At 45.3% G+C, this 72,089-nt stretch overlaps 2 protein-coding genes across 2 annotated transcripts in view; both read left to right on the top strand.

Moving 5' to 3' along the window:
* Positions 1–4,390, top strand: part of LOC144102754 (uncharacterized) — a 10,725-nt gene extending 6,335 nt beyond the window's left edge. Inside the window, exons 2-3 of the mRNA XM_077635933.1 lie at positions 1–1,366; positions 4,385–4,390. The exon at positions 1–1,366 is cut by the window's left edge and continues 49 nt beyond it. Of these exons, the coding sequence (XP_077492059.1) occupies positions 1–1,366; positions 4,385–4,390 (1,372 nt within the window). The remainder of the gene's footprint in view (positions 1,367–4,384) is intronic.
* A 15,338-nt stretch (positions 4,391–19,728) lies between these two features.
* On the top strand, positions 19,729–57,263 carry LOC144102753 (uncharacterized). Its single transcript, XM_077635932.1, has 4 exons — positions 19,729–19,981; positions 26,015–27,602; positions 56,306–56,450; positions 56,865–57,263. Exons 1-4 carry the CDS (start codon positions 19,849–19,851, stop codon positions 57,261–57,263), a joined length of 2,265 nt encoding a protein of 754 aa, XP_077492058.1. The 5' UTR covers positions 19,729–19,848.
* Positions 57,264–72,089: the final 14,826 nt, after the last annotated feature.

The following is a 72,089-nucleotide window of genomic DNA, read 5'->3' as shown; positions in this document are numbered from 1 at the left end:
AGCAGGCACAAGTGGATCAAGCCCACGGATGCAACTTGTGACCACTAAGGACCTCCGCAACATTGCAGATAAGTTTAGGATTGGCAAAGAAGAGCAGAGAGATCCAGACGATTTTAAAAGTTTTGACTTATGGGTCGAAGAAATGAGGGCGGAAAACGAGTCACCACTGTTGTATTACATGAAGAAGGGTGACCCCAACAGTCATGATGGTGACTTTGAGCTAGCGTTAATGACATTCCCACAACGAGAGTTACTTTCTAAATTGGGGACAGAGAAACTGTGCATTGACTCCACCCATGGCACAAATAAGTACAAATTTCAACTGACAACCCTGCTCACAATTTCTGAAGACGGATCTGGTATCCCGTGTGCCTATGTGATTTCAAAAAGGGTGAACATGGGCACCATGGTGAGGTTTTTCGAGGCCATCAAAGAAAAAACAAACACAGTACAGTGTCAGGCATTTATGTCTGATGATGCCCCTGTTTATGGCAATGCATGGGAGCAGGTGATGGGTACCCTGAAGAGTCGACTGCTTTGCAGCTGGCACGTGCTGCACAACTGGGGCGCGCGCCTGAATACGGTAACAAACAAGGACTGCAGGGATACAATAAGGGACATGCTACACACTCTGATGAAGTGCACAGATGAGACAGAGTTTCAACAGTTGCTCCCTGCGTTTCTTAGCATTTATTCCAAAGAGCAGCAGCTTAATCGCCTTGCTCCAAAGGAGCTGGAAGAGCTGGATGGCTTCATCAGATATTTTGAAAAAACATACGCAAAGAGGGCATGTCAGTGGGCTTACTGCTATCGGCAGTACATTGGATTAACAACAAATAATCACTTGGAGTCAATGCACAAGACACTGAAGTACTCTCACTTTGGTGGCAAGATAAATGGGCGACTGGATAAATTAATTAAAGTACTTTTTTATTTGACGTCTGACAAGCTTTACAACAGGGCTATTGCACTTATGAAAGGAGGAGCAGACCACCGCAAATCTGCCCTATTTGGGAGGCATAAAGTGGGGATTGAGCTTTGTAAGACCAGTACTGAGAGAGTGGGAGATGGCCAGTGGCATGTAAAGTCACAAAGCTTGGTGAACTTCAAGCACACAGTGCAAAGGACTAGCAAATCATGCAGTGGCTGTGAGCTTCATTGCAAGCAGTGTGAGGCTTGCCACAACATGTTCACATGCACATGTGTTGACCATGCAATGCATGCGCACATTTGCAAGCACATGCATGCTGTTGCTTTAATGGAGCTGCAGTCGCGCAAGTTGCAGAGCAGCCAGGCCACCTGTTCCAATTGTCCTTCCAAAGATGGCATCCAAGACTATGCTATCGATGATGCAGGCTCCTTAATGGCCAGTGCTCAACATATTATGCAGAGCACTCAGCAAGGCTCCACGCTAAAAATATCACCAGAAAGAACTAATGTGCTGAAATTGAAAGCTGGGTCTACCTTCCAAATGCTGATTAACCAGCTTCCAGAGAAAACTGCCGAGGAGCAAAAGATGATAGACGAAGACCTGACAAAGTTTGCTGCAAAGCATAGCCTTGCGACCGCAAAGCAGCCAACAGAAAAAAAACCACGGCTGGTGCCTGCAAATAAGAACGTTGAAAAGCAGCCGCGGTATGCAGCACTGAAATATGGCAAAATCAAGCCTGCATTGGGCCGTCCTCCCACTATGCTGCAGCAGGAAACAGTAAAACGGCAGCTTCTCTCTCATGGACTGGACGAAGAAGTCTTGATTATTCATACCGGAAATGACCACGATTACTGTAAAGTAAAAAAGTAAAATAATGCTTCCTTGCGGATTGAACTTTGTCCAAAGCTGAGAAATGTGCAGTTTATCCCTGTGTAGCAAAATGTTCATGGAGTGCATTGACTGAAAACAGTAAATAGCAAGCATAAATAAGGGAAGTCATAGATAGTGCATCTGTTATAACATAAGAGGCATCTCGAACTTAATTTGTGCTGTTGCTTGTGTAACATACAAGTGCAACCATTATGAAAGGGAACACGCAAGCATGCCCCAAAGCGAGCCAGTGCTTTACCCAACATGTCTTAAAAAAACAAGTATGTCATGCTTTTCAGTTGTCTTCCATGAAAAGCGGAACAGCAGTGCTCACTGAATTGATAAATTGGAATAACTGTTCTTGACCACATGTTCCTTTTTGTACTGCCTGCACTTGTACATAGATGTGGTATGGTGTGCAGCCATGTGGCAGTGGCTTGGATGGTGTGTGCGTTAGAGCGCGAGAGGCACCTCCAACCTTGTCACGTGTGCTGCTGGTAAGTATGTGTGCATGGAGTGTACATAGATGTGTGGTATGGTGTGCAGCCACGTGGCGGAGGCTTGGATGGTGTGTGTGAGAGAGAGGCACCTCCAACCTTGTCACGTGTGCTGCTGGTAAGTGTGTGCATGGAGTGTACATAGATGTGTGGTATGGTGTGCAGCCACGTGGCGGTGGCTTGGATGGTGTGTGCGTTAGAGCGCGAGAGGCACCTCCAACCTTGTCACGTGTGCTGCTGGTAAGTATGTGTGCATGGAGTGTACATAGATGTGTGGTATGGTGTGCAGCCACGTGGCGGTGGCTTGGATGGTGTGTGAGAGAGAGGCACCTCCAACCTTGTCACGTGTGCTGCTGGTAAGTGTGTGCATGGAGTGTACATAGATGTGTGGTATGGTGTGCAGCCACGTGGCGGTGGCTTGGATGGTGTGTGCGTTAGAGCGCGAGAGGCACCTCCAACCTTGTCACGTGTGCTGCTGGTAGTGTGTGCATGGAGTGTACATAGATGTGTAACATAGTGTACAGCGGTGTGGCAGTGGCTTGGATGGTGTGTGTGTTGAATAGCATGAGAGGCATCTCCAACAGTGCTACAGGTGGAGCTGACATAAAGTATATAACAAGCTCTCAATGCAAGCCCAGTTAAATTCTAGAATATGTTGAAGTGAGAAAACAGTCTTTTGGTTGCGTATATATGCAGTCTAAGGAAGCATGTGCAAATTAAACTCAGCTGTCACTTTTCTGTTAACCAGAACTTTCACAATACACATTGTTGCAATACTTCTGCCCAGGTATAACATGCCATTAAGGTCAAAAAGCACAGGACAGCAGATGTGTTAGCTCAAAACAGCGATGAAACATGCTCACAAGCTGTTGACGATTTGGACAGCACAAAGGGAACTAAGATTTAAAAAAAAAACTGGCTGAAAATGTCCATGAGACATGCTCACAAGCTGCCGATGATGACTCAGACACCAGAGATGCCGTTACTGAGGGAGCACCAGTGATGTGTATGGCTGTTCTCAAAGAGTCTGAATTTTATTTTCGCAGCATGACTGCACTGAACACTTTCCAAGGAAAGTGCAGCAAATGAAGTGTTAGCATGTTTCATCACTGTTTTCAGCTCACAAGCTGTTGATGATTTGGACAGCACAAAGGGAACTAAGATTTAAAAAAAAACTGGCTGAAAATGTCCATGAGACATGCTCACAAGCTGCCGATGATGACTCGGACACCAGAGATGCCGTTACTGAGGGAGCACCAGTGATGTGTATGGCTGTTCTCAAAGAGTCTGAATTTTATTTTCGCAGCATGACTGCACTGAACAATTTCCAAGGAAAGTGCAGCAAATGCCATATTGTTGTTTTGATGGACCAGTTGCTGTGGCATAGGCAAGCTTACAGTAAAGACTTAGCCTAAGTGCATATGAATGCATTGCTGGTAATGTACTGAAGTATTTGCCTAACTCTTTCCTAACTGTATGTTTCATTCTCAATTAGTAAAAACTATTTAAGCAAAAGGTTTGTGCAATGCCAGACAGTATTTGGGTGGAACTTATAAAATTCTAATGTAGCAGGCCAAAGCGGGCTGTTTGTATAAAGTGCAGTCAGGTAACGGAAGAACCCTGGTGCCCTGAATTATAGTGGGCCTACCTTGTCATTCAAGTGGCAATATCAATGATCCTGAGTACAACTCCATTTAATGCTACGGACTTGCAGGTTGCTGACTTGAGCCATGCTAACATCTGGGGCAATGCACAGCTGCAGAGCTGCGGGTTCAGGTTGAGGGAAGCCAGCACCTCCACTAACTATAAGGAGGCATTCTAATCCTAGGCATTGTTGATACAGTCCAGCAATACATAGTCCTTGTCATGCTTGCATTGCAGGAAGCTTGCTGTATCTTTGTGTGCAGAGCAGAATGGGCTGCAAAACTTTTTTATAGAGAACTAAATTTTTACACCAGACTAGCCATCCAAATTTTAGGCTGAACCACACTGGTCATAGGGACAGGTGCTCACTTGTCCTTGACTAGAGAAAATGTAGCTTTTTCACAAGTTGTGTGCTTGCCTTGCTTGTGTTTGTTTTTTGCAGATTTGATGAGGGAAAATATTTAATGCAGAAAGTAGCACCTGAATGTGCTGGCTGTTTGTAGACCCTGCCAACTGAAGATGACAGATTTCAGGTGAGGATTATTTTGTGAGGTAGTTGCTGGGCTGCTTTGACAAAGTTCTTCAGCATAGCAAGCTCAAAACACAGCAGGGAAGAGGAGTGCCATTTGCTAATTTTCTTGAAGCCCGCATGGTCATAACAAGGGGAACTGATATCCCATGTCAAGCAGCACCAGTATGGGTACACTACAGGCCTCAAGTAATTCCTTTCTAGTCATTCTTTCTTCCCGAAATTTTCCTCCTAGGAATGGAGAACTCATCCCGCTATGGCACCTCAGTGGCTCTGGGGTCTTTAGACTGCTTACCCCAGAATTTGATCCTGGCAGTGGCGGCTGTATTTCAGTGGAGGAAAAATACAAGAATGCCAATATGTTGTGCAAAGTCAGCGCACGTTAAAAAGCCCCAGGGGGTGCAAATTAATCCGGAGACATCCATTATGGTGTCCCTCATAGCCCATGTGTCGCTCTCAAATATAAACCCCACAGTTTAAAAATAAGATATTTCAGGCCCCTCATTCCCCACTCAGAATCTGCATGCGTGAGTAAATTTTCTCTGGTGCTGCTCAACAGAGAACCTCTTGACAATTAGCAAGCATTTCTCATCTTTAGGCAATTAGTGCACTCTGTTGCTTGTTCATACCTGCCTTGCATTCACTATCATTTTTGTTTGCATGTGGTGCACTTCAGGAAAAGCAGTATCAAGTGGCACTCCATGCTGCATACATACCTCTTTGTCATGTCGTGATGTCATAGTGAACTGCATTTTTAGAGGACAGTTGAGAATATGTAGTTATCGTGGAGCACATAACTACCATTCATCTTATTTAACAAAGACAATACTGCTGCAGCAGACAAACAGTATTACTCATTTTTCGGAACATTGCTGGTGCAATGTGTCACACGGACTTATATTGCCGTGGTAGAACTAGTTGAGAATGGCCTTCCCTCACCATAGTAAAGCACTTCATAAATGAATTTGCTTGGCAGTCATAGGTATGGTGCTGTGGCAAAGTTGCTAGGAATTTGTTCCACTCATGCAGATACTTATTTCTATTTTTGTTTCAGGCTTTCGTACACCATATTTACTTACATAATGGATGCACTTGCATAATAAATGCCTTGCCTACTTCAGTCGCCAAAATTTGGGGAAGTTTAATTGACCACACCAAGTTTTACAGCATGTAATAAATGCACCAAAATTACCATTCAAATTTTTTCCCACAGACTGCATCCATTATGCAAGTAACTGTGGTATTATGTTACAGAATGAAGCACTGTCAACCGTAATATGTGGCCGCAAAACTGCCTGGAGCCACGTGAAGAGGAAGGCTCCCAAGGCTCATCACAGCACATTTTCTCCAGTATCCAGACATGGCACCCGTTTCATCCTGCACCTCACATTCACCTCGGGATATTGATAACCTGTCAGCTAGATAACGAATGTTGCAAATAAAATGTCTAACAGAAAGCTGCGGTTGTATGTATCAGGGTTTTCCTTGACTTGTGGCAGTCTACCTGGACAAGTTGTCATAATGCAAGGCAGCCCAGTATGCACGAAATGTGATTTGCAACACCTTCACATATCATTTCTTAGGGTTCATCGTTTTCCACAATTGGGTGCAACTCATCCTTCCACAGTCCTCGCATAAAGTGCTCCTTTTCCTTTCTTGGCTGCCAAAATTTCTTTTCCTAGGCATTTTGGCAATTTTCAATTGCATTTCTCCACGAATGTGGTACTTCTGAGAAGTTGGAAGGTAATTTTACATATGATCTATTTTTAATAAGCTTCAAGATACTACGCTTGATTTAAACATTTGCAGTCATAGATACGCTGCCATTGTGTGATCACTGTACAAAAACATTGATTCTAATGGATGTTTACGATGCCCTACAAGCCCATCTGTGGCTTTAGAAAGCTACCCTTCCTAGTACAGACATTAAATACAACTTGCACATAGCAAAAACTAATCTGTGTGTGTAACGTTGAAATTCAATAGATTCCATTAGACGCCGCTTCGATCCCAGCTGCGGTGATTTAATTTTGATGGTGGCAAAATGCTAAAGGTCCGTGTGCTGTGCGAAACCACTGGTGGTCGACATTACCGGAGCCCTCGACTACGACGCCCCTCGTAGCCTGATTCGCTTTGGGGCTTTAAACCTCATAAACCAAACAACCAACTTGTCTATTAATTGCAATACCCACATCACATGGGCACAACTGACAAGGTGTTCAATGCATGTTCATTAACAGCATTTTTGCTGCAACTTCCAGTTATTGTCCGAACACAATAATGATGGGAATACTTGAAGATTAGAAAAGTTTCTTTCATTTGAACAAAACGTGCCTGTAGGGTCAAAGCCTTTGTCAATATTGTTCACGTGTAGTAGTATCTCACTTCTTTTGCAGAAAATAGTTTCTCGCTAGTTCAATCTAAATGGTCACAATCAGCCTGTGGTGTCAGTATAAGGTGATGTCAAAATAAGGACTGTTACATTAATTAGGTTTTTTTGAAATTAATCATGAAATATAGTACAAAATGCATGAGCTTGTTACTTGTAGCAAACGTGAAGATGGCATACGCATGAATGTCGCGAAGCTGGTCCCTGCAGTGCCGCATGAAAACCGATAAAATTTAATCACGAATGGTACATGTGTTAAATGCTGATCAATTAAGGCTAAAAATAAATCACAGACCATCAATGTGACTCATGCGGCACAGTATGCGTCAGCATGATGTTCCTGCCAGACGGAGCGCAGCAGCTGCTGACAGGTTCAGACTACGAATGGGTCCCATCAATCACCACGTGACACGCCCACTCCACTCACCTAATGAAATCCAGCTATCTGTGACACATCCACTCTCCCCACCCCTCGACTGTGTCAACCGCTTGCCAACCATCTTCACCTACCCTCTCTTCTCTTTCCACTCTCTCCACTTTGCCACCTGAGGCTTCAGACAGATGGATGGACGAATTATTCCAACATGGGGGTTCTGATGCTGACGCATTACAATGATATTTTTGAATCACAGCTACAGTTTGTTACATGCCAAGTAGAAAAGTACTCGCTACACCATGCATCACAAGGAAGTACATTTGGCGCCTAAATTGAAATGTGCAGTGCAGCGAGCAGTTAGCACCAGGTGCTGTACACAGACACGAGCGCGAAATGGACAATGTTTATTACCTTATTAAGGCCTTTTCTGTGCAGCAGTTGCATGTGCACTCCCCCTGTACAGAGTGTGAAGACTGCTTTTGAAGCTAAGGTTGATCACATTGCAACGAATAAAGACAGCGCAAACACGAGAACCGAACACACAGCACTGACTCAACTCTTCGATGGTCAGTGCTATGCGTCTGGTTCCCTTGTCATCCCTTTTTGTTCTGCGACCAACCTTAACTAAAACAAACAACTTGCCCGAACCCTTGCTTTTGAAGCATGCCATGCGCTAGCACGCAGTAGAGTGCACAGACTGAGCCATGTGTGCTATTGTAGCAGCAGTAAACCACGGGCAAAAAATACCTTTGTCCGTAAAGTTTCGAGACTGATTTATTTTCTTCTCTAGAACTAATTCCCCAAAACAAATGTTGGTGCGTATGTGTAGCACAATCTTTTCGGGCTAACCTGAGCTATTTATGTTAGTTGCTGAAGGAGCCGCTAGATGGCACTACATGTAAATACGTTGTCACTTGTCGTCTGCACATTCTACTGTGAGTGAATGTGGAGAGATGGACGTGTAAGCTTATAATTCTGTGTGAAGCTTGGCATGACAGCCACACAGATGTAGCAGCTCCTTCGTGGCGCTTACGGCAATGAGACATTATCGCGGGCACAAGTTTTCGAGTTCCACAAGAGGTTCGTTTCGGGGAGAACGTCTGTGGAAGACAACACAAGGCAGGGGCACCCTTAAACCTCACAGAATGAAAACAACGTGGCTCGGATCAGGAAAATCATACAGCAAGACCGCACCATTACAATCCGCATGCTATCAGATGCTCTCGACATTAGTAAGAACAACATGCCACCAAATTCTATGTGAGAACTTGGGGAAACAAAAGCTGAATGCCAGACTTGTGCCGCACTCCTTCACACAGGACCAGAAGGACACGCGGGCATTAGTGAGCGCTGATTTACTCTCTGAGGCAGAGAAGGATGCTGGCATTCGTCGACACCATCATTGCTGAAGACGAAACATGGTGTTTTCAATACGATCCTCAAAACAAAGAGGCAGAACGCCGAACGGCGGTCCACAAGCTCTCCGGCGTCGAGAATGGTGCAGCGACAGAAGACCAAAACAAAGACGATGCTGATAGTTTTTTTCGATGCCTGAGGTGTCGTACACCACAAGTTCGTCCCACAAGGGCAGACGGTGAATCAGGAGTTTTATATCCGCGTGCTCCAACACATGCGTGATGCACTGCGACGCCGTCGCCCTCACTTATGGGCATCTGGACAATGGAGCCTTCTCCACGATAACGCAAGGCCGCCCACTACTCTCAGCGTGACAAAATTTCTCGCCAAGCACAGCATTACTGTAGTTCCCCATCCGCCATGCTTGCCTGACCTCACCCCATGTGATTTTTTCCCGATTCCTCGTGTGAAGAGAGCCCTAAAAGGTTGCTGGATGGGGAGTGGGGAGGCCATTCAAGGCGCCACGACATAGGAGCTGGCAGCCCTGCCAAAAGAAGCGTTTTCCAACTGTTTCCAAGACCTCAAGAAGCGTTGGAAGCTGTGTATAGACTGCAAGGGAGATTATTTCGAAGGGGTGCTGCACAAATGATTTCAATGATTTCAACGCATTTTTTTTAATGAACTAAGTCTCAGAACTTTACGGACAAAGGTTGTATGTATACACAGCCAATTGCGATAGTCGGTAATGCGAATTTTAAGCGCAGCTGTTTATGTATTTTAGTTTTGCAATATGCTAAGGTACAAAATTTAAGAGAGCCACCTGCCACGGCAAGATTCAGTGATAGGTGGCATTTCGCTTTGCTACTACCTGCCACAGCTGGGAGGTGGCGCGTAACGCTACTAGCCGCCCTCCGGGATCTTCCCGTGGCAGCCACCTTCCAGATTTCCATTCATCCGCTCTTGCCGTGGCAGGTGGCGTGTAATGCCGACTACGACGTGGAATCCAAGAACGGGTGCCAAAGAGTGGCGCTCTAAAATGGATGTGAAAAGTGTAGAAATGAAAAATGTGCACATACCTCCTGCTCCTTTCTGAGAAAAGCCAACAAAAACCATCCTAATAATACTTCAATGCTAAACCGTATTTGGCTCACTTGTACGAAGTTACAGCACCTCACACTACCAGCATGAAAAAAAAACAGTCACAAAAGACAAGGGACAGGCGAAGGAGTGTTCACGACTGGTCCAACGACTGGTCCTGTCGTTGTGGCGTGAACACTCCTTCTCTTGTCCCTTGTCTTTTGTGACTGTTTTTTTTTTCAAGGTACAATGCACCAACTGGCCCGCATTTCAACCCTTCTGCATACCAGCATGACACAAAGGTGTTCTGTGATGCCTGCAAACTTCTAAAACATTCTGCAAGACGCATCAGACTTGCCTACTAGACTTGCTGAGCTATTGCTGGCACAGCAGTGCCACAGAAAAGGTTACTGCACAAACACGACTACCAGTTTGTTACTATCACTCAGCAATGCAATGGTGCTAATATCAGCAATCAAAACCTGCCACATTTAAGAACATGATTATTTATCCAGCAAAATGGCAAATGAGCTTCCATACGATAAATTCAGAGCCAACATCTCGTTGATGCAGCCAATATAAAGCTAACATCATGTGCTTGTAAACAACAAACGTATCCTTAAGGGACACAAGTGAACCATACAGCAGTGGTTTCCACTAATGATGCATATGCCTAAGTATGGCAGGAGTCTACTACTACAGCTTCGTTTACAGGAACCCAAGGCAAGTCGGGAAAAGGCCTCAACAAGAACACTTGTACTTGATGGCGAATTTTCCTGAACTTAATCTTGGTGAGTAAGGACCGGCGTAGGTACAGTAATGCCCAGTGTTAAGCAAGACAGAACATGCAAAAGTGCCACCCACAACTGTGGCATGCTCCCTCTGTCCCAGAAGTGCCAGTACAAAACAGTTTCCGAATGATCTGACTCTATGACTTGACAATGCTTGTGTGCACATTGCCAAGAAGATGGGGCTGAGCAACGAACTGCTTGCAATTTGGTTGACTTAGCCCGACCCAACGATTACTAAGCATTTACACAAGCCTGAACGGCCAACTTGACCCGACATTGTCAGGTTCATGCAAACACCTAGTATTACACATGTGTAAACCCATGCAAGAGCCAATTAGGTCACATACAGTCCCAGGAGTGCCTACTCCGTGGTCCATTTGCCTAAAATTTCGGGCACGGCGCGCCCAGATGACACCACAATTCATTAATAAAAGCATAACAGAATATTAACAAAAGCATTACAACACAGAGCTCATAACAGGTTTGAAAACACAAATGCTAGGCATAATATAACACTTTCTTCTAAAGCACGAAAATTCCCATAATTCCGCCCTCCTGCACTTGCTGCAATAGGCTCTCGAATTTGCATGCATGCCATGCAAAAGCTCTTACGAGTCCCACTGCCCAGCAGGTGGTTACAACATACCGCATCACCAGCAGCCTTCACATGCATTCGCACTTCACTGGCTTCCTTGAGAACTTCGCTCACAGCTATACCATCTGCAGACAAGTAGGGAGTTCCGAACAAAGCTCAAAATCACACAGCCCGCCACTTCAGCCACCGGTGCAAAACCAGCAGAGCACAGTGCGGCCAGTGGAGTTGATGCGCGCTTGGTGCAGTCTGGCACAGCTGTCTTCACAACGTGCAACTTACCGGAATGCACCCAGCATGCCTCCTGACTTGCCTCACTAACGCTGAACACTAGTTAATTTCAGCACTACCTTCCCTCTTTTCCCCTTTCCTCTAGTCCCGAAATTCACAGCAAAAACGACTCCAGATTCTTTTCCTCCTTACTCTGCTTGATTACAACTAAACCCTAAGATGCGCGACCATTTTTTGACAGTCTTCTAAATTAGGCTGGCAAGTATGACCATGCCAACACAACTCCATCTAACGTCTGGTCTTCTGGTTATGTTGATGTTTGCTGCATTCACCAAAAATAAAATCAGATTTACAAATTTTTCCGAGCACTCGATTCAAACTCGTGATATAAACATAGTGAAGGGCTCCGTGATTACTGTTAGAAAGTGAATAGCAATGTTGTCTGGCTTTGGTGCACTGCGCTAGAAAACTTGGCACAGGTTGCTTGTAAAAACGGCCAGGATGATGACACTTCCATTTCACCTTTTGGCCTATTATAGCCTATAAAAGCTACATCCTCAGCAAAAGCAGCCCCTTTTCATTAGAATGACGTAACCTATCATCGCTATGACCCAACTCTAATGTGTCCTCCTTGGTATCCCGTGAAGTCTGGCCGCACTGAGCTGCTCTGTAACGCAGTAAGCATAGCGCGGAAAGAACGCAGGACGAAGAGGAAAAAGGACAAGAATAGTGCTTGTCCCCTCTCGTTCTTCCCGTGCTATGCTCACTGTGTTACAATGAATTACCAACCTGCCCAAGCCTATTCCATTCTGAGCTACTCTGCTTTGTTATTACCAACGTTCTTTACATTGAACAAAAAGATGCAGGACACGAAGAATCACTCGCAGCTGAAGTCTGACAAAATGCGACACTTGTACATAGCATCAGAGTATGCATGGTCTGGGCACCTGTCTATCACCTACTTGATACACCAGTTCTGTCCCCACTCATAAACACCCAAACACTTGCTTCAGTCTCTTTAGCAATGAAGGCAAACACACTGGCTTACACAAACATCGAAATTACTTGCTATTACATCTTAACAAAAGTGTTCAGTGTCACATTGTTACTATGCTATATTAATTTATACATGCCACCACATCATCTTTGGCAGACAATAAAAATCTCGCTTTTCAACAGTATGTGGGCAGTCACTGATTGCACAAACCAAATATGACTGTATACCAACAGAACGTGAACTCACAGGATTACCTTAGAACTCCTACGTCGATGAAAGCGTGCAGTGAACATGGAAACACTTTTCACTTTTTCAGATGCGCCGCTCAGCGTGTGCACACGCGTTCAGTACACTCTGCCTGCGCCATGAAGGAAGACGGGTCACTCGGCCTCAAGAGCAGAAGTACGCATTGCCAGTGCATTCCAGAAAACTCAATTCCAATAGCTACTATACGAGACATAAGCACGGTTTTCGATAATCCAGCGTTCGCACTGTGCAGCTTTATTTCTTCGCTCTGTCCCAAGCATTGGGACCGCTGAGGTGGTTGCAAGCTACAGTCGGGTAAGCGTTGCGATTGTTCTGCCGACAATTGCTTCACTCTGCGATCTGGCAGATCAATGCAATTTCGCACACAAGCACCCACAACAGTCGTCAATCGGTACTGTCGCCATTTGGTGTCCAGATCAGTGCCTTGGACTGTTAGAGGGCGGGCTAGAAAAGACATGCTGCAACGTTCTCCAACCCTTGCTCCATGAGATAGTCACGGCGATGACGTATCACAGCCTACACACTGCATCGTGATGATTATAACAAGAGCTATATGTACAGACCTTTTCCGCAATGAGCTTGAAACACCCAGATCTGGGACGCCAATACTGGACGGCACGCGCTTGCATCCTGTTCACTCAACTTTAGGGGGCGCATGGGAGGTAAACACGCATTCTACGGGCGGTCTGCTGGTCACAAAAAAAAGGGCAAACTTAAATATCTACACAGGCCACAAAGACGCGACGCCGGCGAATTCTTCACTCGCAACGAGCGCCGACCGCGATTCGAAGCACGTAAACAACCGCCATGTTGTTTTTTTTCTTCTTAGCTCAGACTGTAGGGGGCGCTTTAAGAGCGCTACCATCATCATCATCGCGATCTTCCTCAAAGAGGCGCAAATAAAAATAGCCTATATTGGGAATAAACTAGAAAAAAAAACAATGAGTTAGAATTTACATTATAAATAAGATAGTCACTTATGCAGCTGTCGATAATCAACACACTCATTGAAAGGAAGCGCCAATAAAATTGATACAGCAGTGTCATTCACGAAAATAAAACCAAAACATTATAAATATGTGCGCTTTCTCCAAAGCTGCCTGGTTAGACTCAAGCTGAGACGTGCGACCATGTTTAGCAGATTTCTAAATCGGCCCATAAGAAAATGAAGCAAAAAAAACTAATAGGAGCTGGAAACGTACGACACAAAAGGGTCAACATTGCATGGTCAACAATATGCACGCTTTGTATCTTGCTGCGCATCCAAGGCTTCAGTGCATGTCACTGTGCTGTTTCAAAGCAGCACAGTCTTCTATCATTGTAGCGGATAGAACCAATCCAAATGTAGTGTCATGAACAAAGCGGTCACATAATTTTCACTTATACGGCTCAAAATCACATTATTTGTTATTCGAGTTTAGTTTCAATGACATGAAGCAACCACAAGTACCATTATAAAAGGTACTTTTCATCAGAGCACTTCGGATGGACTGGAAGCCTCACTCCCAACAGTGTACAATAAAACCACTCACACTAATCATGTTAATTGGCAGTAATGTGTACTTTACACTGCAACAGATGCAAGTCAAAAGATTTGACCATTCAAAATCATAGTGTGCTGATATATTGCTGCAATCTTCAACATAATCATGCTTGCCATTACAATGAAAATGACTCATCAGCACATGTACACACGAGAATTTTTTGCTTTACACACATTTTGACACCACGCCTAGTTCACTACTTATAGGCTCCGTACAGTCAAGTTTGGTCACGAGCCCTGCACCAACTAGCGCAGCTTTCAGAAAACTGTGGGGCGGGGGAGCGGAAGCGCCGTGTGCTGCAGCGCTCTCTCAGATGCTTTCACGGCACTGCAACTATTGCGAGTACTAGCGGAAACGACCTAAGAAATTTCAGGAAGCAAAATACACTACTGCCGGTTATGCTGCGTCCAGAATTATTACAGCCGGGCAGGAAGCTTGGCATCAAAATGTGCAAGTTTTCTGGTAGGCTGCACGACCGAGAGGTGGACTGTAGCAGTACGGAGAGTCAAGTCAACAACCTCTGTCAAGTTCAACGTCAGTCATACTGCCGCGCATTTAAAGCTACATTTTCAAATTGCATACACGTTACAACTCCTGCAACATGCATTTAGAATTTTGATAGCGCTAGAGCTACTTTCTAATTGTGGGCATCTAACCGCACTTTCGGCGTTTGTGTGGCTTCTCACCGTGCTTTAGTTTCTTTGATGTTTGTGATCATATCAAACACGTACGTGCTGTCGGAATCAGAAGCTAACGTAATGCGAGGAGGGGGTGGGATTATTTCAGCACTGTGGGATTATTTCAGCACGCAAGCATATCACCTGAAATGTACGAATGCATGACGGGGCGTTCCTTCCACTGGTAATACTACCTAGCGACTGGGTAAGAGGTAGCGCTACAACTTCTTTTTAAATCCGAGAACTTGCGTCCTGTAACCTTTGCTGCCAATAGCACGTACTGACGCCCACAAGTTTTCTGAATATCGAAATCACGAAAAAGCTGGATTTCCTCGCACGCTGGAGGAGGGGTGCACTGTGCAGTTCGTGCAGGGAAGTGTAACGAACATGTTCCAGTTTGTGGCTGCATGCTTAGATCGAGTGCCAAGCAATTGGGCTTTTTTTAAATCTGTATGTCCCATAAACTTTAGTGTTTGCCTGTGTTGCGCGGCTTACGCATACCGCGCCATAGTGCAAATTAGCTGTTGTCGCTTTATTTCATCTTATTTTATATTCAGAGCGATGGCTGCAAATTTGTGTCGAATTAGTCAACAAGCATCTACACTAACCACCTCGTGAAAATATGCAAAAAAGTGCAATTTGAACGCATGCCAATTACTACAGTTAGCCGAGTCTATGCAACCAAGAGACCTTCAAGACATGATAGGTATCTGACATGTTTCATACACCATAATCGTCCCTTAACAACCATGGTATGCACTACTCATTGGAGTCCTACATTCCACTGATGCCAAAGAGTGAATTTCCGCAACGGAATTAAGCCCTTTAGAGCGGTGGGAACAACGCATTTTTAAAAGCCTTTAATAGGCATAAAACCAGAAAAGGCCACTTGCGACATTGGAAAGCACAGCGCTTGATGCAGCAAGAACACGGCCGGCGGTCATGTACAAAACGCAGCAAGGACTTGAGAGCAAGTAGTGCAGCCAGCGTGTTCGCCTTCCCAGTATCGTCATACCTGCCACGGTAGTGCTGAAAGCAGTGCTGCTCCGCAGCGCTCTCTGGCCACTGTATGGAGCGTGTGCTACTTACATTTATTTACATGACAGGCATGAATGCACACATGCATGCCAATCATAGCATGGGTGGCATGCATATGTAATAGTTGATATGCACCTCGTCAACACCACATATTGTGCATTTGCACACACAAATACTCATGAAAATTTAAGATAGGTAAATTTAATGAAACGAGGGCAAAGAGGTCGGCCAGAAAGATTGATATCTGGCCTGCTTCTCTGCACTCAGGAAGGGGAGGAGGAGAAGAAAGAGGGTCCTGATGGGTGCCGATCTGGTGAGAAGAGAGGTGAGAGTACGTGTACGCACATCTGATGGCGTCAAAATTCAAGAGTGCTAGCAATTACTGCAGCTTAAATGGTCAAGCACACAGAACACACACCAAAGTTATGGTATGGTATGGAATATGAGGTTTAATGCCCCAAGGCAACAGGGTTATAAGGGATACCATAGTGCAGGGTTACGGATTAGTTTTGACCACATGGGGCTCTTTATCGTGCACTGATATCACTCAGTACACAGGCGCCTTGCATTTCACCTCCACTGAAACACGGCTGCCGCAATTGGGATTGAGCCCGTGTCCTTGGGCTCAGTTGTCAGGCACCCTAACCATTCAGCCACTGTGGCGGCACGACGGTGGCAGCATAGTGTACTTTTACTATACCTGCAATGTAAAAATTAACAAAAGGCAATTTCCCCACTTCATTTAAATTATTACAATTGCCCAAAGCACTCCTTGGTTTCCATTGCTCTTGGTTTGCTACACACTTGAGCCTTTTAATTTTTCGTCAGTTCAGGTCCCGTGAGGCATGCAAAAAATTGAGATATAATCGTTGCCAGTTCACTTTATGTCCTTCCAACTCTTTGCAGGTTTGTGTACGAGTTGATATAAATAACAACGAACAAAGTTGTGACAATACTGCAGTCTTTGCATGCCTCACGTGATCTGAACGCACCGCTGACTTCATAGTCGTCGTTCGGTTGTTTAGGCTAAACAGTGTGAGAGAAAAATACATTTATAAATATACTGTCTCTTGTTGGAGCGATCCATGCAGTTGTCTAGGTTTTCCAAGCTACTGCGAATCATTCTAACTGAAAAAAAACAACTAAAATTTTGGTGCCTCTGCTCCTTTAATACCTACTGGGCCATAACAATATAAAACGCAGCTAAACATATCAGCAAACTGAGCTGTCTACCTTCAAAAATGTATCGATAAGCTCTTTTCTCATTGCACTTTTAACCATGTTGCCTCATACTTGTGGTGTGCATATGTTCTGACTGTGCATGTTACAGAACCAGTAATTCAGAAACCAGCAGATCCATCCATTCAGCAGCATGTCAAGTGAGGAAGTAAAAATAGAATGCAGATAGAAAGGAAAGGCACACAGTTTTTTCAGACCTTCCAAGTTGAAGACTTCATACTCATATGTGGCCAATTGTAACTGTTTCCTTATTGAAATTGCACTCCAGTCTAGACGTTTGCCTTAAACCATAGAAAAATTTGTCAACATGCTTCCTTCTACAAGGAATAACCAAATATAAGTAGACAAGCCATGCTTACATTTTCATGCATTTTTAAGCTCTTCACTATATGCACAGAAGCATGTCACATGTATGATGTGTTGATATTGGTTTATGCTGGTTCTTCACTTTATATTAAAAGATCATGGCTACTCTTTTTTTAGCATCCATTGTCCCATAGAGCTGCCATCTAAGGTGCAAGCTCATTTGAAGTTAAAGGTAGCTTGCCTAGTCACTTCTGAGTACCCATTCCAAAAAAAAACAGATTTTCCCCTCAAAAGTGGCAACATGCTGTAATACCAGGCATGCAATTAATGTGACACCTCATGCACTTCGTAATGATCCACTGACCTACATAAGGCCAAGCCAGCATGTTGTTCACGTACGTGCATAAATTATATTCACTTATACAGCGCTAACGTCAAAAAGAAACCCTTCTAGCTACAAATGCTAGCACAAAGTTCATGCAACAGATTACAGCATGCATGGCATCCAACGTCTATATGTACGGCATACTTTTACTAATAAGGCTAAAACTGCGCATCTCCACAAGGACAAAGGAAGATAAGACAAGACACAGTCTCGCCCTTGTACAGGTGTGCTGTTTTATCCTTATTATGCCATACTAACTAGCCTATCAGTCTGCGTTTTTACTAACTGCAGCAGCAGAAACAACAGCTGTGAAATTTGGAATGCATTCATGGTGTCTAGGAATTTAAGCTCAGAAAATGTTACACACAGAAGGTGCAAGAGACTGCTCATTCAGAGTGTTTACTTTTCTCTCTGTATTATGTTTTACTTACCATGCAATAACCTAACGTTTCCAAGCGAACCCTAAGGCCACATTGTGCTGACTCTGGCTACGCAGATGCTGAAAGCCTGTCATGCCTCCCACATTATCACAAACCACTACAGGAATGACAGAGCCAGCAAAACAAGTTTTAGCCTTGTCTGGCTTCATTCCAATGCTGAACGTTAGAAAAAATACACCAAGAACCATGTTACTTTCACAAGTTCTACTTATAGGTTATAAAAACACTTCACCAACAGCTTTCACAGATATTACAAGGTTAGGTGGTGTGACCATACTACAAAATTCGCTAAAAGCCTATCAGTGAAGAAAGCGACGTAGGGACCACAGCTCATATGTGGCACGATGCGTCGCGTTGCGTGAGGTCTCTCCGCGGGAAACGCTGCGGCGTCGTGCAAAGCAGCTGTGGCCTACCGTGTGCTTTGCGCAACATGGGCGTCAATGCGAAGTAATCCATTACAGCTTGGCTAGTTGGTGGTTAGACTTTGCAGGCATATCAAACACGTAAGACGGAAGATATGTCCTTTCACAGGCTAGTGCAGTACTTCTTGTCCGCCTTCCTTCGGTACACAAGTGCCTTTTTTGCGCATAGCTTGCCGCCGGTGGGCACATATGCAGGACTATAGGAACATGGTAAATACCACAACTGACAAATGGGATGACAGAATACAGACATCGCACAGGGCATAGAGATGACATTATGCATGCGAGGTTGCCGTATCAGTACGTACAGGTCAGAATCAGTTACGCGGAACACAAGGAAACCATAATTCTCGACACACTCATTCAATGCAGGCACCGCCTTGCAAAATGTAGTCTTTACGAGCTTCCCATATCATACCACTAGCTGGAACCGGTCGCACTGCAAGCTTACATAATAAAGACAGCACTAGGGCACAAGCCCGGACGTTAGCGCGGTCAATATCACTGGCCTTTGCGCTAACCTTCCATGCCTTTGACGACACCACTTCTTTCACACGTCAACGCACCGCGCGCTAAACAACCATGTAAACAAACCACCGTGGCAACCATGGAGACGCCATCGACCTAGGAACTGTGCCTAGGGACGTTTCAAAAATTTTCAGCGCCATTTTTATCTAATTTTGCGACAAAAAGTACCCAGAAAAGTACCGAGATAAACGCCATTTTGAAATGACGTCATTAAAAACCACGTGACATGAGGATCAGGTTTCTCCGTTTAGCCCTGCGGTTAGACGTCTAGCCGGACAGCCGCCATCTTGGGACGCGTTCCATTTCTCCGGAGCGGCTATTCAGAGGAAGATGATCCTCGTTGCGATTGGCCAACTGAAAACAGACGTCACTGCTCTGCGCTACGTCACTCTGTGGGGACTTTTGGGGAGCATTGTGCTTCAACCGATAGGGAGAATTTCAACTCTTTGCGAAAATCCTTGCTTGCGCCGCGTTCCTTGGTACGATAGGTGCCCATATCCCAAGGTGCATCTCTCTCTCTCCTGCCATTTCCTTTCGCCTCACGCATGCAGACGGACGTGAGCGCTGGTGCTGCTTCAGCGACCACCGGCAAGAACTCCGAACGGAAGTGGTGCAAGTTTTGCGACAAGGCGTTCTCCAACACTAGTAATTTAAGAAAACACGTAAAGAACGTTCACGGGGAAGGAGCTTTGCAGCATGTAAAAGACGAGGAAGCGCTGACGATGAAGGTACGGTCGTTCTCGTGCGACTTGTGTCCGAAGCATTTTGTCATTCTTCATGACCTGCGGCGGCACCATGTGGACGAACACAACTTCGAGGAAGAAGTGGAGAATCTAGTCTTCGACTCTAATACAGGTAAGAAACGAAGTCGATGCTATTGCATGCATGCACGCAGTGGTCACGACAACAAAGGCGCAGAGCGGGAGGCAGTCGGACGCTCGTTATAGCTTCGATTACTGTTTTAAAAGTTGCAGTTTACTGACCTTTCGAGTGCGCGCTTTTGAAGTGTGTTAATACAAAGCCCGTTCGTTTTTTATTTTTATTTACGGGCTTACACTCACCCGGGGAAACGTGCACGTGGTTTTGCGCATAAAAACTTCGCGATGACATGCGCGTTTTAGTCAAATTTGAAACGCAGCGTACTATGACCTATGGAAGTCATGATTGTAGTCAGTCATTCTGCAATGTATCATGACTCGGCACTTTACAAGCGACGCGGTGGCCAAGTGGTTGAGCATCCGCCTCGCATGCGGGAGGTGCGGGGCTCGATCCCCAGTGCCGCCGGGCACTCACCGGCAATACAATGGGTACAAGTTTTCCCCTGGCCTGGTGCTCGCCTTATCTGGGGTGAACTGCTTGGAAACGGGGTCTTTGACCCCACCCTGAGAAGTCAAAAATACCTTGTGTCATGGCGCTCCTTGGCCATAGATGCCTTTGCGCCATAAAAATCGATAATCATCATACAAGCGACGTAATGAAATTTACAAAGTATGCGTAGTCATAGCCGCGACTCATAATGGTTATGAAGCATAGCATGACTCAGCACTTAAGTAATGCAATGTGTACAGAGGTTGTACAAAGTTTGCTTAGTCATGCTACGTAGCCGTGACTCAATGATTTCGCATTCTCGCTTAAGTGTGTTTGCAGATTTTTTTTTGGTATCCTAGGTCCTCCATAAGGGGCTCTCTTTCATATTTAAATTAGCCACTGCAGGAAAAAAAACTGCTCGTGCAGCCTATCCTAGCAGCAAGACTCGGTGCTACAGGCCTTGCTTATGCTCTGTTGCACCTGCGATGTCTTGACCGAACTGCACTTCATATCTCCATCACAACCGCAATGTGACAGAGGTACACACATACAGGACACACGACATTGTCGCGGCATGCACTGGCTTGGCAGTGCTGTAGCCATCGCAGTTGCAACACACAGAAGTGTGCAGGAGGAATGCCCAGTGTTATTCTAGCCTCTGGAAGTCAACAAAGCTGCCCTGAATTTGTGGTCCAAGGACAGGGCCACGTAAAAGGTTGCCATGCAGAAATGAGCTTTGCAGAGGTAGACTATGTAACAGTTCGTGTAATCAGTTAACCTAGTATATTAAACAATATTCTCCAGAAATTGTTGCTCATGCACCAGTAGCATGAAAAAACCGTAAGTGAATGACTGATCAATTTTTTAATAGTAAAAATAAGCTGGGAAACGCAGTTCTGCACTACTGGCAAAAGGCAAAAAATGGTCAACTAAATCCGTGATTGTTATGTGCACTTGGCACAAGCAGAGCGCCAGTAGTAGCGCGGGAGTATTGTCCGTGTTCCCAATCCATAGTGCTTGCATTTTTCATTAGTCTATGTAAAAAGAGCAAACTTCACTTTGCACTTGCCTTTCAAAAAAATGAAAGTGGTGTAATGCACAAAAAAAAAGAGAATTTTTGCCAAAATTTTATAAACATGCAAAAGCAGAATTGCATGAACGTTGCCTTGTCTTGTTACTTCACTGTTGGCTTTCTAATGTTGCCTTATGCCGTTTTTCATGCACTGTCATTGTGTACATTTTTATCAAAATGAAGCACATGTATGTTCAGGCCCGTTTTTTCTTTTACTTTTTTAGTCATGGACTTTGATCACGTCATAACTATGCTGTAATGCTGCTATGACACTGTGGTTGCTATGTTGCCGTTGCTATGCTCTTGGCACAGACCCACATACTTCACAAAATCTTGCTCGGGTGTTTACGCATCAGAATAGTGCTCTTGCACCAATAATTAACTTCTACTGTGTGGAGTGCTTAGTTATGTTTATAATTTTTCCATTTCAGAATTTTGCACCTGGAAAGATGGAGAAGAAAGCAGAACTTGCTGTCATTTCATAGCTTCAACAGGAAGGAAAGAAAGCGCATCAAGCGTTTTCAAACGCTACCTGCATTGCCACAGTTCCGGCACGCACAAAGAGCTTCCTATAGAACAGCGCCAAAGGCAGAAAAAGGGGCAAGGAAGCTGCAGAATTGGCAAGCATTGCTTTGCAACTCTAGAGGTTACGGAGAAAGACAGCAAAGTATATGTAGTGTTTCAAAAGAAACACTACGGACACTTCAATGAAGTCTGCCACCAGAGGCTGTCCCCGGATGAGGCCAGAGTGCTTGCAGGTTAGCCACTCCTCTTGTGCAAAGCGTTTGTGCATGCAGTGTTCACTGTACCAGAATGTAAAAACATTTAGAGGCTACACTCTATCAACCCTTCATATGGTGTGAGACAAAAGTGCATTACTAGAAATTTAGGGAAATAATTTGTTCATTGAACTGAAGAGTGATCATTACAATGAATTTTCATTCTCCTGCAATGCACTCATGGCACAAAAGAGGTGGTACGACACATGAAAACACCTATTGTAAAGTGGGAAAAGGTATGTCCCACAAAACGAGGGGGCAGAATAAGTTATAGTAGGATACAACTTAAGAACCAAGTGACGAATGCCCCTCAAAGGAAGCCTTCTAGGCAGTGGTGTCGACCAATTCTTATGATGTCACGTTAATCCTAAGGAGTAGCATTGCAGGATGGTGGCAGATGAACGGGGATTAGTTGCGGCTTAACTGCTGGGTCATGAAAATCAGCTGATACCATTGAATGGAGGGTCTTCTTTGAGGGCCATGCGCCACTTTGTTCTTGAGCTGTATCTGACTATAGTGCAATACACTTGAGCTTGCTTGGTCGCATGGAAGGGTGAAAAACAATTGATCCACAATGGCACATTGCAGGCGCATTGCGCGTACGAACTTCATGCTGTTTAGTTGAGATGCTTTGTGGAAGTGGTCCAGTCTTTCGAATTGAACATGATTAGGAATGCCGTCTAGAACTGAACCACTGCAGTGTCTGTTTTCTTTTGTAGCGATAGCTACATTACGGTAGCATTTCGAGTCTTTAGCGTGGTGGTGGCACGTGACCATGGCCACCGCAACATGGCCACGTGGTTCGTCACGTGACCAGCCACATGGTGCAGAGCAGGCGAAACCGAGCTGCAACATTTGTGCGCATGCGCCATGTCAAGTGGGACGAAGGTGAAGATGAAACGCCCAGCAAAACGGAGCGGCGAAAGACTGACTTTGCAATTCGACTAAGCGAGTTCCACTCGGCCAGCTGTAGCTATCGCGTCACACCAGGTTTAACCAGAGCTAAACCACCGCCAATTTTTTTCTGCTGGTTTCATTGACTATCCTAGGTTTGTCTCTCAGTCGGCTGACATTAAACTTCAGCCACAAGAATTTGGCTTGAGCTCCATGAAATGCGTCTTGAATGACAATTGCAGCATCAAGAGCCAAATAAAAAATTAAATGCTAGCCCCCATTTTGGCCGCCTGTCGAAAGCGTAGGCATTTTGTTCTGATAAGAGCAACAACGCTACCAGGCTAACGGTTGTATAAGGGGCATGTTTTTTCTCACAAGACAGGTTCGTCTGCAGTGAACTTTCATTAATTCGGACTATTTCACTGTGTTGTCACTTCATTACTAATGCTCGCAGGAATGTCAGTAAGCTTTACAGCAGCCCATCCCATTGTCATTTTCCCTACCATCGCCAACTGGTTGAACATGCATTTAGAGATCCTGCAGCTTCCTTTGGTGTTGGCTTTGCACAATCTAATGTCTCCGTGAGAACCAAAGTGGAGGGTGCTCGAAAACCACTGCCCAAATCATTCAGTGCCTTGCTTTTAATCGTCTAGAAAGCTGAAGAACAGTTCTAAGGTCTCCTCAGTTATCGGATCCCCCTTAACTATGAACAATGAAAACCTGTTAGGTCACTAGGTGAATGCAATACCAAGAAAAATTACTAAGGGCGCTTAAACTACTTACATGAGTGTGAAAGCATTTTTATTTCAGTTCCTTTTCATTTCAAATTTTTCTCTTTCTATTTACACACCTACTCATTAGCATACATTTGTAAGGTAACGCATAAACTTGGTTCACCTCTGCTCGCCCAGACGCAACATGGTTTTGTGGCCTGTGGGTTCCCCGCTCGCTTTGATATCTGGAAGTCCTGGCCTCAATTCCCTGCACCTTCGAAATTTTATTTTTACTTGATGTCACAGAGACATCATCTGGGATTTTTGGGATCACTGCTGGTTAACGCCGCTGCAGAGTTTCGTTGCATTAAAAATGTATGCCTGGAACAGAGTCATTGCTAATCGTAATGATTCCTCACTGACGCCCACACTTTCAAACATAAAACAGAGTAGTGTGCATCCAGTTACGAAATCCACTCACAAACAGGGTCCCGACATTCCTGTTGACATGCGGAATATAACAAAAATGTTCTTGGAAGCCCGGATCAAGATTGTGTCGCTTCCAAAAAATGCCAGCTGGAAACATCACTCGTCAGAAATGAGCACGAAGTTTAACTGCTGATATTGCTTTCACCATGACACAAAAGAAAAATAATACATTTATAGTTCAGTGCAGTGTTCATATGAGGAATTTCCGGTCCTAGAGTGGCAATGGCCATCTCACAAGCTATACACAAATTGTAAAGTTGTGCAGGTGGGAGACACCAGTGTCCGCTGTTGCCACATAAATAGTTAAAGGTTATTATGGTATCAGTTAAAGGTTTTGTTTTTTCATGTATTACTTTGCGTGACCATAACTGCATTTCTATCCTCTCCAAATTTTGTACTACGTGCAGAAAATTTTTGTTTCGTGAACCCATGTTAATAAGCCGTTTAGAGTACTTATAACAGGCTGCATTAAAGCAGTAGAGATACCAAATTTTAGCTGTACGTTCAGTCTTTGCAACGATGCACAGCACATGAGAAGATATTGACAACCATGTGAATTGTGCCAACAAGCGACAATAACTGAATGTTTTTCTCTTATGCTGTTACGGTTTCAACAGCTGAACGGTGGCTGTGACGTCACAGATGATTTGATGGTCACTGCTTTCGTCGTTTTAATTCGCAGCATTTGTTATGCAAGCCTAACCCGCTGAAGTGGTTCAGTGGTTTGAATGCTACTGAGCCGGAATACCCGGGTTCGAACGCGGCCGCAACAGCTGCGTTTCGATGGAGGCGAAATGCAAGAGGTGCCCATGTGCTGCACATTGTCAGTGCCCAAAGATTCCAAGATGGTTGGAATTATTGCGGAGCCCTCCACTACGGCTTTCCCTTACTTCGTTCACTCCCACGTTCCTGCCTTCCCTCATGGCACGTTCAGGTGCCCACAGTGCCATTTCCATTCCTCAAAAACCACTAAACACAAGCCTGGACAAGAGTTCAAATCACAAAAAAAAAAGAACAAGCAGATTATATTGCAGTTTATGCATAACTTGCACACCCTTAAATAGTCTCTTACTTAGCAGCAGTCATTCGGTTGCTGAAGCCGAAACAGCTTGAGAAAAATATTCACTTAGAAATTATTCAGGATTTTACATTGCGCCTCATGCACAGTATTGTGCTCCAGTCCAAAGAAACAAAGAACGCATTCAGAAATTTGGTTTGTCTACTCCTGTAAAGGTGCAGTCAGGTCAATTGGTGCACTTTCTGAATATGTAGAATGAAACGGGACTGAATGAGAACCAGATGTCCTTCTTCTTTTCTTGTCCACATTTTCAGAGCTTTTATATCCTGCATTTATAACAGGCTGTATATAACTTTCCTGTTTTGCATTCTATGCATGTTTAAACACTCAAGCACATAAAATGAATACCATATGGCTGTGAAACAAGCATTTTGTCGTGTGCTGTGCAGTGCCACAAAAGTGAAATAAAAGTTATGATGTAATTTGTGTCATCTGTAAAAAAGGAACAAGGCTGAAGACAAAGGAATCTGACTAGAAGTATCTGTCACTTTATTACATGGCAGTAAGCAAATGTACCAGAGATGCTAACAGTTTTTTTTTCTGTACAATTTTCAGGTCGGTTAGCAGAAGGAGTGCCCGCAAAAACCGTTGTGCACAACATCCGAGCAGGCACAAGTGGATCAAGCCCACGGATGCAACTTGTGACCACTAAGGACCTCCGCAACATTGCAGATAAGTTTAGGATTGGCAAAGAAGAGCAGAGAGATCCAGACGATTTTAAAAGTGTTGACTTATGGGTCGAAGAAATGAGGGCGGAAAACGAGTCACCACTGTTGTATTACATGAAGAAGGGTGACCCCAACAGTCATGATGGTGACTTTGAGCTAGCGTTATTGACATTCCCACAACGAGAGTTACTTTCTAAATTGGGGACAGAGAAACTGTGCATTGACTCCACCCATGGCACAAATAAGTACAAATTTCAACTGACAACCCTGCTCACAATTTCTGAAGACGGATCTGGTATCCCGTGTGCCTATGTGATTTCAAAAAGGGTGAACATGGGCACCATGGTGAGGTTTTTCGAGGCCATCAAAGAAAAAACAAACACAGTACAGTGTCAGGCATTTATGTCTGATGATGCCCCTGTTTATGGCAATGCATGGGAGCAGGTGATGGGTACCCTGAAGAGTCGACTGCTTTGCAGCTGGCACGTGCTGCACAACTGGGGCGCGCGCCTGAATACGGTCACAAACAAGGACTGCAGGGATACAATAAGGGACATGCTACACACTCTGATGAAGTGCACAGATGAGACAGAGTTTCAACAGTTGCTCCCTGCGTTTCTTAGCATTTATTCCAAAGAGCAGCAGCTTAATCGCCTTGCTCCAAAGGAGCTGGAAGAGCTGGATGGCTTCATCAGATATTTTGAAAAAACATACGCAAAGAGGGCATGTCAGTGGGCTTACTGCTATCGGCAGTACATTGGATTAACAACAAATAATCACTTGGAGTCAATGCACAAGACACTGAAGTACTCTCACTTTGGTGGCAAGATAAATGGGCGACTGGATAAATTAATTAAAGTACTTTTTTATTTGACGTCTGACAAGCTTTACAACAGGGCTATTGCACTTATGAAAGGAGGAGCAGACCACCGCAAATCTGCCCTATTTGGGAGGCATAAAGTGGGGATTGAGCTTTGTAAGACCAGTACTGAGAGAGTGGGAGATGGCCAGTGGCATGTAAAGTCACAAAGCTTGGTGAACTTCAAGCACACAGTGCAAAGGACTAGCAAATCATGCAGTGGCTGTGAGCTTCATTGCAAGCAGTGTGAGGCTTGCCACAACATGTTCACATGCACATGTGTTGACCATGCAATGCATGCGCACATGTGCAAGCACATGCATGCTGTTGCTTTAATGGAGCTGCAGTCGCGCAAGTTGCAGAGCAGCCAGGCCACCTGTTCCAATTGTCCTTCCAAAGATGGCATCCAAGACTATGCTATCGATGATGCAGGCTCCTTAATGGCCAGTGCTCAACATAATATGCAGAGCACTCAGCAAGGCTCCACGCTAAAAATATCACCAGAAAGAACTAATGTGCTGAAATTGAAAGCTGGGTCTACCTTCCAAATGCTGATTAACCAGCTTCCAGAGAAAACTGCCGAGGAGCAAAAGATGATAGACGAAGACCTGACAAAGTTTGCTGCAAAGCATAGCCTTGCGACCGCAAAGCAGCCAACAGAAAAAAAACCACGGCTGGTGCCTGCAAATAAGAACGTTGAAAAGCAGCCGCGGTATGGAGCACTGAAATATGGCAAAATCAAGCCTGCATTGGGCCGTCCTCCCACTATGCTGCACCAGGAAACAGTAAAACGGCAGCTTCTCTCTCATGGACTGGACGAAGAAGTCTTGATTATTCATACCGGAAATGACCACGATTACTGTAAAGTAAAAAAGTAAAATAATGCTTCCTTGCGGATTGAACTTTGTCCAAAGCTGAGAAATGTGCAGTTTATCCCTGTGTAGCAAAATGTTCATGGAGTGCATTGACTGAAAACAGTAAATAGCAAGCATAAATAAGGGAAGTCATAGATAGTGCATCTGTTATAACATAAGAGGCATCTCGAACTTAATTTGTGCTGTTGCTTGTGTAACATACAAGTGCAACCATTATGAAAGGGAACACGCAAGCATGCCCCAAAGCGAGCCAGTGCTTTACCCAACATGTCTTAAAAAAACAAGTATGTCATGCTTTTCAGTTGTCTTCCATGAAAAGCGGAACAGCAGTGCTCACTGAATTGATAAATTGGAATAACTGTTCTTGACCACATGTTCCTTTTTGTACTGCCTGCACTTGTACATAGATGTGGTATGGTGTGCAGCCATGTGGCAGTGGCTTGGATGGTGTGTGCGTTAGAGCGCGAGAGGCACCTCCAACCTTGTCACGTGTGCTGCTGGTAAGTATGTGTGCATGGAGTGTACATAGATGTGTGGTATGGTGTGCAGCCACGTGCCGGAGGCTTGGATGGTGTGTGTGAGAGAGAGGCACCTCCAACCTTGTCACGTGTGCTGCTGGTAAGTGTGTGCATGGAGTGTACATAGATGTGTGGTATGGTGTGCAGCCACGTGGCGGTGGCTTGGATGGTGTGTGCGTTAGAGCGCGAGAGGCACCTCCAACCTTGTCACGTGTGCTGCTGGTAAGTGTGTGCATGGAGTGTACATAGATGTGTAACATAGTGTACAGCGGTGTGGCAGTGGCTTGGATGGTGTGTGTGTTGAATAGCATGAGAGGCATCTCCAACAGTGCTACAGGTGGAGCTGACATAAAGTATATAACAAGCTCTCAATGCAAGCCCAGTTAAATTCTAGAATATGTTGAAGTGAGAAAACAGTCTTTTGGTTGCGTATATATGCAGTCTAAGGAAGCATGTGCAAATTAAACTCAGCTGTCACTTTTCTGTTCACCAGAACTTTCACAATACACATTGTTGCAATACTTCTGCCCAGGTATAACATGCCATTAAGGTCAAAAAGCACAGGACAGCAGATGTGTTAGCTCAAAACAGCGATGAAACATGCTCACAAGCTGTTGACGATTTGGACAGCACAAAGGGAACTAAGATTTTAAAAAAAACTGGCTGAAAATGTCCATGAGACATGCTCACAAGCTGCCGATGATGACTCAGACACCAGAGATGCCGTTACTGAGGGAGCACCAGTGATGTGTATGGCTGTTCTCAAAGAGTCTGAATTTTATTTTCGCAGCATGACTGCACTGAACACTTTCCAAGGAAAGTGCAGCAAATGAAGTGTTAGCATGTTTCATCACTGTTTTCAGCTCACAAGCTGTTGATGATTTGGACAGCACAAAGGGAACTAAGATTTAAAAAAAAACTGGCTGAAAATGTCCATGAGACATGCTCACAAGCTGCCGATGATGACTCGGACACCAGAGATGCCGTTACTGAGGGAGCACCAGTGATGTGTATGGCTGTTCTCAAAGAGTCTGAATTTTATTTTCGCAGCATGACTGCACTGAACAATTTCCAAAGAAAGTGCAGCAAATGCCATATTGTTGTTTTGATGGACCAGTTGCTGTGGCATAGGCAAGCTTACAGTAAAGACTTAGCCTAAGTGCATATGAATGCATTGCTGGTAATGTACTGAAGTATTTGCCTAACTCTTTCCTAACTGTATGTTTCATTCTCAATTAGTAAAAACTATTTAAGCAAAAGGTTTGTGCAATGCCAGACAGTATTTGGGTGGAACTTATAAAATTCTAATGTAGCAGGCCAAAGCGGGCTGTTTGTATAAAGTGCAGTCAGGTAACGGAAGAACCCTGGTGCCCTGAATTATAGTGGGCCTACCTTGCCATTCAAGTGGCAATATCAATGATCCTGAGTACAACTCCATTTAATGCTACGGACTTGCAGGTTGCTGACTTGAGCCATGCTAACATCTGGGGCAATGCACAGCTGCAGAGCTGCGGGTTCAGGTTGAGGGAAGCCAGCAGCTCCACTAACTATAAGGAGGCATTCTAATCCTAGGCATTGTTGATACAGTCCAGCAATACATAGTCCTTGTCATGCTTGCATTGCAGGAAGCTTGCTGTATCTTTGTGTGCAGAGCAGAATGGGCTGCAAAACTTTTTATAGAGAACTAAATTTTTACACCAGACTAGCCATCCAAATTTTAGGCTGAACCACACTGGTCATAGGGACAGGTGCTCACTTGTCCTTGACTAGAGAAAATGTAGCTTTTTCACAAGTTGTGTGCTTGCCTTGCTTGTGTTTGTTTTTTGCAGATTTGATGAGGGAAAATATTTAATGCAGAAAGTAGCACCTGAATGTGCTGGCTGTTTGTAGACCCTGCCAACTGAAGATGACAGATTTCAGGTGAGGATTATTTTGTGAGGTAGTTGCTGGGCTGCTTTGACAAAGTTCTTCAGCATAGCAAGCTCAAAACACAGCAGGGAAGAGGAGTGCCATTTGCTAATTTTCTTGAAGCCCGCATGGTCATAACAAGGGGAACTGATATCCCATGTCAAGCAGCATCAGTATGGGTGCACTACAGGCCTCAAGTAATTCCTTTCTAGTCATTCTTTCTTCCCGAAATTTTCCTCCTAGGAATAGAGAACTCATCCCGCTATGGCACCTCAGTGGCTCTGGGGTCTTTAGACTGCTTACCCCAGAATTTGATCCTGGCCGTGGCGGCTGTATTTCAGTGGAGGAAAAATACAAGAATGCCAATATGTTGTGCAAAGTCAGCGCACGTTAAAAAGCCCCAGGGGGTGCAAATTAATCCGGAGACATCCATTATGGTGTCCCTCATAGCCCATGTGTCGCTCTCAAATATAAACCCCACAGTTTAAAAATAAGATATTTCAGGCCCCTCATTCCCCACTCAGAATCTGCATGCGTGAGTAAATTTTCTCTGGTGCTGCTCAACAGAGAACCTCTTGACAATTAGCAAGCATTTCTCATCTTTAGGCAATTAGTGCACTCTGTTGCTTGTTCATACCTGCCTTGCATTCACTATCATTTTTGTTTGCATGTGGTGCACTTCAGGAAAAGCAGTATCAAGTGGCACTCCATGCTGCATACATACCTCTTTGTCATGTCGTGATGTCATAGTGAACTGCATTTTTAGAGGACAGTTGAGAATATGTAGTTATCGTGGAGCACATAACTACCATTCATCTTATTTAACAAAGACAATACTGCTGCAGCAGACAAACAGTATTACTCATTTTTCGGAACATTGCTGGTGCAATGTGTCACACGGACTTATATTGCCGTGGTAGAACTAGTTGAGAATGGCCTTCCCTCACCATAGTAAAGCACTTCATAAATGAATTTGCTTGGCAGTCATAGGTATGGTGCTGTGGCAAAGTTGCTAGGAATTTGTTCCACTCATGCAGATACTTATTTCTATTTTTGTTTCAGGCTTTCGTACACCATATTTACTTACATAATGGATGCACTTGCATAATAAATGCCTTGCCTACTTCAGTCGCCAAAATTTGGGGAAGTTTAATTGACCACACCAAGTTTTACAGCATGTAATAAATGCACCAAAATTACCATTCAAATTTTTTCCCACAGACTGCATCCATTATGCAAGTAACTGTGGTATTATGTTACAGAATGAAGCACTGTCAACCGTAATATGTGGCCGCAAAACTGCCTGGAGCCACGTGAAGAGGAAGGCTCCCAAGGCTCATCACAGCACATTTTCTCCAGTATCCAGACATGGCACCCGTTTCATCCTGCACCTCACATTCACCTCGGGATATTGATAACCTGTCAGCTAGATAACGAATGTTGCAAATAAAATGTCTAACAGAAAGCTGCGGTTGTATGTATCAGGGTTTTCCTTGACTTGTGGCAGTCTACCTGGACAAGTTGTCATAATGCAAGGCAGCCCAGTATGCACGAAATGTGATTTGCAACACCTTCACATATCATTTCTTAGGGTTCATCGTTTTCCACAATTGGGTGCAACTCATCCTTCCACAGTCCTCGCATAAAGTGCTCCTTTTCCTTTCTTGGCTGCCAAAATTTCTTTTCCTAGGCATTTTGGCAATTTTCAATTGCATTTCTCCACGAATGTGGTACTTCTGAGAAGTTGGAAGGTAATTTTACATATGATCTATTTTTAATAAGCTTCAAGATACTACGCTTGATTTAAACATTTGCAGTCATAGATACGCTGCCATTGTGTGATCACTGTACAAAAACATTGATTCTAATGGATGTTTACGATGCCCTACAAGCCCATCTGTGGCTTTAGAAAGCTACCCTTCCTAGTACAGACATTAAATACAACTTGCACATAGCAAAAACTAATCTGTGTGTGTAACGTTGAAATTCAATAGATTCCATTAGACGCCGCTTCGATCCCAGCTGCGGTGATTTAATTTTGATGGTGGCAAAATGCTAAAGGTCCGTGTGCTGTGCGAAACCACTGGTGGTCGACATTACCGGAGCCCTCGACTACGACGCCCCTCGTAGCCTGATTCGCTTTGGGGCTTTAAACCTCATAAACCAAACAACCAACTTGTCTATTAATTGCAATACCCACATCACATGGGCACAACTGACAAGGTGTTCAATGCATGTTCATTAACAGCATTTTTGCTGCAACTTCCAGTTATTGTCCGAACACAATAATGATGGGAATACTTGAAGATTAGAAAAGTTTCTTTCATTTGAACAAAACGTGCCTGTAGGGTCAAAGCCTTTGTCAATATTGTTCACGTGTAGTAGTATCTCACTTCTTTTGCAGAAAATAGTTTCTCGCTAGTTCAATCTAAATGGTCACAATCAGCCTGTGGTGTCAGTATAAGGTGATGTCAAAATAAGGACTGTTACATTAATTAGGTTTTTTTGAAATTAATCATGAAATATAGTACAAAATGCATGAGCTTGTTACTTGTAGCAAACGTGAAGATGGCATACGCATGAATGTCGCGAAGCTGGTCCCTGCAGTGCCGCATGAAAACCGATAAAATTTAATCACGAATGGTACATGTGTTAAATGCTGATCAATTAAGGCTAAAAATAAATCACAGACCATCAATGTGACTCATGCGGCACAGTATGCGTCAGCATGATGTTCCTGCCAGACGGAGCGCAGCAGCTGCTGACAGGTTCAGACTACGAATGGGTCCCATCAATCACCACGTGACACGCCCACTCCACTCACCTAATGAAATCCAGCTATCTGTGACACATCCACTCTCCCCACCCCTCGACTGTGTCAACCGCTTGCCAACCATCTTCACCTACCCTCTCTTCTCTTTCCACTCTCTCCACTTTGCCACCTGAGGCTTCAGACAGATGGATGGACGAATTATTCCAACATGGGGGTTCTGATGCTGACGCATTACAATGATATTTTTGAATCACAGCTACAGTTTGTTACATGCCAAGTAGAAAAGTACTCGCTACACCATGCATCACAAGGAAGTACATTTGGCGCCTAAATTGAAATGTGCAGTGCAGCGAGCAGTTAGCACCAGGTGCTGTACACAGACACGAGCGCGAAATGGACAATGTTTATTACCTTATTAAGGCCTTTTCTGTGCAGCAGTTGCATGTGCACTCCCCCTGTACAGAGTGTGAAGACTGCTTTTGAAGCTAAGGTTGATCACATTGCAACGAATAAAGACAGCGCAAACACGAGAACCGAACACACAGCACTGACTCAACTCTTCGATGGTCAGTGCTATGCGTCTGGTTCCCGTGTCATCCCTTTTTGTTCTGCGACCAACCTTAACTAAAACAAACAACTTGCCCGAACCCTTGCTTTTGAAGCATGCCATGCGCTAGCACGCAGTAGAGTGCACAGACTGAGCCATGTGTGCTATTGTAGCAGCAGTAAACCACGGGCAAAAAATACCTTTGTCCGTAAAGTTTCGAGACTGATTTATTTTCTTCTCTAGAACTAATTCCCCAAAACAAATGTTGGTGCGTATGTGTAGCACAATCTTTTCGGGCTAACCTGAGCTATTTATGTTAGTTGCTGAAGGAGCCGCTAGATGGCACTACATGTAAATACGTTGTCACTTGTCGTCTGCACATTCTACTGTGAGTGAATGTGGAGAGATGGACGTGTAAGCTTATAATTCTGTGTGAAGCTTGGCATGACAGCCACACAGATGTAGCAGCTCCTTCGTGGCGCTTACGGCAATGAGACATTATCGCGGGCACAAGTTTTCGAGTTCCACAAGAGGTTCGTTTCGGGGAGAACGTCTGTGGAAGACAACACAAGGCAGGGGCACCCTTAAACCTCACAGAATGAAAACAACGTGGCTCGGATCAGGAAAATCATACAGCAAGACCGCACCATTACAATCCGCATGCTATCAGATGCTCTCGACATTAGTAAGAACAACATGCCACCAAATTCTATGTGAGAACTTGGGGAAACAAAAGCTGAATGCCAGACTTGTGCCGCACTCCTTCACACAGGACCAGAAGGACACGCGGGCATTAGTGAGCGCTGATTTACTCTCTGAGGCAGAGAAGGATGCTGGCATTCGTCGACACCATCATTGCTGAAGACGAAACATGGTGTTTTCAATACGATCCTCAAAACAAAGAGGCAGAACGCCGAACGGCGGTCCACAAGCTCTCCGGCGTCGAGAATGGTGCAGCGACAGAAGACCAAAACAAAGACGATGCTGATAGTTTTTTTCGATGCCTGAGGTGTCGTACACCACAAGTTCGTCCCACAAGGGCAGACGGTGAATCAGGAGTTTTATATCCGCGTGCTCCAACACATGCGTGATGCACTGCGACGCCGTCGCCCTCACTTATGGGCATCTGGACAATGGAGCCTTCTCCACGATAACGCAAGGCCGCCCACTACTCTCAGCGTGACAAAATTTCTCGCCAAGCACAGCATTACTGTAGTTCCCCATCCGCCATGCTTGCCTGACCTCACCCCATGTGATTTTTTCCCGATTCCTCGTGTGAAGAGAGCCCTAAAAGGTTGCTGGATGGGGAGTGGGGAGGCCATTCAAGGCGCCACGACATAGGAGCTGGCAGCCCTGCCAAAAGAAGCGTTTTCCAACTGTTTCCAAGACCTCAAGAAGCGTTGGAAGCTGTGTATAGACTGCAAGGGAGATTATTTCGAAGGGGTGCTGCACAAATGATTTCAATGATTTCAACGCATTTTTTTAATGAACTAAGTCTCGGAACTTTACGGACAAAGGTTGTATGTATACACAGCCAATTGCGATAGTCGGTAATGCGAATTTTAAGCGCAGCTGTTTATGTATTTTAGTTTTGCAATATGCTAAGGTACAAAATTTAAGAGAGCCACCTGCCACGGCAAGATTCAGTGATAGGTGGCATTTCGCTTTGCTACTACCTGCCACAGCTGGGAGGTGGCGCGTTACGCTACTAGCCGCCCTCCGGGATCTTCCCGTGGCAGCCACCTTCCAGATTTCCATTCATCCGCTCTTGCCGTGGCAGGTGGCGTGTAATGCCGACTACGACGTGGAATCCAAGAACGGGTGCCAAAGAGTGGCGCTCTAAAATGGATGTGAAAAGTGTAGAAATGAAAAATGTGCACATACCTCCTGCTCCTTTCTGAGAAAAGCCAACAAAAACCATCCTAATAATACTTCAATGCTAAACCGTATTTGGCTCACTTGTACGAAGTTACAGCACCTCACACTACCAGCATGAAAAAAAAACAGTCACAAAAGACAAGGGACAGGCGAAGGAGTGTTCACGACTGGTCCAACGACTGGTCCTGTCGTTGTGGCGTGAACACTCCTTCTCTTGTCCCTTGTCTTTTGTGACTGTTTTTTTTTTCAAGGTACAATGCACCAACTGGCCCGCATTTCAACCCTTCTGCATACCAGCATGACACAAAGGTGTTCTGTGATGCCTGCAAACTTCTAAAACATTCTGCAAGACGCATCAGACTTGCCTACTAGACTTGCTGAGCTATTGCTGGCACAGCAGTGCCACAGAAAAGGTTACTGCACAAACACGACTACCAGTTTGTTACTATCACTCAGCAATGCAATGGTGCTAATATCAGCAATCAAAACCTGCCACATTTAGGAACATGATTATTTATCCAGCAAAATGGCAAATGAGCTTCCATACGATAAATTCAGAGCCAACATCTCGTTGATGCAGCCAATATAAAGCTAACATCATGTGCTTGTAAACAACAAACGTATCCTTAAGGGACACAAGTGAACCATACAGCAGTGGTTTCCACTAATGATGCATATGCCTAAGTATGGCAGGAGTCTACTACTACAGCTTCGTTTACAGGAACCCAAGGCAAGTCGGGAAAAGGCCTCAACAAGAACACTTGTACTTGATGGCGAATTTTCCTGAACTTAATCTTGGTGAGTAAGGACCGGCGTAGGTACAGTAATGCCCAGTGTTAAGCAAGACAGAACACGCAAAAGTGCCACCCACAACTGTGGCATGCTCCCTCTGTCCCAGAAGTGCCAGTACAAAACAGTTTCCGAATGATCTGACTCTATGACTTGACAATGCTTGTGTGCACATTGCCAAGAAGATGGGGCTGAGCAACGAACTGCTTGCAATTTGGTTGACTTAGCCCGACCCAACGAGTACTAAGCATTTACACAAGCCTGAACGGCCAACTTGACCCGACATTGTCAGGTTCATGCAAACACCTAGTATTACACATGTGTAAACCCATGCAAGAGCCAATTAGGTCACATACAGTCCCAGGAGTGCCTACTCCGTGGTCCATTTGCCTAAAATTTCGGGCACGGCGCGCCCAGATGACACCACAATTGATTAATAAAAGCATAACAGAATATTAACAAAAGCATTACAACACAGAGCTCATAACAGGTTTGAAAACACAAATGCTAGGCATAATATAACACTTTCTTCTAAAGCACGAAAATTCCCATAATTCCGCCCTCCTGCACTGGCTGCAATAGGCTCTCGAATTTGCATGCATGCCATGCAAAAGCTCTTACGAGTCCCACTGCCCAGCAGGTGGTTACAACATACCGCATCACCAGCAGCCTTCACATGCATTCGCACTTCACTGGCTTCCTTGAGAACTTCGCTCACAGCTATACCATCTGCAGACAAGTAGGGAGTTCCGAACAAAGCTCAAAATCACACAGCCCGCCACTTCAGCCACCGGTGCAAAACCAGCAGAGCACAGTGCGGCCAGTGGAGTTGATGCGCGCTTGGTGCAGTCTGGCACAGCTGTCTTCACAACGTGCAACTTACCGGAATGCACCCAGCATGCCTCCTGACTTGCCTTGCTAACGCTGAACGCTAGTTAATTTCAGCACTACCTTCCCTCTTTTCCCCTTTCCTCTAGTCCCGAAATTCACAGCAAAAACGACTCCAGATTCTTTTCCTCCTTACTCTGCTTGATTACAACTAAACCCTAAGATGCGCGACCACTTTTTGACAGTCTTCTAAATTAGGCTGGCAAGTATGACCATGCCAACACAACTCCATCTAACGTCTGGTCTTCTGGTTATGTTGATGTTTGCTGCATTCACCAAAAATAAAATCAGATTTACAAATTTTTCCGAGCACTCGATTCAAACTCGTGATATAAACATAGTGAAGGGCTCCGTGATTACTGTTAGAAAGTGAATAGCAATGTTGTCTGGCTTTGGTGCACTGCGCTAGAAAACTTGGCACAGGTTGCTTGTAAAAACGGCCAGGATGATGACACTTCCATTTCACCTTTTGGCCTATTATAGCCTATAAAAGCTACATCCTCAGCAAAAGCAGCCCCTTTTCATTAGAATGACGTAACCTATCATCGCTATGACCCAACTCTAATGTGTCCTCCTTGGTATCCCGTGAAGTCTGGCCGCACTGAGCTGCTCTGTAACGCAGTAAGCATAGCGCGGAAAGAACGCAGGACGAAGAGGAAAAAGGACAAGAATAGTGCTTGTCCCCTCTCGTTCTTCCCGTGCTATGCTCACTGTGTTACAATGAATTACCAACCTGCCCAAGCCTATTCCATTCTGAGCTACTCTGCTTTGTTATTACCAACGTTCTTTACATTGAACAAAAAGATGCAGGACACGAAGAATCACTCGCAGCTGAAGTCTGACAAAATGCGACACTTGTACATAGCATCAGAGTATGCAATGTCTGGGCACCTGTCTATCACCTACTTGATACACCAGTTCTGTCCCCACTCATAAACACCCAAACACTTGCTTCAGTCTCTTTAGCAATGAAGGCAAACACACTGGCTTACACAAACATCGAAATTACTTGCTATTACATCTTAACAAAAGTGTTCAGTGTCACATTGTTACTATGCTATATTAATTTATACATGCCACCACATCATCTTTGGCAGACAATAAAAATCTCGCTTTTCAACAGTATGTGGGCAGTCACTGATTGCACAAACCAAATATGACTGTATACCAACAGAACGTGAACTCACAGGATTACCTTAGAACTCCTACGTCGATGAAAGCGTGCAGTGAACATGGAAACACTTTTCACTTTTTCAGATGCGCCGCTCAGCGTGTGCACACGCGTTCAGTACACACTGCCTGCGCCATGAAGGAAGACGGGTCACTCGGCCTCAAGAGCAGAAGTACGCATTGCCAGTGCATTCCAGAATACTCAATTCCAATAGCTACTATACGAGACATAAGCACGGTTTTCGATAATCCAGCGTTCGCACTGTGCAGCTTTATTTCTTCGCTCTGTCCCAAGCATTGGGACCGCTGAGGTGGTTGCAAGCTACAGTCGGGTAAGCCTTGCGATTGTTCTGCCGACAATTGCTTCACTCTGCGATCTGGCAGATCAATGCAATTTCGCACACGAGAACCCACAACAGTCGTCAATCGGTACTGTCGCCATTTGGTGTCCAGATCAGTGCCTTGGACTGTTAGAGGGCGGGCTAGAAAAGACATGCTGCAACGTTCTCCAACCCTTGCTCCATGAGATAGTCACGGCGATGACGTATCACAGCCTACACACTGCATCGTGATGATTATAACAAGAGCTATATGTACAGACCTTTTCCGCAATGAGCTTGAAACACCCAGATCTGGGACGCCAATACTGGACGGCACGCGCTTGCATCCTGTTCACTCAACTTTAGGGGGCGCATGGGAGGTAAACACGCATTCTACGGGCGGTCTGCTGGTCACAAAAAAAAGGGCAAATTTAAATATCTACACAGGCCACAAAGACGCGACGCCGGCGAATTCTTCACTCGCAACGACCGCCGACCGCGATTCGAAGCACGTAAACAACCGCCATGTTGTTTTTTTTCTTCTTAGCTCAGACTGTAGGGGGCGCTTTAAGAGCGCTACCATCATCATCATCGCGATCTTCCTCAAAGAGGCGCAAATAAAAATAGCCTATATTGGGAATAAACTAGAAAAAAAAACAATGAGTTAGAATTTACATTATAAATAAGATAGTCACTTATGCAGCTGTCGATAATCAACACACTCATTGAAAGGAAGCGCCAATAAAATTGATACAGCAGTGTCATTCACGAAAATAAAACCAAAACATTATAAATATGTGCGCTTTCTCCAAAGCTGCCTGGTTAGACTCAAGCTGAGACGTGCGACCATGTTTAGCAGATTTCTAAATCGGCCCATAAGAAAATGAAGCAAAAAAAACTAATAGGAGCTGGAAACGTACGACACAAAAGGGTCAACATTGCATGGTCAACAATATGCACGCTTTGTCTCTTGCTGCGCATCCAAGGCTTCAGTGCATGTCACTGTGCTGTTTCAAAGCAGCACAGTCTTCTATCATTGTAGCGGATAGAACCAATCCAAATGTAGTGTCATGAACAAAGCGGTCACATAATTTTCACTTATACGGCTCAAAATCACATTATTTGTTATTCGAGTTTAGTTTCAATGACATGAAGCAACCACAAGTACCATTATAAAAGGTACTTTTCATCAGAGCACTTCGGATGGACTGGAAGCCTCACTCCCAACAGTGTACAATAACACCACTCACACTAATCATGTTAATTGGCAGTAATGTGTACTTTACACTGCAACAGATGCAAGTCAAAAGATTTGACCATTCAAAATCATAGTGTGCTGATTTATTGCTGCAATCTTCAACATAATCATGCTTGCCATTACAATGAAAATGACTCATCAGCACATGTACACACGAGAATTTTTTGCTTTACACACATTTTGACACCACGCCTAGTTCACTACTTATAGGCTCCGTACAGTCAAGTTTGGTCACGAGCCCTGCACCAACTAGCGCAGCTTTCAGAAAACTGTGGGGCGGGGGAGCGGAAGCGCCGTGTGCTGCAGCGCTCTCTCAGATGCTTTCACGGCACTGCAACTATTGCGAGTACTAGCGGAAACGACCTAAGAAATTTCAGGAAGCAAAATACACTACTGCCGGTTATGCTGCGTCCAGAATTATTACAGCCGGGCAGGAAGCTTGGCATCAAAATGTGCAAGTTTTCTGGTAGGCTGCACGACCGAGAGGTGGACTGTAGCAGTACGGAGAGTCATGTCAACAACCTCTGTCAAGTTCAACGTCAGTCATACTGCCGCGCATTTAAAGCTACATTTTCAAATTGCATACACGTTACAACTCCTGCAACATGCATTTAGAATTTTGATAGCGCTAGAGCTACTTTCTAATTGTGGGCATCTAACCGCACTTTCGGCGTTTGTGTGGCTTCTCACCGTGCTTTAGTTTCTTTGATGTTTGTGATCATATCAAACACGTACGTGCTGTCGGAATCAGAAGCTAACGTAATGCGAGGAGGGGGTGGGATTATTTCAGCACTGTGGGATTATTTCAGCACGCAAGCATATCACCTGAAATGTACGAATGCATGACGGGGCGTTCCTTCCACTGGTAATACTACCTAGCGACTGGGTAAGAGGTAGCGCTACAACTTCTTTTTAAATCCGAGAACTTGCGTCCTGTAACCTTTGCTGCCAATAGCACGTACTGACGCCCACAAGTTTTCTGAATATCGAAATCACGAAAAAGCTGGATTTCCTCGCACGCTGGAGGAGGGGTGCACTGTGCAGTTCGTGCAGGGAAGTGTAACGAACATGTTCCAGTTTGTGGCTGCATGCTTAGATCGAGTGCCAAGCAATTGGGCTTTTTTTAAATCTGTATGTCCCATAAACTTTAGTGTTTGCCTGTGTTGCGCGGCTTACGCATACCGCGCCATAGTGCAAATTAGCTGTTGTCGCTTTATTTCATCTTATTTTATATTCAGAGCGATGGCTGCAAATTTGTGTCGAATTAGTCAACAAGCATCTACACTAACCACCTCGTGAAAATATGCAAAAAAGTGCAATTTGAACGCATGCCAATTACTACAGTTAGCCGAGTCTATGCAACCAAGAGACCTTCAAGACATGATAGGTATCTGACATGTTTCATACACCATAATCGTCCCTTAACAACCATGGTATGCACTACTCATTGGAGTCCTACATTCCACTGATGCCAAAGAGTGAATTTCCGCAACGGAATTAAGCCCTTTAGAGCGGTGGGAACAACGCATTTTTAAAAGCCTTTAATAGGCATAAAACCAGAAAAGGCCACTTGCGACATTGGAAAGCACAGCGCTTGATGCAGCAAGAACACGGCCGGCGGTCATGTACAAAACGCAGCAAGGACTTGAGAGCAAGTAGTGCAGCCAGCGTGTTCGCCTTCCCAGTATCGTCATACCTGCCACGGTAGTGCTGAAAGCAGTGCTGCTCCGCAGCGCTCTCTGGCCACTGTATGGAGCCTGTGCTACTTACATTTATTTACATGACAGGCATGAATGCACACATGCATGCCAATCATAGCATGGGTGGCATGCATATGTAATAGTTGATATGCACCTCGTCAACACCACATATTGTGCATTTGCACACACAAATACTCATGAAAATTTAAGATAGGTAAATTTAATGAAACGAGGGCAAAGAGGTCGGCCAGAAAGATTGATATCTGGCCTGCTTCTCTGCACTCAGGAAGGGGAGGAGGAGAAGAAAGAGGGTCCTGATGGGTGCCGATCTGGTGAGAAGAGAGGTGAGAGTACGTGTACGCACATCTGATGGCGTCAAAATTCAAGAGTGCTAGCAATTACTGCAGCTTAAATGGTCAAGCACACAGAACACACACCAAAGTTATGGTATGGTATGGAATATGAGGTTTAATGCCCCAAGGCAACAGGGTTATAAGGGATACCATAGTGCAGGGTTACGGATTAGTTTTGACCACATGGGGCTCTTTATCGTGCACTGATATCACTCAGTACACAGGCGCCTTGCATTTCACCTCCACTGAAACACGGCTGCCGCAATTGGGATTGAGCCCGTGTCCTTGGGCTCAGTTGTCAGGCACCCTAACCATTCAGCCACTGTGGCGGCACGACGGTGGCAGCATAGTGTACTTTTACTATACCTGCAATGTAAAAATTAACAAAAGGCAATTTCCCCACTTCATTTAAATTATTACAATTGCCCAAAGCACTCCTTGGTTTCCATTGCTCTTGGTTTGCTACACACTTGAGCCTTTTAATTTTTCGTCAGTTCAGGTCCCGTGAGGCATGCAAAAAATTGAGATATAATCGTTGCCAGTTCACTTTATGTCATTCCAACTCTTCGCAGGTTTGTGTACGAGTTGATATAAATAACAACGAACAAAGTTGTGACAATACTGCAGTCTTTGCATGCCTCACGTGATCTGAACGCACCGCTGACTTCATAGTCGTCGTTCGGTTGTTTAGGCTAAACAGTGTGAGAGAAAAATACATATATAAATATACTGTCTCTTGTTGGAGCGATCCATGCAGTTGTCTAGGTTTTCCAAGCTACTGCGAATCATTCTAACTGAAAGAAAACAACTAAAATTTTGGTGCCTCTGCTCCTTTAATACCTACTGGGCCTTAACAATATAAAACGCACCTAAACATATCAGCAAACTGAGCTGTCTACCTTCAAAAATGTATCGATAAGCTCTTTTCTCATTGCACTTTTAACCATGTTGCCTCATACTTGTGGTGTGCATATGTTCTGACTGTGCATGTTACAGAACCAGTAATTCAGAAACCAGCAGATCCATCCATTCAGCAGCATGTCAAGTGAGGAAGTAAAAATAGAATGCAGATAGAAAGGAAAGGCACACAGTTTTTTCAGACCTTCCAAGTTGAAGACTTCATACTCATATGTGGCCAATTGTAACTGTTTCCTTATTGAAATTGCACTCCAGTCTAGACGTTTGCCTTAAACCATAGAAAAATTTGTCAACATGCTTCCTTCTACAAGGAATAACCAAATATAAGTAGACAAGCCATGCTTACATTTTCATGCATTTTTAAGATCTTCACTATATGCACAGAAGCATGTCACATGTATGATGTGTTGATATTGGTTTATGCTGGTTCTTCACTTTATATTAAAAGATCATGGCTACTCTTTTTTTAGCATCCATTGCCCCATAGAGCTGCCATCTAAGGTGCAAGCTCATTTGAAGTTAAAGGTAGCTTGCCTAGTCACTTCTGAGTACCCATTCCAAAAAAAAAACAGATTTTCCCCTCAAAAGTGGCAACATGCTGTAATACCAGGCATGCAATTAATGTGACACCTCATGCACTTCGTAATGATCCATTGACCTACATAAGGCCAAGCCAGCATGTTGTTCACGTACGTGCATAAATTATATTCACTTATACAGCGCTAACGTCAAAAAGAAACCCTTCTAGCTACAAATGCTAGCACAAAGTTCATGCAACAGATTACAGCATGCATGGCATCCAACGTCTATATGTACGGCATACTTTTACTAATAAGGCTAAAACTGCGCATCTCCACAAGGACAAAGGAAGATAAGACAAGACACAGTCTCGCCCTTGTACAGGTGTGCTGTTTTATCCTTATTATGCCATACTAACTAGCCTATCAGTCTGCGTTTTTACTAACTGCAGCAGCAGAAACAACAGCTGTGAAATTTGGAATGCATTCATGGTGTCTAGGAATTTAAGCTCAGAAAATGTTACACACAGAAGGTGCAAGAGACTGCTCATTCAGAGTGTTTACTTTTCTCTCTGTATTATGTTTTACTTACCATGCAATAACCAACCGTTTCCAAGTGAACCCTAAGGCCACATTGTGCTGACTCTGGCTACGCAGATGCTGAAAGCCTGTCATGCCTCCCACATTATCACAAACCACTACAGGAATGACAGAGCCAGCAAAACAAGTTTTAGCCTTGTCTGGCTTCATTCCAATGCTGAACGTTAGAAAAAATACACCAAGAACCATGTTACTTTCACAAGTTCTACTTATAGGTTATAAAAACACTTCACCAACAGCTTTCACAGATATTACAAGGTTAGGTGGTGTGACCATACTACAAAATTCGCTAAAAGCCTATCAGTGAAGAAAGCGACGTAGGGACCACAGCTCATATGTGGCACGATGCGTCGCGTTGCGTGAGGTCTCTCCGCGGGAAACGCTGCGGCGTCGTGCAAAGCAGCTGTGGCCTACCGTGTGCTTTGCGCAACATGGGCGTCAATGCGAAGTAATCCATTACAGCTTGGCTAGTTGGTGGTTAGACTTTGCAGGCATATCAAACATGTACGACGGAAGATATGTCCTTTCACAGGCTAGTGCAGTACTTCTTGTCCGCCTTCCTTCGGTACACAAGTGCCTTTTTTGCGCATAGCTTGCCGCCGGTGGGCACATATGCAGGACTATAGGAACATGGTAAATACCACAACTGACAAATGGGATGACAGAATACAGACATCGCACAGAACATAGAGATGACATTATGCATGCGAGGTTGCCGTATCAGTACGTACAGGTCAGAATCAGTTACGCGGAACACAAGGAAACCATAATTCTCGACACACTCATTCAATGCAGGCACCGCCTTGCAAAATGTAGTCTTTACGAGCTTCCCATATCATACCACTAGCTGGAACCGGTCGCACTGCAAGCTTACATAATAAAGACAGCACTAGGGCACAAGCCCGGACGTTAGCGCGGTCAATATCACTGGCCTTTGCGGTAACCTTCCATGCCTTTGACGACACCACTTCTTTCACACGTCAATGCACCGCGCGCTAAACAACCATGTAAACAAACCACCGTGGCGATGGCAGCGATGGTCACCGTGGCAACCATGGAGACGCCAGCGACCTAGGAACTGTGGCTAGGGACGTTTCAAAAATTTTCAGCGCCATTTTTTACCTATGTTTGCAACAAAAAGTACCCAGAAAAGTACCGAGATAAACGCCATTTTGAAATGACGTCATTAAAAACCACGTGACATGAGGATCAGGTTCCTCCGTTTAGCCCTACGCGGCCGTCTAATACCCCTGTCACACGGGACTTCTCGGCCTTTGCCATAAAGTTGTCTTATTGCACTAAAGGAGGAAAACCGAAAAGGAGCAGCGACGCTGCTACACGGCAAATCCAAAGGAGCAAGAACGCGGCCTCCGTGAATGCCAAAAGTCACCGCTGTGTGTGAAGCGGCGGTAGTAACATCATGAAATTAAAGCAGATGGTAGCACTTCAGCTAAGAGTACATTCGTTTATGTTGGAAAAAGTAGCTATCACGATAATAAACGAGCGTTCTGACGGTGAGAAACGGATATTTTGAAACAAAGTTTTTTTTTTTTTCATCGTTCTCGGTCCGACCACGGTAGGCGCACTTTTCGGTTCGGCTCCTCGTTGTGTTCGAGAAGCGTGCTTTGTTGCTTGTGTCTTTGTGCACACAAGCAAACTCAAAACAGGCACTCAACAAAGAGCAAACGAAGAAAAAACAGCAAAGCGAGATGCGCAAGCACGTGTGTGTCGATGCGGCTGCTGAAAAGTGTTCAAGTCCTTTCTTAGCAGTGTGGATGTCTTTAGTCATAGCCTCCTCTACGGTTAAGTGCACTGTAACGCAAAATTAACCATTGAATAAGATAAATTAGATATTTTTTACGGTTTCAAAACTAAAAATTGCGTCAATTTTTTATTCTTTGAGCTCGCTAGCTGGCGCTGCCGTCTGGGTTGCTCCTTTAATCAACTTTAAGGCCGCTGACGGCCGCCTTTATTGCTACGGAACTTTATCGCAAAGGTCTCGACGCTTTGCCGTGTAGATGCGCGTCACGCGCCTTTGGGGCAAAGGATCTTAATTTCTAAGGCCTTACAAGTGCCCGTGTGACAGGGGTATAAGTAGCCGTCTATTTGGGACTATTGGAACGCAGCCACTGTACCGAGGCTCCCGAAACTTGCGCGCGACGCCGCCCTGAGAGCCCCCCCCCCCCCCCCCCCTTTTTGTAGGCGCGTTCCCCTGGTCCCCTTCGGCGGCCCTCCTCACGCCTTATCGACGTACGCCAGCTGCGTCTTGACAGAGTGCCTTGAAGGTTCTGGTCACAGAGATCAGGGCGCACTGCTCATTAATATAATAAGGCCAATATTAATTAACAGCACTTCAGTTATTAGTTATTTCACGCTTTATTACACATTCATCCACAAATAGACATAGTTTGTAAGAAACGTGAGTGGGCTACCCATTCATATAAATTAAGGACCTGCCTTATACAGGGGCTTACAGGACACTGGAGTCATCTGAAGCTAAAGGCGAGTGTCACCACTTCGCGCACTTTTGCGTGCGCTCCCAGGCACCCTTAGAGCGTGTGGGGGTAGCGGTCTCGGTCACAAAGGAGATGCCCTCGACTCAACGTGGCAAGCTCAGCCGGAGACCAGCTACCAAGTCACAAGGGGGTCGGTCGTTTGGTGCCTAGCGTTCGCCAGTCGTAAGCCAGATAATGGGTCGGAGCCAGAGGTTCACAATCAAAACAAAGTTTAACAGCAAGAGACGATACCGAGGATTTCACAATCACTCGTACGAGCACATACAAAGTAATTCACAAATACAATGCTACGCATGGAAAGTAACAATCGAGAGAGATTGCAATTCAACAGAATCTTTCCACCTAAAATGCACTAACAGAGAGAGAGAGACAAACTAACAAAACACAATTTGTTCACCGGGCTCTGCGACAGTCCGACGACCTGAGGAGCACGACGGAGCCGTCACGCAGACTGGCGCACGTTGCCTCGCTGGTCCCCGTGGCTGGTCGAGTGGTGTTCTCCCGGGAGTCGAACGGGCGCGCTTCTCGGAAGCTTAAACGGCGGCTCGGGCTGACAGACAGCGCTTACAGCCCCTCATTTATAGACGCGGTCCGCGTCTGTTTGCTCTTCGCGCCAAGGCAAGCGCGCACATACGCGCAGTATCAACTGCACAAATTTCCTTTTCCTTCTCGCACCGGCGCGCGACCATATTGGTCGAGCGCGGAAAGCACCTTCGAGAAAATTCTGGGCCCTTCTTGGGATGCGTAGACGCAGGCGCGAGAGCAAAGGGGAGAGGGTACCACTTAAGTGCGGTCAAGGTTACGCCCTCTCCGTCGACGATGAGTAGAAACTTCTCCGACATTCTAGAGAAATCGAAGCCGTGCGCGGCCATACCTCCGTCCGCGCCGCGCCGGCGAGCTGAGTGGAAAGGGCAGCAGCATACGCAAAGTTACGCGCTCTCCGGGGATCCTTCCCCGCTGTTTTTTTTTTCATTTTACAGCGCGCGGGGGCGATTGCTTGCACGCAGCGCCGTTTTTTTTTTTCGAATATGCCCTGAATTTCGGGACAGCGAGTCAGTGTCATTAATGGCCGCAAACCGAGTGTGTTCTAAGAGAAAGGCAAGGGGTCAAACATTACTGCAGGTTCTATGTTTAGAAAGCATATGAAGAAGCAATGCATGGCTTACGTTGTTAAATACTTTGCTCTTGAGATATCGAGGAATACATGGCCAGCTGGCAAAGTCTAGATGAGCACGCAAATCATTAGTGAAGAGACGAGTCTATGCTGTGTGATCGTGAAGAAGTTATTTTCAAGAAGATTAACCGTTAACAGTAGATCACTGCACTATAGAGTGCAATGTATGCAACTCATACGCCCACATTGCAAGTTCTGCCATGGATTAATACACCTATTCCGTCATGAAGGTTGTCCAATAAGTGCTAGTGCTGAATTGGGAACAGGTAAGGTTTTGTAAAGAAATTTTAGAATTATGTATACGCCTCCTGGCAAGCAGATTTATTTACTAAATTCTGTTAGCTGAGGAACATTATCTATTTCAGGTACAGTGGAAAAGAGTAGTGCACCTGACATACGCTTTGTTATTTCAGTTATAATTAAAACATATACTAACATTTAGAAACCTTGCCCCGCAGCGGTGGCTCAGTGGTTAGGGCGCTTGACTACTGATCCGGAGTTCCCGGGTTCGAAGGAAAAACGCTAAGGCGCCCGTGTGCTGTGCGATGTCAGTGCACGTTAAAGATCCCCAGGTGGTCGAAATTATTCCGGAGCCCTCCACTACGGCACCTCTTCTTCCTTTCTTCTTTCACTCCCTCCTTTATCCCTTCCCTTACGGCGTGGTTCAGGTGTCCAACGATATATGAGACAGATACTGCGCCATTTCCTTTCCCCCCAAAAACCAATTATTATTATTATTATTTAGAAACCACGTTCAACATTATACACTTAGCTACATAAATGTTATGCGTAAATATTTTACATTCGCAGAGCAATTCGTGTACACAATACAATGTTCTACAGTGTACACAGTGCAGCGATGGCGTAGAGGTAGAAGATCCGCCTCGCGTGCAAGAGGACCGGGGTTCAAATCCTGGTGCCGCGCAATTCTCCACCGGGTTTAAAAAAAAAAAATCCGCGTGTCGATGGAATTGCATAACCAGGCCTGGAGTGCGGCCTTATCTCGGTGACCAGAACCGACAACGCACTCTCTCACCAGAGCAGGATTTGGCCACCCTGGTGTAGTACTTGGCCACAACCTTCTATGATCAAACCAATTAACCCTCGGCCCTCAGTCCCCAGCGGCTGCAGAGCAACTGACCACGGCGGCGGTCAGACCTGTGACGCAGCGGAGGGTGCTAAGAATCTCTGGCTCCGGACAGGCCGCCATTGGAATCTGAACCTGGCAACGTTTAACGCTAGAACTTTAGCTAGTGAGGCTAGCCTAGCAGTGCTGTTCGAGGAACTAGCGGGAATTAAATGGGATGTGATAGGGCTTAGCGAAGTTAGGAGGACAGGTGAGGCGTATACAGTACTAAAGGACGGACACATACTGTGCTATCGCGGGTTAGAGGGTAGACGAGAACTAGGTGTGGGTTTCCTCATTAATAAGGATATAGCTGGCAACGTAGAGGAGTTCTACAGTATTAACGAGAGGGTAGCAGCTATAGTAATTAGGCTGAATAGGAGGTACAAGCTGAAAGTGGTGCAGGCCTACGCACCCACATCCAGCCATGATGACCAGACCGTTGAAAGCTTCTATGAGGACGTAGAATCAGCAATGAATAGAGTAAAATCGCAGTACACTGTACTGATGGGCGACTTCAATGCGAAGGTGGGCAAGAAGCAGGCTGACGACCACGCGGTAGGTGACTATGGGATAGGCTCTAGAAATAGCAGGGGAGAGTTATTAGTCGAATTCGCGGATAGAAATAATTTACGGATCATGAATACCTTCTTCCGCAAACGAGAAAACAGGAAGTGGACCTGGAAGAGCCCCAATGGTGAGATTAAAAATGAAATAGACTTCATACTATGCGCTAAACCTGGCATCATTCAGGATGTGGCCGTCCTCGGAAGGGTGCGTTGCAGCGACCATAGAATGGTAAGGTCTAGAATTAGCCTAGACTTGAAGAGGGAACGGAAGAAGCTAGCGAAGAAGAAGACCATTAACGAGTTAGCCGTAAGAGGGAAAGCACAGGAGTTTAGGATAGCGCTGCAAAACAGATACTCGACTTTAACTGAGGAAGATGATCTTGATGTTTATTCAATGCACGATAACCTGACATCAATAATTACGGAGTGCGCAGTAGAAGTAGGCGGTAGGACAATTCGAAAAGATACCGGGAAGCTATCTCAGGTGACGAAAGATCTGATTAAGAAGCGCCAAAACATGAAGGCATCTAACACTACCGATAGAATAGAACTAACGGAGCTATCAAAGTTAATAAATAAGCGCAAGGTAGCCGACATAAGGAAGTTTAATATGGAGAGAATCGAGCATGCTCTAAAGAACGGAGGTAGCCTAAAAACAGTGAAGAGGAAACTAGGCATAGGTAAAAACCAGATGTATGCATTAAGAGACAAGCAGGGCAATGTCATTAGCAATATGGATAAGATAGTTAACGTAGCCGAAGAGTTCTACACAGACCTGTACAGTAGCCAATGTAATCAGAACGCTAATGAGAAAGACAGCAGTGCACAGCAATGCGTCATCCCGCCAGTAACGAAAGATGAAGTAAAGAAAGCCTTAGAAGCAATGAAAAGGGGAAAAGCAGCTGGGGAGGATCAGGTAACAGCAGATCTGTTGAAGGATGGAGGGGACATCGTGCTAGAAAAACTAGCCACCCTGTATACGCAATGCCTTATGACCTCGACTGTACCAGAAGCTTGGAAGAATGCAAACATTATCTTAATTCATAAGAAGGGAGACGCCAAGGACTTGAAAAATTACAGGCCGATCAGCTTACTATCCGTTGCCTACAAAGTATTTACTAAGGTAATCGCTAATAGAGTCAGGGCAACGTTAGACTTTAATCAACCAAATGATCAGGCAGGCTTTCGTAAAGGATATTCTACAATAGATCATATTCACACCATCAATCAGGTGATAGAGAAATGCGCAGAATATAACCAACCTCTATATATAGCTTTCATTGATTACGAGAAAGCATTCGACTCAGTGGAAACCTCAGCAGTCATACAGGCATTGCGTAATCAGGGGGTAGAAGAGCCTTATGTCAAAATACTGGAAGATATATATAGCAACTGCACAGCTACTATAGTCCTCCATAAAGTCAGCAATAAAATTCCAATAAGGAAGGGCGTCAGGCAAGGAGACACGATCTCGCCAATGCTGTTCACCGCATGTTTGCAGGAGGTATTTCGAGGCCTTAATTGGGAACAGTTGGGAATAAGAATAAATGGAGAATACCTAAATAATCTGAGATTTGCTGATGACATTGCCTTGCTGAGTCACTCAGGAGGTGAACTGCAAATCATGATCAACGAGTTAGACAGGCAGAGCAGATCGATGGGTCTAAAAATTAACATGCAGAAAACCAAGGTAATGTTCAACAGCCTAGCAAGGGAACAACAGTTCACAATTGGCAGCGAGAGCCTAGAAATTGTGCCGGAATACGTGTACTTAGGGCAGGTAGTGACAGCTGATCCGGATCATGAGAGGGAGATAACTAGAAGGATAAGAATGGGGTGGAGCGCACATGGCAAATTCTCGCAGATCATGAGTGGCAGTTTACCAATTTCCCTCAAGAGGAAAGTGTACAACAGCATAATCTTACCGGTACTCACCTACGGGGCAGAAACGTGGAGGCTAACGAAAAGAGTTCAGCTTAAGTTAAGGACAACGCAGCGAGCCATGGAAAGAAAAATGATAGGTGTAACGTTAAGAGATCGGAAGCGGGCAGAGTGGGTGAGGGAACAAACACGGGTTAATGACATCCTAGTCGAAATCAAGAGAAAGAAATGGGCTTGGGCAGGGCATGTAATGCGAAGGCAAGATAACCGCTGGTCTTTAAGGGTAACGGAGTGGGTTCCAAGAGAAAGTAAGCGTAGCAGGGGGCGCCAGAAGGTTAGATGGGCGGATGAGATTAAGAAGTTTGCAGGCAAAGGGTGGATGCAGCTGGCAAAGGATAGGGTTAATTGGAGAGACATGGGAGAGGCCTTTGCCCTGCAGTGGGTGTAGTAGGGCTGATGATGATGATGATGATGATGATGATGATGATGACAGTGTACACAATATCTCTGCAATATGTTGGAATGTTTATGAGCAATGCTTCTCGCTGCTTGGATTAAAGACTTACGAGAGGCAGAGAACACCTCGTAAAAATAAATCGATAAATATACAACCTTTTTACAGCACAACTCAAGAAGTTGCGAAGGCAAGGGTGGAATGGCCTATAACTGGTAGTGACTAGAATTAACCCTCGGCAGGGCAAAGTATTGCAACCTAGACCGGACAAAGGGCCCGAGGACCCCATCATAAAACCTCAATTGCCCATCCGACGTTTCAAACCACGAATTAATTCCTGAGTGATATTATAGGCTGTACGAGTATTTTTCTCACCTGCAGCAGTATACTACATATTGGCTAGGGATGTGCCCAGGCACTTTTTTTTAGTTGGGGAGCAATACTTCGAGTTTTCCTTGTTATTTGTTTGAAGTCTTGAAATGTAAAAGTTACATATTTTTATGTTCCTTTATTTTGCACTGTTGAAAGGTGTCGTTTATTCATATACAATTTGAAATGAATTCAAATGGCCAGCTTTATAAGATGTGCACACAGGAATGAGCAACTGCATTAAAAAAAATCGCGTAGTGTGTTTAAATTCTGCTAGTCACGCTCATGAAGATGGGTGCAATCAACGACCTGGTTTACGAAGTGATCAGCCCCACTGTGCTAACAGCATAGTGCATAGAATTGAAGCGTTTGTTAGAAATTTCACTTGGTCGAGTACAAACATTTCGAGAATGAAGTGGCCCTGTCCACTCTAGAAAGAACTTTTTTTTTCTTGGGAGAGGGGGGGGGTCGCAGTTTCGGAGTGCCTGGATGTGACTTGCCAGGCAGGTGAGAGATAAAAGAGTTTATGCTTACATTCTGCGCTCGAATGTGGAGTTCGCGCTGACGCGCCGCCTCTATGCCACACATTAGACAGGAGGATGGTAGATGAATTTTTTTGTGTGTGTTGAAAGGAGCTAGAAAATAAAAAGAAACTCCGGGGGCCACGTGACGCAACCTCTGCTACTGTTACGGCCACACCCTGGTTTGTTTGTTTTTTTTCTTCTCTCACAAGGTTGGACAGCCGGAAAACCCGGATTTGCCCAGGACCCCCGTGAGGCTCTTAATCGATTCGTCCGTTTAACGAAGCGATCTCTCAGAGCAGTGTTGACGCTGGTTAGAGCGTACGAGCTTTGTAGGCTTTGCAGGCACCTTTGCAGGCTGAGTGTCCGACATAAGGTTTGCCCCCGAAGGGGCGCAGCGGTGTTTGCGGAGCCTCCTCCAAGCACACACATCGAAAGGCCGGGCGCCGGGCCAGGTGGTGGCTTGTACCCATTTTTAACCGGTGGGTAGCCGGCGGTGGAATTCGAACCAACCACCTCCCCGCAGCCGAGGCGGACGCCCAGACCACCACTCCAAGACTGCGGTGATTGCCAAGGCGTTTCCCATGAAGCTGGGTTATTGTTAATGAGACGTTCTGCGTCAGCTGCAGAAGCGTTTCACGTTGCACTTTCTCACAAATTGCCGCATGCGTTTTCACTCATTCATTCACACGTCCCTTCGTGTCACGTAACCACCTAGACAGGTCCCGCGGGCTCGAGGTATCCGCGGAGTTAGTTTTCTATACCGTCACTAGATGGCAGCACCCATCCTAACAAATATGGCAACTTCGTTTGGTTTGCTCGCTCGCCGTGCACTGGTGTGAGGAAATTGCTGCGCCATTTCGTTTCCTCAAAAGCCAGCAATTAAATATTCCCTACGAAGTCGTTATACCCCAGCTGGTTCCCGGAACTAGACGGTCCTTACACGGTCGTCCGTCGCTCCCAAGCACAGACCACAGAAGCGTTTGCGGGTCAGTGGGCTGGAAACGCCGATTGGTCGGTGGGGTGCGTGTTTGCGTGACGTTTTTGCGCTTCGCCCTTGTTCTCAACCGGATGTGGGGTCGCCGCGCCTCTCTCGGCCTGTCCCTAGAGTGCCTAGGGAATCGCTAGGGCCGGCCGGCCGGCCGCCGGGCGTGCGTGGTCTGCGGGCATTCTCTTCGTGAGCGTAGGGGGCGGCGCGCGCGTTTCGGAAGCTGTCCAGGTATGGCTTTTTTTTTTTGCGTGGTGCGCTCGTCGGCGCAGCCAGCTGAAATTTCTGTACAGTTCTTGCTTCCACGACATTGCGACGACCCCCAAAAGGCGCTGACCCGCGAGAAATCGCCAGCGACATAAAGGTACGCATTTTATCTCAAATTTCGCTTCATGAAGTGCTGTACCGCTTACCTACATGCCTTGCGCATTCCAGGACCTCGTTTTCCTGCTGCAGGAGCACGTCGTGCTGATGTTCAAAATTTTGCAACTCCATTACGACGACCCACATAAGGTGCGGTTTGAGGACCGCCGGCGTCGCCATCTGAACTGCCGTCTGACAGCCATGATGAAGCGCTTGTCGGGCGTGCACGTTCTCAATCACGAGGTAAGGGTTGAAGAACGTTTTCGCAAGTTTTCTCGTGCAAAACTGGCCAAATTGCGGCGCTTGTAACGTAACTTTTTTTGCAGCATCGTTTCCTAGATGCTTCTGGCGAGCCGATGCTGTCCTTATTTGCTGCGGACCGATACCACGTGGCGAGACGCCAGGGCATCGACCCCAGTGCGCCTTTGTTCCTTTGCAGTGGAAAGTCCAGGGTAAACGTGGCCACGATAATTCTGCCACTACAATGTGCCCTTTAGGATCGCTATCAGCTGTAACGGTAAGTCCAGAAGTTCCGACTCGCGCATTGTGGAAATCGCACCTGGCCTAAGTTTCCAGCATTCACCCAGTGCAGTGCAGCTTTGTTTAATTCCTTATAGACTTCTCGCGCTTTGTCGAAATCGGCGGCAGCCGTGAAAATTTACATATTAGACCTCGCTACAGCATTATCCCAGCGCAGCGCGCCTTTGTTTCTTTGCGTCGACAAGCGTTAGAAGCGCGCGCCGTCTCGCGCTTTGTCCAAGTCGGATCTAAAACTCGCGCTAGGCCTCGTTGCCTGGTTGACAAAGTGCACGGCTTTGTTCATTTCAATGGCAAGCCTCTGTCACTACAGTCGGCGGCCTTAATTTTTATGATCGCTGTCGGCTTCAACAGCTAGTCCAAGAAAAGTTATGACGATCGCGCGGTGTGGAAATCGGCGGTAGAGACAAAAAACTCGTGCTTGTAGCTGCAGACTAAAACCCCTGTCACACGGGACGTTGAATGTCATTCGCAGCGAATGACATTACGTTTGAATAGCGTTTTTTTCGCTGCTACACGGGCACAGTCAATGACATTCACAGCTAACGACATTCGCCCATTGAATGAGTTTCCCGAACTCACGCACGCGCGACCTGTGTAATCTCGACGACAGCGGCTTGGCGAAAAATTACAAAACTGGTTAGTGATAACGAAACATATTCAAAGAAAACTTTATTATAATTGCTGCAATGAACTTTTGAATCATTTTTTTGATGTAAAATAAGGTATTTGAAGCGATTTGCGCAACTACACTCTTGTTCCCAGTCGCCGCCAGTTACTGTAGAGACGGCCGCGCTTGTTTACAAACCGTCCTCCATCTTGCCTGAGTAGCGTGGTCGTCACTCCATTTCCCTTCAGTGCTCGCAATGGAGAACAACTCTGTAGCTTCGCCAGCCCAGCAGAAGGCGTGTTGGACTGACGACGAAACGCGGGCACTAATTAAAGTGTGGCAAGACCACCTGAGCGATTTGCGCCGCGCGAAACGCAACATGCGCGTATATATTTCCATTGCGGAGTGCCTGTGTGCGCAGGGCATTCAGAAGACTGTGAAAGAGATAAAATCCAAGATTGAAAACCTTGGAAACAGGTACCGGTAAGTGGCACCCTTCATTTTGTTTTGCCTTACAGTGCGCTGCTCATTCACCGCAGGAGTGCTGTTATCAGATGCGAGGCTGCACACCTGCATCGTCGATGATTTTTTTCGCGTGCCGAACCTCTGAGGGTATTGAGCAGCTTGTGCTAGAGCGCCACGTTTTAAAACAGTACGAAAAACAGTCGTGCTATTGTGTTTCGCCGTTCACTCGGCGCTAATTAAAAGTAATGTGTCACCATTCTATATTCATGCCTTTAGTCGTGACTGAACATACGCCGCTACGATGTAGTGATATCTGCGTTTCCTGAAGGCAGGTTTGCAAATGCTTAATGCATTTGTGCGTAATATTTATCGCACAACTTCAGTCTAATTCTTTAGTTCTTTTTGCAAGGCATCTTGACTTTTACCTTGAATCTCGGATGCCAAACCTTTTCTAAACCATTCCCCGTGGCGACTGCCTGGTGCATAAAAGATGGGCACATAAATTCATTTTGAGCAGAAGCATTGAGCTGCCGAAATATTTACTTCGGCACTGGTCCTAGTGGAAGCAGTAGTAATAGTGTAAGCATTGAAAGTAACATACATGCAACACATTGCTCGGCAGATCAACAGTGACTGCATGTTGAGAAGAGGTGATTGTTTTCCTAGCAGCAGTCATGTAGAGTCCTCTGCAGCTTACAAACACCATTGCAACAAAGTCATACGTTTCTTGCAGGTTGCTGAGCCGAAAAACAACGGGTCAAGGTGCCATCACGTGGCGCTTTTACAAGGATATTTCCAAATTTCTTGGCTGCTTGCCCGTCAACGACAGCAGCCTAGTAGACGAAACAATTGGTGGCGATGGTGCCACTGTTGAGATGGTAAGTGCGCTTCTGTAGCTCAATGTAGGGCTCCTAGCTGTGAACCCAGCGTGAGGAAGACCTCTTCTGTTTTCTGTAATTTATCAGGAAGCAGACGCATTGATCCTCTATGGCATGACACATGGAAACTTGGCATATTTATTCATTACTCACAGCGCCGCTTGCGAATGAGTAAAGATGTACACATGAATGAAAATTTCACATGAGAAATGTCACACTCACCACAAAATGCTAAAGTAGCGTAGAATATTCAATATAGGAATTGGTTTAATACGCCTGTTCAGATTGTGAAGGCTGCATGCAACAGGTAATTATTTCTCAGGTACTTAGAAAAATTAAGTGTTTGCATGAGCTGCGTACGTATCGTTGGAAGCACAAATATGTTTACATGCAGTATATTTTTTGCTTTTTCAGATAATTGATAGCATGCAAAGTGGCACCACAGCACTATCAGGTGATGAATTTGAAACAGATGCCACTGCTGGTAGGACACCTCCGGCACCAGCACACGACGTGCTGTTCGAGTCTGCTGCACTGCCCTCGTCATCTTCATCGCAAACAGCAGACACAGAGGAGAGCAGCAGGGCCCAACTAGTGGCAGCAAGTCGCCGAGCCGCAAATCCAAGCCGGCATGCCACCCAAAAGAGTCTGCTGGCGGAGCTGGTAAACACGAACCGGCAGTTGTGGTCCGAAATCAAAGAAAGCCGGAAGGAAGAAATGGAGCTACGCAGAATGGAGCTGGATATTCTTCGTGAATCAGCCGCCACAGAAAAACGCTTGACTGAAGCGGTTCTTAAATACTTGGAAAAATAAAAGTGTTTTCTTGAGCTGCATGTGTATCAGTGGGATTATTGGGCCAGTTTCCAGAAGTATTCGGCAAGTGCGGCCCTTACATCTTGGCCTTCAGCAGTGCAAGCATCAGTGTTGTGCGAGGGCTGCTCGTACAATGCATTATAGTTGTGCACGTCCTGCACCCACTGCTCCTCCACATTATCTCGAAAGGCTTCGCAGATATTGTGCAGCGTGCAGGACGCCCTAATGGCCTGTTTTGCATTCAGCAGTTTACATTCCATTCTCTTCATGATATACCTGAAGCGGGCCTTCACACGACCAAACGCATTCTCCACAATTCGCCTTGACAGGTTATAGTTAAAAATTGCCTGCTTGGAACCGTTTGGGGCATTAGCATATGGCTTGAGTAAATGCGGCGTCAGTGGAAATGCCTGGTCACAGAGTATAATCTGTGCTACTGGAGTTCCTTCAATCACTGACACAGGCGACTTGAAACAGTCACTCTCCACACGTTTCTTCAACCGTGACCGGCCGCAGACATGGGCGTCATGGCACCTGCCCGGGCTCCCCACGTTCAGGTACAGGAAACGGTAGTGGTGGTCAACGACTGCCAGCAGTATGATGCTGTACCTGCATGTAAAAAACGGTTACCAGCACGGTGCAGAAACTGTCTGAAGTGAATTGCAAAATATAAGCATCCTGTCAACATGAGCGTAAAAATACCAATGAATTATACACAGAAAAATTTCCATTTATACAGGTTTCATAGGTCATTTTGCTGCCTAAAAAAAAACACTGGTTAAAGATGCTTTTCAAGTTGACTTTTTTGTGAGCATAATTTTCAACTGCCAGCTGACAGTTAAAATTGGGCACACAAGAATTCTTGAAAATACCTGCTGCACTAGTGTGAAGGAAGAAATATCGGGCACAGATGCTAGATCTTGCATGCTATTCATTGTGCAAGAAAAAAAAAAACGAACGTTCTCGTGTGCCACTTGGCACGTACAGAGAAAACGAAATGCCCGATAAAACACCGTGCATTTTAATGGACAAGCTCATATGCCACAATATCAGCATTTTTTAAAAATAAAGCTTAATTCTATGGCAGCTGCTTTCATTAAGTTCTACTTGATGATTTGTGCAATAAAGAACAGCGCTGCTTTCGGCCATCTGCTCTTTTGTCTTTGCCCTGAACTGCTATTCAAAATTTAAGAGCAACATAAAAAATACCTACCATCCCTTGTAGTTATAGTCATCAGCTGCGTCTTTCTTGGGCGGTGAGATGCGAAGTGGCAGCCGTCTAGTGCGCCGATGGCCTGCGGGAAACCAGTGACGGCGTAACATTCGCGCAAGTGCTCGGCCACCTCCGCCTCCCTCGGCATGTGCACCCAGGCGCCTTCGAGAACGTCAACGACTGCTCGGCAGAATTCCCTGTAGACAATGTTCACAGTAGAGCGGCCGATGCCAAACAGGTGTGCTACTGTCCGGTCCTCGGCGCTGGAACACAGGCGGTACAAGCCAACGGCTACGCGTTTCTCCAAGGAAATTGGTTTCCGCATGTTCGTCACTTCCCGCTGCAAAACGCACTGAAGCGATTCCACCAGATACCTGAATGTGGCAGGACTCACGCGGAACGCTTGCTTGAAATGACATTCACCCAGGTTAGGTAGCGTGTCTTCAAACCAGTTTTCGTTTCTTGGGAAGGCCCATCGCTCAAGGATAATGCCTGATGAGGTGGAAGCCCAAACAGCGGCCGACGTGAACGTATTGGCCAGCAGACGCAGCTCCAAATCTCTCGTCCTCTTGGCGCGTTCTTGAATCGCAAGCTTCAGCCGCTGCAACCGGTTTCGGCGCTTCATTCGTAACAGCTCTAGAACAAGCAATGTTCGCTTGCACTGTTGCTCATCAGCAACTGTCAAGAATTCGGCACCAATTTCGCAGCCCTCCATAGTGCCGGCAGCGCGGGCGGCATGTACGGGAGGGATCGTGAGCGGCTTTGAGCCTGTCTTGCTTTGGATATTTCAGTGGATTGCTTGTTGACTATTGCTGCCGCAAGGCGTTGCGAAAAATTTTTAAAGAGTATATTAATGTGTAACAGTGTGATACTAGCAATAAACATAAAATATGTGTATGAAAAGCATGATTTGTAACGTTCTGCTGTCATAGCAGTTAGCCGATGGACATCGCCATCATTTGCAAATGCCAATTTGTGTACCCGTGTAGAACGGGAACGCCAGCAGGCAATGACATTCGTTGTGAATGTCATTCGCTGCGAATGACATTCAACGTCCCGTGTGACAGGGGTATTACCCAGCTCCAGTGCGCCTTTGTTTATTTCCGTAGCGACTACCCGCCGTGAAATTTTACATATTAGACCTCGCTACAGCATTAGCGCAGAGCGCCTTCGTTTCTTTGCGTTCTAACTTGTTTGCTCGTTACTTTTGTTCTTTTCAGTCGTTTCCTGAATCTGTCCAAAGAGCCGGGGTAGGTGGATGATTGTTCGCCGTCAGTGGAACCACATGGCGATCGCACTGCATACAGCACGACTTTGGTCCATGTGTTTTTGAAATAAAAACATCAGATGTCGAAGGTCGTGCCCGAGGATTGCTTCGACAGCTGGGACAAAACCATGGGGACCGCACACGCTGTGTCGTCGCTGCCAAGTGAAGAGGCACAAAACGGCTGTCGACCTTAATAAAGGCCCTTCTCGGGGCCGCCTGAGTGTTTCCTGGCAGATCACACGCTTTCCACCCTGTGCACGTGTTCTCCTCATTTCCAATTAAATAGGTCCTTCAAACCTTGCAGAAGGCTTGAATTAGGAACTGCTAATATCAAGATGGTACTTGAGAAACAATAGCGGCTACAATAACAAAGATGAAGAGGGGCTGGAGTTACACGCAAATAAAAAAGGTTGGAGGTACCCAGATAGGCTGAAATGGTTTTGGGCGGGAGTCCTAGTTATTCTATATAGGACTCAAATAATGCATATTCAGCGTTTATCAAGGTTTTTGTAGAAATATATAAAGAACATTAAGCAGTCTAAACGCATAAGAGAACCATGGATCACGCCAGAGCTCAGCAGAATGATAAAGAGCAAAAACAAGTACCATGCCTTTTTAAATAATCGCTCTCTTGAATCTCTTATTAAAAAAAAACAAGAAATAATCTAAATGCTGAGCTTAAGCGTGCTAAGACTGTGTATCATCAAAAACTGTTCTCTGATGTTAGAATGAAAAATTCAGACACTGTGTGGAAAGTTGTAGATAACTTGTTACGTCGCAATACGAAAAATGCGCCAGCTCAACGAATAATCTATAAGGGCTCTGAATTATCCGGTCAGGCTCTTGCTGGCCATTTAAACAGCAATTTTTTAACCACCCATTTACCTATGATGCATCTACCTGAAGTTCCTTCATCTTGTAGCCCTTTCGAAAGCCTTTTCATTGAGCCCACCAATGAGACCTTTATGAATTTGAATAATAGCAAAGCCTTAGATGTTGACAATATTCAGATAAAACCTGTCAAATATGTACTATCATATATTGCACCTGTGCTTGCATACATCTTCAATTTGTTAATTGAAACGGGAGTTTACCCGGAATAAATGAAGAAAGCAAGAGTGACAGTTGTGTTTAAAGGGGGAGATAAAGATGTAGTGTCCAATTATAGACCAATATCTGTGATTCCAGTCTTTTCAAAGGGCTTGGGAAAAGTAATCTTTTCCCGTGTAGTGAACTTTTTTAATGCAAAACAAATCCTCTCTGATGCTCAATTTAGCTTCCGAAGGGGAAAGTCGACTGAAACGGCTTTGTTATCACTTAAGGAATGTATCCTGCAAAACACTGAAGCAGGTATTCTCACTGTCGGACTCTTCATTTATTTTAGTAAGGCTTTCCATTCCCTAAACCATCAAATTTTAACTCATAAACTTTCTCAAAACGGAGTTCGTGGAACACCTTTAGACCTCATGAAATCATACCTGCAAAATCGAAAACAATCTGTCTATATCCACGACCATCAGTCTTTTTTTCTGGCGGTACGAAATGGTGTGCCTCAAGGCAGCATTCTGGGCCCGATGCTTTTTAACATCTATATGACATTGTGCATATTTATGACAAAGCGAAATTTATTATATACGCCGATGATAGCAGTTTACTAATCCCTGGTCACGACACAAACAAGTTAATTGAAGAGTGCAACGTAATCCTTAAGAAACTAGAGAACTGGTCCTCTTCTAATTGCCTACAAATAAACCCTACAAAGACTAAGGTAATGATTTTCCGTGCAAGGAACAAGCCAGTCGAACTACAACGCGCTCCTAAATACGCAGGTCAAGAAATTCAAATTGTAGACAGCCACAAAATCCTTGAAGTTACTTTCTCGTCGCATCTCAGGTGGGATCGACATGTGGAAAATATTTGCAAAAAGTTCTCTTCAGTAGCAGGTGTTCTAACACGATGTCGATGGCTCCTTCCCACTCACGTGAAAGTTCAAATTTATCATGCTCTTTTCGGTTCCGTAACTCTGTTTGGGCAACACCACAAAAACAAATGTGATAAAAATACAGGTTCTGCAGAAGAAAATGATCCGCTACATTGCAAACCTTCCTTATCTGTCTCTCCAACGCAAACTGCTTTTAGAAATTATAACATCATTCGTTTTGAACATATATATGTTTTTCGCATTTTGAGGTTCTTTTACCATTCTTCTCCTGCTTATAGAGATTTCTTAATACGTACTACACATTTAAGGACCGCTTCGAATCGACTCTACACCTGAAATACCGATCTCTGGTATAATCCATATTTTCGAATTAATTATAAACTACAAACGCTTGAACACAATTTACCGACCACTCTTAATAAGCACAAAGATTTGGATAGTGTTAAACCAAGCGAGTTAAAAATGTATTTTGTTAATATATAGCCAGGTTGCATTTAATGTTCCTTTGTTGTCTGCCGGTGCCATGTATGCCTATTGAGTGTTTCTTTTTTCTTTATTTTTCTCGGGTCTTCTCTTTGTTTTCATGCGTCTGTAAACTATTGTTAGTGAACATACATGCTCAATGTTTTCATTGCAGTTCAAAAAATTGAACAAAAAAAGTAAAAAAAATAAAGATAGGGGTGTGGGGAGCAGACAGGGACAAGATTGGGGGAGGAAGCAAAAATAGAAAGAAAATAAAAAAGGGGTGGGAACTATTATAGTCAGGAAGGACGGGGTAAAAAAAGGAGATGGCGAAACGAGAGAAAGGGAGAGGAAGACTGTGCGGGGGGCATGGGCGGCGCGGCAACCACAGGCGTACGAAAGCAAAACGTGCAAACAAGACACAAACAAAATTCACAAACACAAAGATGGGCGCCGCTGCAGATGCGTGACCAAAGAGGGGCCGCTGCGCAAATGACACTGGCAGCGACGAACAGGCCAAACCAGGCGCCTTTTGGGGGGTCTCACTAATTTCCGGTGAGCAGAGGGCTAGAACGTTAAGGAAGGAGTGGGCTACGTTAACGAGCACATGTGTAAGAACTTACTCAGGGGGTCTGGGTGTCACTGAACGGTGCACCCCTCTCCCTGGGCGGGTCGTTGAACCGACTTCGTCGGGAATACTTGGTTGTAGTGGAGGAGGGCTGGGCTAGCTGTGTACAAAGATTTCAAATTGTCGGAAAAAAGTAACGAAAGAACGTCAAAGCTTATTAATACTGCACGAGGCAGGATAGTGTAAGTAAGGAGGGGTAGGATTGCCTGGGATATACACTAGGAGTTATAAAGGGTATATCTGAGTTAGCCAATTAACGAGAGGTGCAGTATTATTTTGTTCGGAGGTCGTGAATAAAAGAAAGGATACCAGGCTTTTCGTTAAGACATTCTTGATTAGTATTAAACTTGTGGATAAAATAGAATTCACGTTGTTCACGTTCTCGCCTGCTTTTGAAGCCCCCTTGAATAACTGTTACTTTTAGTTGGTCAAATTGGTGTCCTTCTGAGTTTACATGCTTGGATAGGGGAAGATTGGGGAGAGACTTGGTGTGTGCTCGGTGGTTGTTGATTCGAATGCGGAATGTAGTGTTTGTCTCTCCTATGTATTGCTGGTTTCACACAGTGCATTCAAGAAGGTAAATAATGTTTGATCAGTCACAGTCAAACTTCCCGTTGATTGAATGCTGGAAAACTGACCTCGTACTAGTTGCGGAACACGTAGTCTTCATGTGCTTGCAAACTTTGCAGCGATCTTTACTACAGGGCTGGCATCCATATTTTGGTGTTTTGTGTTCCTTGGAGTGGACTAGATGGTTCTGAATGTTTTTGGCACGCCTGTAAATCACGCGGGGTGCGCATGTAAATATTTTCGATAGTCGTTGACTTTGCTGGAGAATATTAAAGTGCTTATTAAGAATTCTGTTTATGTTCGGTGCGTTACTGTTAAATGTGAGAATAAGGTTTGTAGTGTAATCATTTCGGTTATCTCTTCGGTGCCCCTGGAGTATTAGACTGCGGTTCAGATTTGAAGCTCTGCTTATGGCATCACCAATAAAAGAACGTGGATAGCGCTGCTTTAAGAGCACGTAAACATTTTTAATGCTTTTTATACGTATATGTAAACATTTTTTTGCTTGAAGTGCGTTTGTCGTGTACTGCCATTTCAGAGGCGCTTGGACCCAGTCAAGCTGCTTTTTAGCAGCTTTTAGCCCTTGCATCTCTGTAGTATGTAACTTGCATTTTGTAAAAATGAAATGAAATTGCATTCGGAAGAGAAAGACAAGGTTTCATTTTGCAGTGTAAGCTTGCGTCTCTAGAATGAACAGAAAACGTTGCCTCACACTGCTTGGGCCTGTCCTTTGACCCCTCGTTCACCGCAGGGAAAAAAAGGACCTCTCTAGGAAACTATCTGTGGGATCTTTCCTCTGCTTCAGGAGGGGAGTGGGAGGGGAAGGGGGTTGATGGCCTCCCCTTTGTCGGGTTCGCCGCGACACGCGACGCAAGACGGACAAGACGACGAAAGGAAGCGGGGAAAGCTGCCTTTCCGAAATTAACCGTGACTTGCAGGTGCCTATAGCTGTGTTTGGATTCCAGGGAAGTAGCAGCCGACCTCTGAATCCTCCTCGCCCATTCCCACGGGGCTCCGCGTGCCTTGTCGCCATGTGCGGTGAAAAGAGCAGTGTGCAGAGTTTAAATTAAACAAGTATGAAGCTATACAATGAAGCCAATTACAGACAGCTAGAGGAATTTCAAGAGCATGCTGTGTGATGCTAGTTATCTCAGTGAAAACTAATGCAGCCAACTATTATTTCGTATTTTTTTTACCCAACAGACATGAAAGGTCTGAAGATGAATTAGTACCAAACACATCGGTACATCAGTTGTAATGCCTGAAAGAAGTTGTACCAACATATAGATGCCCACGTCGTGATAATCAGGAATACTGAAGAATTAAGGAAAATTAAAACATTTTTTTGTTCGGGCTCACACACCTGCTACAAACATCTTTATACGTAGCAATTTAAATGACTCTGCAGGATGCTTTTTGGGTAAAAAGTACAGTATGGCAGAAAGGAGTCTTTAGGAAATGCACTGTGTACAGTGTGTAGAAATAGCCATACCAATTCCATCTCATCGTTCGATAAATATAACGAATACCGTGCAAAGAAGCTTGCTGCATAGTATAGTTGCAAGTTACTGGTTGCAGACCGCTCTGCAGTCACTGAACTGTGATTGTGTATGTACTGCATGACAGTGCGTGGATAGCAAAGCATGCAGTAACCCACAAAGAGATGCTTGTTCATATCGTTTACCACACATATAAACAACATCAATGAAACAGGATGCTATGTGTAACTTTTTGACATGTTCCTTTTTGGCAGCCTCTAAAAATGTTTCCGCCTAAATGAGCTGGCTTGTTTTGCAACAATATAACCACGGGACTGCTGTAAATTGCCACATTTTCAAGTTGTATGAAAATCATTGCCCATGAGGGGTCACAACCCTATCCCGTTTCTTGAAGGTCCCGTTGCTTTGTTGGCAATGCTTGGGCAACCATGGCCAGCTTTCCGCATTCATGTGCACAGGGTATGTCCATTACGTGCATGCCTTTCCACCTAGTAATGGCTTACATTGCAAACAGACAAAAAAAACACATAGAGCACAAGTACAGATAGTATTTGTAGTCCACACTCTTGTTCACCTCAGTAAATATGGCACATACCCACGCGGGGGGATTGGCCAAGGTACAGTGGAGATTTGCCAATGAAGTATTTGCACGGGAAAAAAGACGTGAGGCGGCGGCGTAGAAGACTGAATCAAGATAAAGATAGGAAAATTCAATTAAATTTAAGAAATATGAATTACCAGGAATAGAACCAAGCATTTCGGACATGAGACAGAATTTTGTATACACCTAACAAGGTAACCGACCAGTTGCACTTATGTAATCATGAAGGTAGCCACAAACACTGCTTAACGGGAATTCCTTGGCGCTCGCACCGAACGAGAGAAGAACTGGAAGAGACTGGAAGAGGGACCTCCAAATACTGATTTCCTTGAACAACCGCCGGCAAGAGAGGAGAAAATGGTCTAATGTTTCAACTTGCCCACATGAAACACAAAGGTTTGTCGCAGGGAACCCGTATCTGCGTAAGTACAAATTTAAGTGAGGGATTCTGCATCGCAGAAGCGTCATTGACACCTCAAAACGCCTTGATTTACACCACCGGACATCCCATGGGTACTTTAAGTGGTGAAAATCCACGGTATTGAGCAACGGATCACTCAAGCTGGCTGAAATATGTTGGAACCACTGGAAACGTGAAGTTTCCAACAGAATGAGGTGAGGGACGGGATAGATTAAGATTACAGGAGCGCTGAGAGCTGACCTTGCCAATAAATCAGCCACCTCGTTAAAATAGACACCCGAATGCCTGCAGGTACCCGGACAAAGCGGATCTCACGCACTGTGCACGGAACAAAAAACCTAAGCGGCCGATTCAATAAAGATTTTCCGGAGTTTTGGAGGGAGCCTAAAACTGAAAGGCAGTCTGCAAGAATAAGAACCCGTGCTACATGTCTGGGAATTTTGAGAAGAACCAAACCAATAGCCAAAAACTCTACGAAGAATTTAGAAGTATAATCAGGGATACGAACGGAATTCAGGCAGTCTGCAAGAATAAGAACCCGTGCTACATGTCTGGGAATTTTGAGAAGAACCAAACCAATAGCCAAAAACTCTACGAAGAATTTAGAAGTATAATCAGGGATACGAACGGAATAGCTCCAAGCCAGATCCTGCGAATATATCCCAATCGCCGCCTTCTGACAGCTGCCGGAGGCATCAGTGGAGAGAACAGTATGATGAGATAAATTGTGTAGGTGTTCAGAAAGAAGACCATTTAGGATAATTGCGGGCATATGTTTCGCATGGAACGGGTAAATATGGTCGTAATAGAAGACGGGGTCAGCCTGCGTATCAGCAACTCGTTGCAAGGAGATCAGATCAACCTGAAGCGGAGCTTGCGTGAACCTAACTTGCGGAACCTGATAGCCTGGCCAATGTTGCTGTTGTTGTTAGCCTATCAAAAGATCCCACATACCCACACTGGGCGATCGGCGAAGAATCCGGTGGCTATTCATCTGTACTCAATTAACAAAAAAGAAAACCACGCGGGAACGCAACACTGGCGGATGTGCTGAATTTCAGGAACAAACCATGCAACAAGTAACAAAATATTCCTAAATCAGATTTTACATTGCATAATGAACCATGACTGTACCAAAGCAATGAGACATAAGTGAAGCATTTCATTCCTTTCGTGACATAAACGAGTTATGATATTTGTTGAACAATTAAAAAAGTGATTTTTCATGGCAGCCAGCATGGGTCATTTCAAGTTATAGCTCAAGATTACAATCACATCTGATATAGATGACACGCATGCTATGAAAGCAAGATAATTTTTTTTCCTTTTTTATGAGAAATGCACAGGCAGTTTCAAGGCTTGCTTCACAATTTAATTTCTGGCGTATACACAAAGGCATGTCTATAAATTATTCGTGCGTTACACCAGAACCAACACTACTTAAGTTGGAAAATCATGTTCATTACCTGGGTGTCATTAATAGTAAACATATGATAATGCTGCTAATGTTATAGACGGACAAACAGCGGTTTTATGAAGACGTTAAGTGATACGTGATACTGTTGTGTTCATCAGGTAGGCAGTTTCAAGGCTTGCTTCACAATTTAATTTCTGGCGTATACACAAAGGCATGTCTATAAATTATTCGTGCGTTACACCAGAACCAACACTACTTAAGTTGGAAAATCATGTTCATTACCTGGGTGTCATTAATAGCAAACATATGCTAATGCTGCTAATGTTATAGACGAACAAACAGGGGTTTTATGAAGACGTTAAGCAATACGTGATACTGTTGTGTCCATCAGGTAATGAACTGTGCGGCAGTTTCAGTTTCTCTTCTCTTATTTTCAAATTCAATTCTCTTACTTTCAGTTTCTCTTCTTCAGAGTTTCAGTTTCAGTCACATGCATGTTGCTTGACACCGCGTATACGTGACGCAGGAAAAGTAGAGGGGGGGGGGGGGGGGGGGGTCGGAGGAACCTTGGCGTCGGCATGACATCGCTCGCTCCGGTGTGTCGTTCGATCTTGCATCTACAATACAACAACGTGCCGACGAGGTAAATCTTTACTATGAGTTTCACGGGATCTTACGCCCCCTCGTACATTCCTGAAAACCCCGGATCAGCCACCAATACCATGGAACCAGTGGAAGGCACTGTTTTCTACCTACTTAGAGGCGTCTGGCGCCTGAGTTTCCTGCATCCCGGCGCAAAGCTATAGATGCTTCTGCAATCGCGCGGCGTCGGAGGTCAGCGTCGTTCCGGAACGCCTCCCGCCAAGAGCGCAATTTTAAAACGAAGGAGACCTCAATTAAGTGAAGTTACGAAACGCGAAGATGCGTCGAAGGTGCCTCCGCCCGCCTTCCGTCGCGGAGACAAAAAGAGGGCTCCTTCCTAAAAACTGAGAGAGAGGGGAGAGTAACAGAAAGAAAATGGGGAACGAAGGCGCGAAATCGCCCAAGTGTGCGTTATTGCAATGGGTTACTTCCCTATATAGAGCATCACGCTCTATTACCTGCAAAGCAGGAAAAAAGAAATAAATAAAATATATAAAAATATAAAAAGATGACGGGGGGGAATAGGCAATATGATTTGCTCTCATAACTGTTTTCTCTGGTCATGAGCAAGAAAGACTGGCAGGGGGAAGAGAAGGGCGGCATGTGGAAGCAAGCACGCAAATTGGCATGACCTCAGGCGATGCAGTCCGGGTGCTGTGAATTTCAGTAGGGCTAGGACTATGATCTCTGAAGTGTGGAGAGAGTACCAGGGTTTTCATTTATACCGGCCTGCACAGTATTAAACTGATATATAAAGTATGACTCTCGTTGCTTTGCACAAATGAACAGTCCGCATTGTGACAACTGTGCTTCGATAGAAACTGTGGAACATTTCCTGCTTGTGTGCCCTGCGTATGCTAACGAGCGTGCGTACTATGAACATTGCATGCAGAAGCTCTGCCCAGTGCCCCTAACAATGGACAAAGTTTTAGGCCCCTTAGCCTGCTTCAGGCAACAGAGACTTGCAATGAACTTTCTTTTTACATATTTAAAAGACATCGGACATCTCGATAAGCTCTAAATTCACTTGCAGGTTACCTTCATGCATTCTTCTTGCAGTGAACTTCGTCAGCCCATTCGTCGGACTATGCACTCCATCATTCCATAGGTTACATCAATACTCGCCACTGCATCCTTAGTACCCATTTCATGGCTGCATTTTATCTTCGTTTTTTTTTCCACCTCTTCCCCGCTGCTCTCCTTCAGTCTTTATCTCCCAAATTCCCCTCCCTACGCAGAGTAGCATGCCAGCGATATTGAAACGCCGGCTAAATTCTCTGTTTCTTCAATAAAGAGTCTCTCTCTCTCACTCTCGTTGCTCACGCTCACGGGCATTTTGGAAGCCGTTCTGCAGCAGCGTAACTTTTAGTTTGTGAAACTCGTGACCTTCCTGGGAAAGATGTTTCGACAGGGGGAGGAGAGAAAGAGATCTGGTGTGCGCGCGGTGGTTGTTGAATCTAATTCGGAAGGAATTCTCTGTTTGGCCAATGTATTGCATCTGACAATCGCCACACTCGAGCATGCATACTGTATCGTACGTCTAAAGGGAATAGGCACACATTGCAGCAAGGTGCTGTGCCGACGAAGAAAAAAGCCCTTCGGCAGTTTATTCCTCTCCTTTTTAAAGGCCACGAAACGAAAGAGGGAAAGGGGAACGAGGGAGGGAAAGATGCGGCCCGCCGTTCTCGGGCTGATAAGCTGCTATCTGATACATCTTCTCTTCTGTATAAAAAACAAAAAACAAAAAGACAAACTACGATATTTGGCGGAAACTGCAGTCATAGTGAAGTCGTCGAGGTTCCGCACGTTGCCTGGTTGATTTCCGCGGACCTGACGAGGTGAGATCGTTTTCATGCGTAGCTGCTTTTGGATCTTCGATGTTCTGTCTGTGCCGTGGAGATTGTTCTTGCGAGATGTCGACGTCCCGGCCTGTCTCCTGAGCCGTGTGCGTCGGATGCACTATGTTTTGTCGGTCTGTATGTGCGTGTCCTCCCGGGCGGTCGATATCCTGGTCTTTGTCGCTGAGACACTGTTTTCCCAGGCTGTCGACGTCCTGATCTCTGTGCACACTTTCATCGCCTCCGGGAATGTGCAGCAAGTGTTGCCTGTTTCGCCTCAAGAGCCGCTGGTTCTCAGTCTTCACCACGTACGACCTCGGTGCTGCTTTCTCGATTACTGTTGCTGTGCGTGACCAGTTGTCGCCGTGCACACGAACTGAACTGCCCTCTTTGAGAGGTGGCAGTACCTTTCCCCTCGAAGATTGGCAATGCTTTCGCACTGGGACACTGGAATCCTCGTTGTATTCAGGCAGGGAAGTGCGGAGGCGTCGGCCTTGCAGCAGTTCGCCCGGAGAGCGGCCATCTTCTAAGGGAGAAGAACGATAGGCTAAGAGACCCAACCAAAAGTCACCGCGTGACTCATTCGTCTTCTTAAGGATGCGCTTAATTATCTGAACCCCCTTTTCCGCAAGCCCATTTGACCTTGGGAATTCTGGACTCGATGTGATGTGCTGGAAGTCGTACTTCTGCGCAAACAAACGAAATTCTCGCGATGAAAACTGGGGCCCGTTGTCAGTCCACACTTGCACCGGGATGCCGTACCGTGAGAAAATGGCCGATATCTTGGCTATGACCTCTTTTGCCGCTGTGCCTCTTAGCTTCTCTACTTCAGGGAAATTTGAGTGGGCATCGTACACTACGACATAAGCGGCTCCACCAAACTGGCAGAGGTCAATTCCTACGCGGTACCATGGCCTATCCGGGGTGGGCTGCATGAGCAAGGATTCCCTCTGCTGGTTGTACGCATACTTTTGGCAAGTACTGCACACTCGCACGAACTCGTCAATGGCACTGTTGAGCGCAGGCCAGAATACCAATCTCCGCGCTCTGGCTTTGCATTTATTTAGTCCAAGGTGCCCCTCGTGAATCCTCTGAAGAATTTCTGCTCTCAGAGATTTAGGTATGACAACTTTAGAGCCCTTGAGCAGTATTCCTTCTACCACAGACAGCTCTCTGGCAAACGGCTTCAGTTCACCGTCGATGGCAGCCCCTTGTGAAATTCGCTGTCTCACCTCGCTTAAGTACGGGTCATCCCTGATTTCCTTTTCCAGACGCTCTTTCGTTGGCGTGCTTACGATGCTGGAGACGACCTGTACGGCATGGATGTCGCAGTCTGCTTCCGATGAGGCACTCGACGCCTGCGTTGGCACCGGTGCACGTGACAACATGTCCGCCAGCAGCAAGTCTTTGCCAGGAACGAACTGCAACGTATAATCATATTGTAGCAGCCTAATAAAAAAACGCTGCAATCGCGGAGGCATGTCTGCAATGTTCTTTTGGTAAATTGCAAGTAAGGGCCTATGGTCAGTTTCGATCAGTACCCTGCGGCCATAAACAAAATGATGGAACTTTTCGCATGCGAACACTACCGCAAGCGTTTCCTTTTCAATTTGCGAATAGCGGGTTTCGCTATCTGTTAGGGTCCTTGATGCGTACGACACTGGTCGCCAGTCACTGCCATATCGCTGCAGTAGTGCAGCGCCCAAACCAGTCCCCGAAGCGTCCGCAGTGATCTTGGTTTCCTTTGCTTCATCAAAAAGCGCGAGTAATGGAGGGTTTGTCAGTGCGTCGCAAATTTCTCTCCATTCACGCTGATGCGCCGCCGTCCATTCAAACATGACGTTTTCTTTTAAGAGTGTCCGCAGTAAGACTGTCTTATCACTCAGTGACGGGACGTACTTGCGAAAGTAGTTAACAACGCCCATCATTCTACGCACTGAATGCCTATCTTGCGGCGCCGGCAGCGAAAGGACGCTTTCAACTAAGTTGCGACCGGGACGAACGCCTTGCTCACCTATTACGTCGCCCAAGAACGCAATTTCTTTCAACCCAAACACGCATTTCTGCCTGTTAAACGTCAAGGCCGCCTGTGCTGCCCGCGTTAGCACGGCATGGAGGCGCTCGTTATGCTGCTTCTCACTGTCACCCCACACTAGAATATCATCAATGTATATGCGGACGCCTTCCAGTCCCTCGAAGATTTCAGTTAGCGTTTTCTGGAAAACTTCGCTCGCTGATGAAATTCCAAAAGGAAGACGCAAAAATCGGTAACGCCCAAATGGTGTCGCAAAAGTACACACCCGCGATGTAGCTTCGTCTAATGGGA

The sequence above is a fragment of the Amblyomma americanum genome, chromosome 8 (genome assembly GCF_052857255.1).
Source record: "Amblyomma americanum isolate KBUSLIRL-KWMA chromosome 8, ASM5285725v1, whole genome shotgun sequence".
Taxonomy (NCBI): domain Eukaryota; kingdom Metazoa; phylum Arthropoda; class Arachnida; order Ixodida; family Ixodidae; genus Amblyomma; species Amblyomma americanum.
Note: the sequence above shows the minus strand (reverse complement) of the source record. Positions and strands in the feature narration are given on the sequence as shown.

Excerpts from the sequence above, each read along its gene's own strand:
- LOC144102753 (XM_077635932.1), top strand. The coding sequence starts at position 19,849 with ATGAAGGTACGGTCGTTCTCGTGCGACTTGTGTCCGAAGCATTTTGTC. Across the intron at positions 19,982-26,014 it reads AGTCTTCGACTCTAATACAG|GTCGGTTAGCAGAAGGAGTG; the intron begins GTAAGAAACGAA and ends TACAATTTTCAG. Across the intron at positions 56,451-56,864 it reads ATGGTGCCACTGTTGAGATG|ATAATTGATAGCATGCAAAG; the intron begins GTAAGTGCGCTT and ends TTGCTTTTTCAG.